This window comes from Cryptomeria japonica, chromosome 7 (genome assembly GCF_030272615.1).
Source record: "Cryptomeria japonica chromosome 7, Sugi_1.0, whole genome shotgun sequence".
NCBI classification, from domain to species: Eukaryota; Viridiplantae; Streptophyta; class Pinopsida; order Cupressales; family Cupressaceae; genus Cryptomeria; species Cryptomeria japonica.
This window is the reverse complement of record NC_081411.1, coordinates 514,088,018-514,160,106: the sequence shown is the minus strand read 5'-3', so window position 1 is coordinate 514,160,106 and position 72,089 is coordinate 514,088,018. Positions and strand designations below refer to the sequence as shown.

General features: G+C 36.4%; 1 protein-coding gene across 1 annotated transcript; it reads left to right on the top strand.

Annotated features, from left to right (window-relative positions):
* The first annotated feature begins 41,489 nt into the window (after positions 1-41,489).
* LOC131043801 (phospholipid-transporting ATPase 1) lies at positions 41,490-68,522 on the top strand. The gene is made up of 8 exons (XM_057977034.2): positions 41,490-43,866; positions 63,830-64,181; positions 64,405-65,099; positions 65,177-65,262; positions 65,481-65,604; positions 66,048-66,267; positions 67,222-67,680; positions 67,848-68,522. The coding sequence occupies exons 1-8, from the start codon at positions 42,039-42,041 to the stop codon at positions 68,017-68,019; spliced, it is 3,936 nt and encodes a 1,311-aa protein (XP_057833017.1). The 5' UTR covers positions 41,490-42,038; the 3' UTR covers positions 68,020-68,522.
* Positions 68,523-72,089: the final 3,567 nt, after the last annotated feature.

Below are 72,089 nucleotides of genomic sequence, written 5' to 3'. Positions count from 1 at the left end.
GATACCAATTGTTGAATATCCGGACAACTACAGGGGGTGAATCAGTTGTCAATTAAACTTTTAAATTCTTTTACAGATCCAAAGTAACCAACATATGAATTATTTAACATGAGCGTATGTAAACATGAAAGGACACAGATACACAAAGAAATCATACACAATGAATACTAGATATGACATGGAAAACCTAAGAAGGGAAAAACCATGGAGAATGTTAGTTCTCAATATATAACACTTGTTAGGGTGACACCAATTAAGGTGATTTTTATAAAGGTGGCTCACTGCTAGACACGAGGGCTTCACTTGCTAGGCAATATTATATCATGTGCATTCATATTGGGGGGTTTTAAAATTCAGGCTCTGAAAAAATGCAATATTTGGTGAAAATAGGGGGGATTTTAATTCAGCTTGTGTATTGGGAGGGGGTGACAAAAAAATAGTTTAGAGCAATATTTTTTTAAAATAGAGGGATTCTTTAGTATTCCATGAATGTGCGTGCTATAACCTAGGTTCTCTAAGTGAAGCCCTCATGTTTCTAGAATGCTCACTTCCTAGAAAACCTCTTTGTCAGAAGAGAAAGAAAGAAAATAAAATCCACCACTATGATACAATTACCACAAAAAATAATGTTGAAACAACCTCTAGTACCAAACAACACACTACACACCTATGCACAACTTCTCACATCAAACATCAATCGGATTTAGCTTTTCAATCTCACATATCTTCCATTCCTCATTCATCTTGATCATCCTTTACTTATACTGTCGTCCTGAATACATAACCTTTCAAGTCAGCCAAACATAATTTGAAATGGGTCTGCACTAAGCATTCATGTGGTGGAAAGGAATGAAAAGTGGACCACACCACAACACACTTCGTCGGTCAGATCAACACGTTACACATCCATCACAACACTACATAAATGTCATTACACAGTCTCTGATTTCAGATCGGACCAAACCCAAAATAGCACTTCAAGAAATCAATACCATATCCAAAAAATAGACAAATATAGATCACAACCAACACTATCAATTACTAGTCAACACTGAACATCATTCGGAGCACCAAATAGTTCGAGAAACATATTTTAGATCACCAACTCAGAAAACCATATGTTGACATAATTGACAACCATGACAATCATATCAACATCATCAACATCACATTTGCAACACATATCATTGTCATTTAAAAAAAATGGTTTTTGAAAATTAAAGGATACATATTTTAACGGAAATAACATATGTAGAAACAGTTTCTAATCTTAGAGTATTGTGTAAATTTATTATATTTACAATTAAAAAGAAAGGAAAGCATATAAAAAAAAAATATACCATAATATAATGTTTTATAGGGGGAAATACCTTTTAGAAAAAAACTCAACACTCTAAAAGTAGAACATTTGTATAATTAATCAATAACAAGGATGATTATAATACAAGTGATATGTTATACCTCTTATAGGGGTATCACCAACGTAAAATTCTAGAGTAATTACAAACAATGTAACGATACCTATATACAAACTAAACAACCCATGCCAAACTCCAAGTACAAGCACCAATATATAGTAGATGAACAAAATAGGAACTATTACATGGTTTGGAAAAACCAAGAGAAAGGTTGAGAGAGGTATGACACCTAAATTTCCAAGGTACAAATCCCATTATCCCCCTTGTTATTGGTCATCTAGACCATTTTTATCTTATTCCTTACAACATGTCATATATCATTAATGTCCTATTTGACCACACAAACTCGAGCACCCCAAATTATGTTTATTCAACCCATTCAAAGATGATTTATGACAAGTGTTCAAAGTCATCATGTTGGTCAAGATTCTAATGTAACCTACCCCTTACATACTATTAGACACCATGATAATTTGTCATAAGTAACTCTCAAAATGATATCTCAAGATGTTATTACATACTTTTTAAGATGCCAACATATAGCCAAGAAAGCCACCTCAATGTGGGACACCTACTTCCTCATGTGAGGATAAAACCACTTGAGAAAAACAATAGTGCCACATCAATATGCGATGTCAACTTCTCAAATGAGGATGAAAAACACTAAATAAAAATCAGTAAATGCAAAAAAAAATCCATGTGGATCATTTTTTCCATAAGAGTCTAAGATGTTCCTTAACCTTATTTTCTATTTCTCATGGGCTTGGGGAAAAAAAGTAGGGAAACAAATTTTTAATACATAAGTGTGTTCTATTTTATGAGCACCTAATTATAGGGACCTTCCCTATTATGTAACTAAGCTTATTACTTTAACTGATATTGGCCAAGGGTTTGTGATTAGAGTTCTTTTGGATGAAAAAATAAAGAGTTTTAAATTACATCTTTGAGGGAAACTAGTTGCCCAAATGCTTATTTAAGCTAAGTAAAAGATCAATGATGATATCCCACATTTCATAAAATTATTCATTCAAATAGGTTATTCATCCTATTTGTCTATTACTGAAGATTAAAAGATGGAAAACCCTTGATTTGCATAACCTGATTATGGATGAAAACCCCTATCCAACATTGAGCAATTTCACATAGGGATTACACTTAAGCTTCAATGGCCTAGACTATTTAATGGTTGCATAACACCTATTTGTCTCATCATTAGTAAACTCCTTTTTCTTCTAGGGTTTGTAAGCTCATGGTAACTCCTTAAGTGCCAATTACTATTAATCTATGACATTTATTTTGATAGTAATAACAATTGTGGTCATTTTGACCAATCTATGAAAGTTGAATTCGTTGTAATTTAAAATCACCATTGTATTAATAAAGAGTATTTAGTAGGTGGTTATTGTGTTAATTATCCACATTCAAAAGAGATTCTTATCAATTTCTATATATTCATTTGAGAATATTGTTGTTATTTTAAAAGTGATCTTGTAATAAATCTAAACATTGTGTTGATTGATATTAAATTGAGTAGAAATCTCTTTTCAAGGATATCACAAGAAATTATCTAATATGAATATTAGGAATGCAAGATTGAGATACCTTTTTCCCAACAATATTTTAATACATTTCATTCAAAGACTTTAGCTCTAATATTCTTCACATGCATATATGTATCTCTAAAAAAGGAAAGTTGCTCAAATGTACATTATTATTCATAACCATAAGGAATCCTTCAAGAAACATGATTTACAACTTGCCATCGTCGTATTGATGTCTTTATTTACAACATAAAGATTGAAATTATATGACATAATAATTGATAAGCTCACTTCTTTGTTAGGTATACTTAATAATATCATTCATTGATATATTCGAACCCATGTTCATGTGAACATTCTTAAAAAAATTAGGGGTTAATTCATAAAAACATCATAATGAATCATGAAGTAATGAATATAATCACTAAAAAACATAATCCTTTAAGGTTATTGAAAACAACCCGGAAAGAATCTTATCATCATATGCCAATAAAAGTCTATTAAATAGTTACAAAATATTGATTTTAACACTTGGGGACCTCCTTCTCCACAATATACCTAAACTCTGGGTGCTTCAAACCCAACAAGCAACAAATATGTAGGCACCTAAAATGCTAGTGGTGTTTTTGTAGTCACTTATAAGAAATATAATCATTCTTATTGTTGTTAGTTTCTTTCTTAGATTGACCTTATCTTATATATTGAATCTAAGATGGTGATAGATACAAGGTTTATGTTGGGTGTATGTGAAATAGAAGAGGACCTATGTAATAAGGTTGTTAGGTAGGGGTGAGGTCATGGCAATCGATGAATAAATTACATTATCTAAATTTTAGTCATGGTAGTGAGATGTAAAAACAATACAAGCCATAGTTTGGGAAGGATGAATACTACATGAGTCACAAGTTAGGAAGGATTAATGGTGTTGAACACATGAGTTGAGGGTGTTACTCTAGTAGTCATGTACGTAGAAGGATGGGATAGTAGAGGGAGTGGACATACTAGAAGATGGTATGGTAAGGGGAGAGATCTATTAGAGGTAGACTATTTTGTACACAAATGCAAAAATACATGTAGAGGGAGGAAGGTGTTGGTAAGAGCTACACTAGGTGTTATAATAGTGGTCATAGGTGAGGTAGAGTTGATTGTAGGATTGAGATGAAAATATATGGGATGGACGATAAACCACTAAAAAGAGCCAATAAAGATCCAATATTATGTAAAATATTTTTATGATAGGGAGGTACTTTCATATAAATGTAACATGCTAATTGACTAGGAGACTCTACTTGGGTAAATTCATCAATCAAGGCTTGCTTTGTAAGTGTGAGATCTTCCTTAGTCAAATGAGCCTCATGATCATAGTCATGTTGATCCTCCAAGTGATTCTCAAAATGAGCATATGAAAATATACCATTGTTAAATTAGGTGACCATATCATGGTTTAAACAAGAAACCTTATTAATGAAAGATTGGGATTGCAAGTAGCTTGTGACATAACCAAAATATAGTAAGTTAAAGCTCAACAATTCACTTTTACATTTAGAAAATTTAGAAGTATGCTAAATGTAGACACCTAAAATTGTCATGTCTAATTAAATAAATATTTTTTATTTATTTAATTATTTTATCTTAAGTCTTCTATTAATTAAATAAATTCTTATTTATTTAATTAATTAATCTATCCTCTTCTAAGCCTTTCTTCATTTAAATAAATACTTTTATTTATTTAAATTGTCCTTTTCATAAATTAAATAAATATTTTATTTATATAATTGATCCCACTTCCTCTATTAATTGATTTATTTAATTAATTCATTAGCCTTTTCTATCCATGACACATGTCATTCATCTCTTAACTCTTCTCTTACCTACCCCTTTTATCATTTTATTATTTCCTCTACCTACCCTTTAATCCTAGCCGACCATTTATCTTTACACCTCTTAATCTTATACCTCCATTTCCTATAGTCTCTTCTATATAAGAGGATTCTCTCCTTCATTATCAACCCTAATCGTCTAATCATCCAATCATCTGATCAAGGTGTCTAATCAATCTTATGCAATCAAGCCTTCTTGCAACCAAGCTATCAACCACATTTTCATTCTTTGTTGAGCTCTTGTGCACACATAAAATATGAGAGCGAGTATATCAAGCAAGATCAATGGAGATAGGAAGACAATGAAGATTGAAACCCTACTAGACATGTGAATGGTATATTTTGGTATATTTTTATTGATTTGCATGATCTTAGGTATCTCTATTGGTATTGGTGAATGTTTCATTGTAGGACTTAGATTGTTTGTGGTTGAATCTTTATGGTTTTACAATAGTTTATCATCACTTTTCACCATATACATTTTGGCACTCCCGATGGGACATGGATTTTTGTTAGATCTATATTTTTTTTGGAGGTTTTTCTAGCCCTATATTGTTGTTTTGTAAAATAATTTGGAGAATAACCTTGTGCAGCTAAGGTTTTGGACACAAGATTAAGATTTTGGAGAGATTTGATTAGATATCACAAATGGCTTGGAATTTTCACATAATTTTTTTTTGCAGGTTGGGGACAGTATCAAGAACTCTTAATCCAAAATTCAAATTTTTTGGAGCATATTTGAATTTTCTACAATTTTTTTATGATTTTTCATAAACAAATTAATTTTGGGAGCAAATTAGCAAAGTTTTTGAATTTTATTACATTTTTGAAAATTTCTCAGAATTCTACAAGGGGTCTATGTTTTGTGATCTTAATTTGGGTGCAAAATATTTCATGAAAAATCAAATCTTTCAAAATTAGGTTTTTTCAATGTTTTGATTATATCTCGCAAACTGCTTGACATTTTTGCATCAAATTTTATTTTCAGCTTGATAACCATATCAGAAGTGCTTAATCTAAAATTAAGATTTTTCGGAGCATATTTAAATTTTTAGTTTATTTTTTTATGATTTTTCATAAAAAATAATTTTGGGAGCAAATTAGAGAATTTTTCATATTTTATTACATTTTTTGAAATTTCTCAGAATTATATAGTGGATCTATTCTTTGTGATTTTAATTTTGATGCAAAATAATTTGTGAAAAATCAGATCATTAAAAATTAGGGTTTTGCAATGTTTTGATCATATCTCACAAATTGCTTGGAATTTTTGCAAGAAGTTTTTTGTGCAAGTTTGGAATGATATCAGAATTTTTCAGCACAAAAATTAGATTTCTTGGATCAAGTTTGAATTTGTTATGATTTTTCAAAAAAAAATTAATTTTGAGAGCAAATTAGCATTTTTTGGGGACTTTCTTACATTTCTAGAAATGCTTCAAATTTTGCAGGTGGCCTACTATTTATGAATTTAATTTTGATGCAAAATAACTCATGGAAATTTAGATCTTTGAATTTGTCAAAAAAACACATTGTCGAAGGCCCCTATTTCACAAAGTCATTTGGGATTTCTAAAAAGTTACCTAACTTGTGTGCTTACAAGAGGGGTATCATTTCAAAACTACTAATAAATTTGTTGTAGGACCTTTGGCAAAGATTTGATTTTAAAATTGTTTGCTTTGTCTTCTTTAGTCCAGAAAACACTTCCATTGGTGCTTTTAAATGAATAAGTGTCTTTTCTGTCTTTAGCACTAGGCTCTTTTTGTGTTTCCTTTTAGAGGGTTTGTCTCCCGAGTACCCCATAAGGCCAAGTGAGATGGAACAACCCAAGTGGTAACAAGCTAAATCCAAGCTCTTCCAAGCCACTATAAATAAATGTGTTTGTGACGAAAGTTGCAAGTAACAGGTATTGATTAGTTCATACCGACGACATGTTTCCCCATAAACCCTATAGAGCGCAACCTCTATAGGCTAGGAGCCTTCCTTAATGGAGAGTACGTTGCCGCATGTATGGCCACTTGAACGGATGCCCTTACTAGACACCTTTTGTGTTAGAAGCCAAAAACCTTCTAGTTGTTGGCGCAGGAGGTCAGGCCTCTGAAGCGGCTCACATTCTTACGGTTCTTAGTAGAGATAAAAAGTTTGCCAAAGGGATTTTTCATGGGGACTGGTGCTTGGCTACTCCAGAGAAGTGAGTGTCGTGGAGGGGAGCCAGTGGGGTTAAACACCTAAGTATCCGCTCTGAATTGCGTAGCTCAGACTAACCCCCCATGTGAGATTCAACAACTATTGTCCCGACCAGCCCTAGGATTTGTGCTTGCATGATCAAAACACTCATTTTCAAACAAAACAAAGAAACATTGTGTCTGTTATGTTTTCAAGTGTATGCAAAATCATTTCACTTAATATTTCATATTTGGAAACATTTTTTGATCCTTTGGACAAAAACACCTTCACACATTGGGTCTTCACTACTTTGTTGTGTTTTCTTGTCACTAAAAGTCAAAAATTTGAGATTTGGTCACATTCAACAACTTCACAATTGGACAGAATTGCAAAACATTTTCAAAATCACGTCTGGGTTTGTTAAAATTGCGTCTGCGTTCACAATTAAGAGATTACAAGAAAACTCTTGAGAATAATAAGGACTTAAGTTTTTAGATCTAAAGAGCTTCTAAGTCTACTTTCTACTTCCTATAGGGCTTCATTTTTCAATCAACCTATCTTGGTCACACATAGTCAATCATTTTCCTTCATTTGCATTTCCCTCATACATATCTTCCAAATTTGAGTCAAAAGGTTACTTTGCTTGTCCTCATGAAACTTTGCAAACCTACTATAACACAACACTAGGCGAGTCCTGTATCAAGATCCATCATCATAGGGTCTCATTGGTCTTCTTGAGTCAAGGACAACTTACCTCATCAAGAGATCCATCATCTCTTTGGAAGCCACACCTTACTCTCAAACATACATACGTGGAGTCAAGGTCAACTTACCTCATCAAGAGTTCCATCATCTCTTTGGAAGCCACACCTTACTCTCGAACATACATACTTTGGTCTTGTACTTTTGGACATTGCAAGTTTACCCTAGATTCATCTACACTTTATACACCTCTTGGTCTTCCATAGTCTTTACAGTATTATACTACCTTTCATTTTGGTCAAGACTTTAATCCATGGTTGAAACCTATTCACAAAGTTCTAGAAGGGAATCCAAAGAAGCTTTGAGGTCTTTGAACATGAGTACTTATGAGTTTGATGGAGACGAATTCTACAATCCATTTGAAAACCGCAGTAATATACCAGACAATGACAACAATGACAATAACAATGGAAATGATAATGACAATGAAAATGCATCTGTGGATTCTACAGAAGTTGAGGAAACTATCTTGGATCCCCATTTTAATAGATTGGTTCAAGAAATCATGAAAACGGGATAGACAATATTTCCTACAAGTCATGGCCCAAAGTGGGACAAGACTACCTCGTGATTTTGATATGTCATAGATTTTGGAGGATGATACAAACCAAAAAAATCAAGTTAATACAAGACAAAGGAGGCCCAATAGTGATGGTAAGAAAGGGCATCTCATGCTCGAGTCATCTTCATCCCTATTTCAAAAACATGAGATTCCAAACACATACACTCATTCTCATGCCAGTTATGATAGAACCTCTCATGAACAACCCCACAGTCATCCTTCCCATGGAGAAGAACTACCACCACGCATGACCATGACGATACCCAAGATAATACCAATGCATACAATTATTCTCAATAGAACATTCAAAATCATGACACAAGGAGACCTCATGTCAGATTTGGGGGCAATATCCAAGATCATTCTTATGACACCTCCTATCCCCATGGTCATGACATGTATCAACCTAGACATAGTGCTCCTTATTATAACACCATACCAAGTGGTCCATATACAAGCTATAACTATGTCCCTCCTCCATATGAACACATATATGATCAATACCATCCATATATGCATTATATCCCTCCTCCTCCGCCCAGTGACTCAGGCATGGGACTAGCTCAAAGAGAAAAGACACCACCCAATAATGACTTGCAACAACAAATAAAGGACTTACAAAAGCAAATGGTGGACATGAATACACCAAAGCAACAATATACAATGAAGGACATATATCCTTACCCATTTGATAGAAGCATTCCAATGCCTCCATTTCCTCCACATTTTGTAACACCAAAGTTTGATAAGTACAAAGGCAAAGGGGATCCTAAGGAACACATAAGACAGTTTTTTATAGCTTGCATTGAGGTAGCAGCAAAAGAAACATACTTGATGATATTGTTTCCACAAAGCTTAGGCGAGCAAGCAATGGAATGGTTCTCCCGAATTCCACCTAGAATTAAGTCATGGGGTAATATAGCAGAGGATTTTATACAACATTTTTCATACAACATTGAAACAGATGTGTCAGTAGCCACCTTATACAATACTAAGCAGAAACATGGGGAATCTTTTGCTTCATTTTTACAACGATGGAGAGGTCTTTCTAGTCGATGCTCTTGTGATATACCACAAAAGAAAATGGTAAAAATGTTCACACAAAACGTCAACAAGGATATCGGATATGAGCTAAGAAAAGCATGTTTGTCTACCTTCAAAGAGGTCATTGAGAAAGGAATGGCAATAGAAAATGTCCTTATTGAACAAGGTATCATCAAGATATTCAAAGAGAACAAAGAGGAATCAAATGGGAAAGACAAACCCTCTTTTTGGAACAAGAATAAGAACACGGTCAATGATGGGGTAGTAGATGCAGATGTTGTGAAACCTAAGATAACTTTCCCTGGTGCAAGTTCTTCTAACTCGAACAATCAAGTGAATAATCAAAGGCAATCAAAACCTCGAAGGAAATACAACCCATTGGGAGAGCCAATTGAAATATCATTCAAGAATTTAGTGGCAAACAAGCTCATAACACTACTAGATAATCCACCATATAATCCAAAAGTGAAACCAAATTGGTGGAATGATGATGAATATTGTGAATATCACAAGAGTAAAGGGCATTTAACTATCAATTGTCACAGATTGAAGAATATCATATAGGATCTCATTGATAGAGGTGACATAGAAGTGGATGGTCATACCTCCAATGAAGAACATGTGATTTTCAAGGAGCCATTTCCTAAACATGACAAGGGAAAAGCCAAAATAGATAATCAAGCTAATTATACCAAGACACCCTATGATTATGATTCAATTATTAATCACGTTTTAATGGACAATCATGTTTCGACCATTATCATAAAGGACAAAATTGCTGAAGGTCCTGCCCAAAGGAGTAAAGTTGTTTTAAAAGGCATTGGACCATCTTCTTCATCCTCCAAAAATGAAACCTCTGAATGTAATGTCACAACCCATCGAGGTAAAGTCACATTGCAAGGCGTTCCATCCAAGCCCACAAGCTCTTCATCCACAAAGAATGAGTATGACCTTTTAGATCAGCTAGGGAAGACACCCACCCTCATTTCCATCCTTGTGCTTTTACAAATATCTCCCACATGTAAGGCCATCCTTGACTAGACTTTGAGAGAAAATTTTGTATCCACTTATTTGAACATGGACCAATTTCAAGCCATGGTGGGATACCTATATGTTCTGCATACCCTAACATTTACAGAAGCCAATGATGCATCTGTAACCCAAACTCATAATGCACCTCTACATATTGAAGCATTTCTCCATAAAAACCAAATAAAATGAGCCTTGATAGATGGAGGAGTAGGTCTGAACATTTGTACATTGAGCACTATTAAACAATTGGGATATTTTGAAAATTCTATGAATCCTACACATGCAATCACTATTAAGGCATATGATGATGAAGAGCGCTCCTCCAAGGGTACAATCACCTTACCTCTCAGAGTTGGGCCAGTTACGAAGGATGTGGTATGTTAGGTCCTTGATTTAGAGATCACATACAATATACTCTTGGGATGCCCATAGATTCATGAAATGAGAGTTGTTCCTTCTACATATCATCAATGTATCAAGTTCCCACTCAATGGAGTTGAAGTGATTATTAATGGTGACTCAAATATGTTCATATATTGCAACAACTTGCAATCAAAATTGGAAATAATAGTCCCAATCAATAGAGAAGCAACTCCATCATCAACATATGTGGATCCAGCATCCTTGAAAGATTCTACATCAAAACAAGCAGAGCTAAAAGAAAAATTCAAGGTTAAAGACATGGGATGTGGTGAGTATATCTTTCATGTTGATCAAATCCCACTATCTCCTAAGACATTTAGTTGACAGGAACAACCTATAAACAAGTTGCAATGCCAAGGAATTGGGTATGAACCACCTAGTGTTGTGGCTACTAAGTCTGAATGCAAATCTCCTCTAGTGGTGCAAGCAACTCTTGATATCAATAGTCCTAAGAGTGGGTCCAACAAAGAATCTATTCAATATATCACCAACCCTCTTGAGAAATCATATAGCCTTACCATTTCATCCACTCCTTCCATTTCCACTCCACTCCTAGGCTTGGATCAACAAGAATTACAAAAGCCCTTATTTATTCGGGATCAAAAATCAAGCTTTAAAAAGAAAAATCTAGAAATAAAAAATAAAGAAAAGTCCTTTAGTCCAAATCAAAATCAAAATCTATTGGACTCAACAAAAATCAAAGTCAAGGATAAAAAATCCTATGAAGAAATGACCAAGAGTTGATCTCCCCTAATACCAAAATAACTGAGGAAAAAGTTATAAAATTTCAAGTCAAAAAGCATACTTGTTGATCCTAAGTCTCCATCATGTCATGATACTTTCACTCCATTTCGCAATCATAAGCATTCATCACTCATCCACTTGTTCTACATATCCTTTCCCTTCTGGCGATACATCATGGACCTTTAATGGAGTTTCCTCAAGTGACTTTGTTATCAGGGATGCCCAAACTTCTTTAGGTGACACGCATAGGGGACTGTATAGTCCACACGCTAGTAATTCTATCTCAATTCCCTTATCAAGGAAGATAGTCACTCGAGCTACACATCATTCAGTCAAGGAACAATGCAGTTACAATCATAAGGTAAAGCCTCATATATTTGAGGTGGGTGACTTAGTTCTCAGAGAAAATCCTAAGAATCAGCAAGACGCAGAGAAGAAGGGCAAGTTCGAACCAAGTTGGCTTAGTCCCTACGCCATCACAATAGTCTATGGATCAGGTGCATATCAACTCTCAACACCACATGGAGAACCTTTAGAAGATCCTAAAAACAACATACACCTTTGTAGTTTTTACACATAGCTCTTCTGATATCCTAATATCAAAAATTAAAAAAATCAAAAATATCAAAAATTAAAAAGATCAAAAATATCAAAAATACAAAAAAAATCATAAAAAATATAAAAAATCGTTACTTGGTGAAAACTTGGTAAACAGGTACCTTGTGACACAAAAAAAATAAAAAAATAGGAAAAAAGTAAAGAGAAATAAATCCATCTAAAGGTGAAAACCACTTCGGTGGCACCCTGGGCAAGTACCATGGTGAAAACGAGGTTGTTGGTGCCATGTGTAGAGACATTATGTTGGCATTGTGTTGTCATTGATGTCAACTAGTATGAGAGATGTATGTGCAACACTGTCAAGGAGGAAGTATAGGTTGAGATATCTTTGATATCACCTTGTGTTGCAGATCACCGGTAAGGAAAGGATGTCAACTGGTAGGTGATGTTTTGACTTAGGAAGTCAGATAAACCAAGAAAGTGGATGTCATCCTACTAAGATCATGACCAGAGTTCAAGGAGGATGAGCAAGGTGTTTGAGTTGTTTCTTATGATGAAGAGGCAGAATGTTATCTGAATCACATGTGCCTGTTTGAAGATATGTTGCACAAACAGGGAAGTCACATGAGCAAATGACAAGGTGTTACTCCACCAAGTAAGTGGAGCTTATCTCCTATATGCATTGAGTGCATTGTATTTTGGTGAGATAAGAGTAAAGAGGTAAAGGCAAGTACTTGAAGGATCACACTAGATCCACCGGTGAATTAAGGGAATGCCTTAAGTGCATGAGATTAGGGTTATGCACTGGACCGATAGAGAAGGCATGTTGAGATGCTGATATAGGAGAAGAGTGATGTGTTTTTCATTTAGACAAACCAACTGAGCAAATATAGTCAGAGGAGAATGGCTTGACCAATGAAGGAGTCTAGTGAAGGTTGATGACTGGTGTCATCAAGAGTGGTAACCGGTATGAATGTCTACCAGTAATATGGACAAGATGCAGAGGAAGATGTCTTCCAACATTATGGGAATAAGCATGCTTTGGATAGACATGTCTGGCGAGTGGTTTAGACATCCCAACGATAGTACAACAAAGTGCAGACATGATGAGTGAACCGGTAGAATGTGAGATACCGACAGAGTTGGTAAATCGACAGGAAAGAGGAACCGGTAGAGTAGTTGGTCGACGATCCTATCTAGACCGACATGAAGATGCCAAGCTGGAAGATTGCTAACTTGGATGCCACATGGAGTCAACATGACGAATTTGCATTTGGATAAAGATGGAATGTACACCGACAGGGTTGTTGTAGGGTTGGTCGTCTTTAATGAAAGGTCCCACAAATCACTGGACATGTTGCAGAGCTATTGCAGGGGTTTGTGGCTCAAGGTCGAAAGGACAACTATGAACCAGCTAAGAGTGATTAAGGAGATTGAGGCAAATGAAGGAAACAACAAAACCAAATCCTGGTGTTTGACCAAGAGACCAGCCGATAGGGTAAAAAGCAAATCGCTAAAGATGGAAGGTGTGATCTAGGAGGCGCATAAATGGCAGATTTGTGCAGGTTGGCAGTCTGAAAGATCAAAATGGACAAGATCTTATTAGATTTGTTTTTCCTTGAGGACGATGAAGAAACCCTAATTGCCTAGAATTTGAATGAGCTTTCGGCGGGAAAACCAATCTATAAATATGAAGGCAAAAAGACATTGAGGGCCGCTGCAAAATAGAATTATATTGTGCTACTGCGAAGTGTGATACTTCAGCAAGTAAGAGCAAATCAGCTAAGTGCTCAATGAGCATCTGACAAATGAGTGTGAGTGAGGGTGAACGTGGTTGAAATGTTCAACCGGTAGGAGAAGCAGAACCGGTAGTGATTATACCGTTAGAGTAAGAGGGAAGAGAGCTGCAGAGAAGGAAAATAGTGGACCGGTAGAGTTGAGCGGTGATAAAGTGTTGAGCAGTAAGGAGGAGATCCTGCAGAGAAGGAGAGTTGAAGAAGTGCACCGATAGGGATTACTAACAGAGAAGAAAGAAGTGTGAGCAGCAAGAGAAGTGAGTCAGTGTTGCAGAGAAGGCACCTCACTGGCAGGGCAAGGTATTTGGAATGGTTGCAAGATTCACTTGTAATAGTGTAACCACTTTTGTATTTAATGTTTTCATTGTGAACACTAAGTTGTAGCTCGATGCAGGGGTCATAGCTCCTTTGGGTTGTAGCCCATAAATCAGGCAGGGGTTGTAGCTCCTTTGGGTTGTATCCCATAAATCAAGTAGGGGTTGTAGCTCCTTTGGTTGGTGCCCTAAAGTTAGGGGTTGTAACTCCTTGGGTTAGTGCCCTAAAGTCATGGGTTCGTGATCCTTGGGTTGGGGCCCTAAACTTTGTAATAATTTTTTCATTGTGAGGCTGGATTGGAGCAGTAGACTCCAGCAGCATTGCTCACCGAGGTTTTTCCCATCTTGGGTTTTCCTCGTATATGCAAGTGTTATGTGATGTTCCCTTGTGAGTGTTTGCATGTGAGTTTGTCATCTTACTAACCGGTAAGTTTGCATAGAGTTAGATCTATTAACCAGTATGCTCACATAGGTTTGCGACAGGGAAAAGTTATTGAGAGCCACTGATTTAGCCCCTCCCCCTCTCAGTGGTACATTGTGTCTAACAATTGGTATTAGAGCCTAGGTTCCCAATTAGAAGAGTGTTCTCCAACTTGGGTAGTTTCTGGCTTAAGGACACAATGGTTTGTTTAGTGTTAATCTCTACTCTTGTATTTGATGGTTCAAACTTTTCTATTTGGAGTTGCAGAATGGAAGTTTTCCTATGCTCTTTAGGGTTTGATGTATGGATGTCAGTAGTTGATGGTCTCCCTAGAAAGATCAGTCTTCCCGCTAGATTTGTAGAAGAAAGAAGAAACCAATGCAATGAAGAAGCCATGAAGGCTATATTCAGTGGACTCACCGGTGATGTCTCTTCACAGGTGGATAGGTGTAAAACAACAAAGAGCTTATGTTAAAGATTGAAGAAGCTCTATGGAAATGAACCCTCAACTATAGAACCAGCAATTGAAGTAAATATGAGAAATGCCTCTCATATTTATCTTGATGATGAAGATAGATCTGCTAGCAACCGTAGCAGTGATAAAGAAGGAGCTCACCTCTTCATGGCTTAAGAATCTGAAAGTGGCTAGGAAAATAGTTCCCCTCAACAAGATGTGTTGGGCAATGATGATGATGAAGAGGAAGACATGGTAGATAGATCTAGCCATCAAGATCATTTTGATAATGAAGAAGAAGCAGAAGTTGACGTTGAAGGAGAGCTTGTAAATACTCTTGAAGAACTCAATAGAGTTAGAAGGGAATACAAGATATTCAAGAATGCTGCTATTGTGGAGCAGAACCGGTTAGTCAAATGCCTTGAAGGATTTGAGAAATACATCTCAGAGTTGAAGACTCAGGCAGAAGACACCAAGGCATGCCGGTGTGAAGATCTAGCATCTAGGCTAGAAGTTAAAAGTGAAGAATATCAACAGCTGCTTGGAGAAATGGAGACTCTTAGAAATAACCTTAAAAAGTGTCAAGAGGAGCTCAAGGTAAGAATCCACTTTAATGGCAACAATGATGCCTTGGACAAGATGTTGAAGAAGCAGAAGCATGCCAAGGACACTAAAGGGCTAAGTAGTGGTGTTAGTGAATGCTCCACCAGCAAGAATGTCCCTCACAATGACATTTTGTTTGTCTCCTCAAATGGAGAAAACAAAGGCCAAACCCTCTTAGTGAGAAATGCTCCCCGGAAGAAGGTTGATCTAGAAAAAACCGATGAGGACTTGCGGACAAGAAAGAAGACCAGTGCTGCAAGAAGAAGGAACACTGGAGATCCCAAAGGAAAGGAGAAGATGGGAGTAGAAATCTTCACTGGAAGCAAGAAGATGAGCCAGCAGCAAAGAAGACCCTCCACCGGTAGAGGACAAAGAAATGCTACCACCCATAGGGGAAAGCAAGTGTGGGAGAAGAAGAAGAGATCAGATGGAAGAGTTGCTTAGAATGGACAAACAAGGATCCATTCTCAAAAAGGAAAAGATGGGGATGCAAAACCGGCAAGATCTCCTCATGCATGGCAAAATAAATTTGTAAGTCATATGCCATCCTTTACCGGGTACTGTTTTGCATGTAATGCCTATGACCATAGGACAGAAGAATGTAGAAAGAGATCTAGAAGGAATAATCTAGGATCTCATAGACGACATGCATATGAGAAAAATGTATCCAGGAAGAGATACATGCATGTCCCCTCTTTAGGTTATGCAAATGTAATTTGTCATAACTGCAAAGGTTTTGGCTATAGAAAGTTTGAATGCAAGAAGAGGAACCTGCAGTCACATGGAGGCTGAAAAAATGGCTATGCTCTACAGAAATGTGAAAACAAATCATATGGAAAGCAGAGATCTACATGGAACCAAAGGAGAATTCTCCCTACAGGAGCAAGAGGTCCACCAATTTTGGCTGCCAGTCACGACAACATGACCAGAATGAGATGGTCAAATCAATATGCTAAGAGATTTCCCAATCATGATGTGGGGATGGATGTTGTGTGCTACGTTAGCACTACTTCTGGCTGTGATGGAAGATCAGAAAATGGAAAGACCCTTCAACAGAAGAAGGAAAGACCTGCTCCCCAAACTAAAAAGGGGAAGATGAATGAGACCAAGTAGGTATGGAGGAATGTAATAACCTACTTTACTTAACCCAACAAAATTTGACCACTTTTTTTTTGTTTAATTTAATCATTTGTGTTTGATTCAATCGCATACTCTGGGCATCCATCCATTTGGATTAGGCATTCATCCATCTGGGATGAGCATCTAACCATACGGGTTAGGCATTTGTCCATACATAACAAAAGGTTTCATCTATCCAATGCGGGATAGGCATCTACCCATACGAGGTACACATTTATCCAATTGGGATAGGAGGTGCTCTAGCCAGAGACTTAGACTCATCGGGACCATTCAAGTCCTGAGTCACTCACTAAGTACTACACTCCCCTAATAGGAGTGCATCGAGGTCGTCATCCTTAGGAGAAATCAAATAACATAGTGCAAGCTTGAATTCCACCTCGGGATTTGGCTTAAAGCCTCGGGAAGTCAAGCAAATCCATACGGGATTCCTTCCGAGTATGCATTGAATTACCTTTTCTTTTATTTCACTTATTTTTCAAGTTAGGATTCTTCTCAATCCTTCTTCTTACCAAAACCTAGACCCCATACACGAACGCCTGAGTATTAGGGACAACTCCATCCCTAGATTGCCTACATACCTATTTCGACACGGGATCAAGGCGTAGAGTATGTAGTTCTATTTTCTAATCTATGGTTTAATGTAAACTATTTGGTGGGTACACAACCCTTTCTAGGGTCAATGTCCCAGATAGTTTCTCTGCGGTTGCTACCCACAGTGGTAGAACTTAAACAAAGGCTCAAGGTGGCCTATTGCTTGTGGCCTAAAACAACTAGATCCCAATACCTATCATAAGTGTCACCCTTGACCCAATTGTCAATCGACAACAACTCTTCGAGATTAAATCAATTCCATAAAAGCATTTCACTCAATCAACCTTAAAGGGGGTTTACTATGGTTTAACTCAGTGGATGTAAAATCATTTAAGGATTATCTTATTAGATTATCGATCCAAGGGGGATTACCCGCCCCTTGGATTTTGACTTCCAAGTGTCCCTTATTAGTCCCCGACGATTTATAGGGACAATGCCACAGACATCGTTGATGCAGCTTTATTAGGCGTTAAGTGCAGTAGTTCAACATGATGACATTACCCGTAAGCGTGACCCAGAGGCACCGTAAATACCGAACGTTGCTAGGTTTTGGTTTTCTGACTTCCTTTATTTAGTTTTCTAACTAAGAAGCTATGAAAAAAACATCATGCTTGAAACAATTATGAAATGAATGCACATAATTAGACATTGCAAAGTTTAATTAATTGAAATAACTACTTCGATGGCATTCATGTACCACTTGATAAAAATACCATCCTTCTACAACTAAACTATTTAATATTGAAATATAACTTGCATGACAATGACAATTATGAACTCACATATTCATAATTAAAACGTGTAACTTGCATGAAGATAATGAAAATGTAACTCGCTCATCAATAAATGCAATTAATGTATAAGTAATTCACATGAAGCAAGGATAGTGTAAGTTACATGCAAGATTAGGCAATGTTTTATTTCTACCATGAGAATTATCACTTATAGAGTCACTAGTTCAAAAATAGCAATCAGTTTAGACATTAGACAAATTTTGGACTAATCATAATGATATGAATTTAATTGTTTTTAATGAATCTAAAATGCCAACTAAGTGACGCAATAAATCTTAAATAGATTGAAAGATTCTAATAAAAAGAATTGGATATAATTTAATTTACAATTAAAATTTTACTAAAGGTAAATTAATTATAAATTTACTAAAGATGATTTAATTATAAATTCACCTAAGTTCAATTTTTATTAAACTAAAATTTAGATAAAAAAATTAACAAAAATCCAAATTTGCCATGAATTTAAATTTTTTGTAGTGTCTTTTTAAAACCAAGTGGGAGTGGGGGCCACGGGTCCCATCACCACTACGGACCTGCGGGTACAGGCCCGCAGTGATGAGGGGACAGTCGTGGTCCCCTCCACTCCCTTTGCGGCCACTGTCATAACAGTGACCACAGGGGGTAGTGGAGGGTACCACTCCCCGGCAGTGTAATAACTCCCCCCCCCTGCGTTGACCGGTGTTTTACGCAAAAAAATATATTTTTTGAAAAAAAACCACTGTGTATTAATTTATATATATATATATATTTTTGCATAAGTTTAATTTTTTTCAGATGATCTCACAGGAGCCCAAAGGAAATACACTGTGCTTGAATTTGAGGCAGCAATACAACAGAGAGCTAAATTACCTCCGAGATAGATAGATGTATAATTTTTTATTTCACAGAGATCATATTCAACAAATTTGCCTTATGTTGAGACAATAAAATTTTTGATGAGATTTCTAGGAAATTGATATTCACAGAGAGAGATTTCTGAAAATAAATAAATAACAAGATAATATTTTTCTACAAGGATTTTATACAACAATATTGAGAAGAAATCATATTTGATATACTATTTCACATAGTGAGATTCCTAAATACAAATGATTATATGCATAGAGAAAGAAATTATTTACAGAGATAAAAGAATTTGAGTTTTTCAAAAAAAGAAATAGAGATGTTGAAAAGCATGATTTATTTTCTTCTTTTTTTTTAATTCAAGATCTTCTCTAGATTTCAAAAAAAAACAGAAAAAGTAGAATCTGATTTTTTTTTCTTTTAAATAGATTAACAAATAAAAAAAGAAATCTGCATTTGCATTTTAAAAAGAAAAGGAACTTTTATCAATGCATTTCTTTAATGAGAAATAGATTTTCCTTTCAAATTAATCTATCTAACAACTAAGAAATGATTTCCTTCATAATGTTATATTCAACTAAAAGAATCTAAGAGGAGATATTTCTTTTGAAAATATAAAAATTTACATAAGGAATTAGCAAATGCAAAAAGGGAGGGAACCTGGAGAAGCCTTTTGATGTTGAATCCTCTCCAAATCTTCAAGCCTAGCCTTCCTTGATCCTTCTTTGCAAGCTTGGAAAAATTTCTTCAAAACAAACTTAACTATACTCCAAATGAAAAATATGACTACTAAAAAAAAAAACTATTTGAGAAAACTTTCTTCAAAGAATAACCAACTCCCTCTTTTGAAAAATTGTATACAATATATAGAAAAAAACCCTTAACTCCACTATCTAGAGGAATTAAGTGAAAATGAGATTCTTTTTCCAATATTGGATCCATGCAAAATTGATTACTATCCTAGTTGGGGGGGGGGGTTACATGCAAGGGGATTAAAGAATGAAGATTCCTCTAAAAGCTTCTAAATTCTCCTACAACATGTGCCATAATTGGTAAAAAATAAAATAGAATTAAATAATACCTTTTGAATTATATTCTCCAAGTGTGTATGTGGGTCCATTATCTATCCTTTTATAATATTTATTCAACCATATTCAATAGCTCAACCAAAAAGATATAATAAAAATTGTATCAAACCAAAAGTGATAAAGGAGGGTTGTGACAAGGAAGAGAACTATGGCCCAACATTGTGCACCTTTTGTACAGGTGATATCTCCTAAAGCATAAAGGAGATGAAGGATCCTAGAGGGAGAAGTACATTGAATTTATTATTCACCCACCACCTTAGTGAAGAAGGCAACATGGAAGAACATGCTACTACCGATGAAAAGGAAGGAAGTAATAAGTGTGTGTAGAAGCTGCATTAACTACACACCTACTGATTCGTGTTGGATCACCACTACATGCTTCAATAAGTAAAGGTTAACAATTGGTATCAGGTGTTAACCGGTATATGGAGGATGTTACTAGCATGTATGCTAACAGGTACTTGCAGGTTATGTAAGACAATGAAGTTGGAAGTTCATTGCATTAGCCTTGGTAGCATGGAGTGAAGTTATGTCTCGGGTGGTGTTGATGAAGACCTGAATGACATATGTTGGCCCCAATTGTTGTTCATGCAGGGTTGCATGCTTTTTAGGCTAACTGGTTTGTCTCTTGGCATGATGATGTCAATGTATGGCATTGGGAAAATTCAAGATTATGGCATAGGTTGTGGTGATACAATGGAGCTGAAGGATCATCAGGTGACCACTTATGCACAACTCAACTGGTATATGGTGAAGAATGGAGTTCTGGTATTGGACCTGACCGGAAATAAGAACTTGAGATGTTTGACTCAGAGGGAGTTCAAGTGTTCATCCTAAAGTGTCTCATAATGAAGAATTGGCTTGCTTGAACTTGTAAGGATGCTAACCACCCAAACTGCAGGAGATAGAAATTGCAGAGGTATTGGAGGTTGACCGGTAAGTGAGCAATATTCACTGACACATCAATAATTGGTGTCAGTCTTTCTGCAAATTGAGTGCTCTATCAAATAGCATCTGACTTGCATGTCCAATGGGTGTCAGTTGATGGTTAAGTTCCCCATCTCAAGTGTCGTGACTTGAGAAGATGTAACAAAATGCAACAATTGGTGACAAAATAACAAGTGGTATCAAAGGAGGAGTTGCATCCAATCAAGATAAAGGGAGGAATGATATCCTGACAATGCCCTTTGTCATTGTTGTCAAATTGGGAGAAGAATGACTATAGTATACTGCATACTACATGTGTGAGAATTCATTGGAGAGATAAGGCTATGTAGTATGTCGAATACTACATGAGTTGACATCAATGCCAAAGGGGGAGATTGTTGGAATTGTGTTGTCATTGATGTCAACCGGTATGAGAGATGTATGTGCAACACTGTCAAGGAGGAAGTATAGGTTGAGATATCTTTGATATCACCTTGTGTTGCAGATCACCGGTAAGGAAAGGATGTCAACTGGTAGGTGATGTTTTGACTTAGGAAGTCAGATCAATCAAGAAAGTGAATGTCAGCCTGCTAATATCATGACCAAATTTCAAGGAGGATAAGCAAGGTGTTTGAGTTGTTTCTTATGATGAAGAGGTAGAATGTTATTTGAATCGCATGTGCATGTTTGAAGATATGTTGCACAAACAGGGAAGTCACATGAGCAGATGACAAGGTGTTACTCCACCAAGTAAGTGGAGCTTATCTCCTATATGCATTGAGTGCAGTATAGTTTGGTGAGATAAGAGTAAAGAGGTAAAGGCAAGTACTTGAAGGATCACACTAGATCCACTGGTGAATTGAGGGAATGCCTTAAGTGCATGAGATCAGGGTTATGCACTGGACCGACAGAGAAGGCATGCTAAGATGATGATACAACAGAAGAGTGATGTGTTTGTCATTCAGACAAACCAGTTGAGTAGATACAATAAGAGGAGAATGGCTTGACCAATGAAGGAGTCTAGTGAAGGTTGATGACTGGTAGGTTGATGACTGGTGTAATCAAGAGTGGTAACAGGTATGAATGTCCACCAATAATATGGACAAGATGCAGATGTAGATGTCTTCCCACATTGTGGGAATAAGCATGCTTTGGATAGACATGTCTGGAGACTGGTTTAGATGTCCCACTGACAGTACAACAAAGTGCAGACATGACGAGTGAACCGGTAGAATGTGAGATATCGACAGAGTTGGTAAACCAGCAGGAAAGAGGAACCGATAGAGTAGTTGGTTGGTGATCCTATTTGGACCGATATGAAGATGCCAAGCTAGCAGATTTTTGACTTGGATGCCACATGGAGTCAACGTGACGAACCTGCATTTGGATAAAGATGAAATGTACACCGACAGAGTTGTTGTAGGGTTGGTCATCTTTAATGAAAGGTCCTACAAATCATGGGACATGTTGCAGAGCTATTGTAGGGGTTTGTGGCTCGAGGTCGGAAGGACAAATACGAACCAGCTAAGAGTGATTGAAGAGATAGAGGCAGATGAAGGAAATAACAAAACCAAATCCTGGTGTTTGACCAAGAGACCAACTGATAGGGTAAAAAGAAGATCGCTAAAGATGGAAGGCATGATCTAGGAGGTGCATAAATGGCAGATTTGTGCAGGTTGGCAATCTGAAAGATCAGAATGGACAAGATCTTATTAGATTTGTTTTGCCTTGAGGACGATGAAGAAACCCTAACCGCTTAGAATTTGAGTGAGCTTTCGGCGGGAAAACCAATCTATAAATATGAAGGCAAAAAGTCATTGAGGGGCACTGCAGAATAGAAGTATATTGTGCTACTATGAAGTGTGATACTTCAGCAAGTAAGAGCAAATCAGTTAAGTGCTCAACGAGCATCTGACAAATCAGTGCAAGTGAGGGTGAACCTGGTTGAAACGTTCAACCGGTAGGAGAAGCAGAACCGGTAGTGATTATACTGTCAGAGTAAGAGGGAAGAGAGTTGTAGAGAAGGCAAAAAGTGGACCGATAGAGTTGAGCACTGATAAAGTGTTGAGCAGTAAGGAGGAGATCCTGCAGAGAAGGAGAGTTGAAGAAGTGTACTGGTAGGCCTTATCGACAAAGAAGCAGGAAGTGTGAGCAGCAAGAGAAGTGATTCGGTGTTGCAGAGAAGGCATCTCACCAGTAGGGCAAGGTATTTGGAATGGTTGCAAGATTCACTTGTAATAGTGTAACCACTTTTGTATTTAATGTTTTCATTGTGAACACTGAGTTGTAGCTCAGTGCAGGGGTCGTAGCTCCTTTGGGTTGTAGCCCATAAATCAGGCAGGGGTCATAGCTCCTTTGGGTTGTAGCCCATAAATTAGGTAGGGGTTGTAGCTCCTTGGGTTGGTGCCCTAAAGTCGGGGGTTGGTGCTCCTTGGGTTGGGGCCCTAAACTTTTTAACAATGTTTTCATTGTGAGGCTGGATTGGAGCAGTAGACTCCAACAGCATTTCTCATCGAGGTTTTTCCCATCTTGGGTTTTCCTCGTATATGCAAGTGTTATGTGATGTTCCATTGTGAGTGTTTGCATGTGAGTTTGTCTTCTTACTAATCAGTAAGTCTACATAGAGTTAGATCTATTAACCGGTATGATCACATAGGTTTGCAGCAAGGAAAAGTTATTGAGAGCCATTGATTCACCCCCTCCCCCTCTCAGTGGTGCATTATGTCGAACACATTGCTCCTCCCTCCTTCAGGATTCAATCTCATTGTTTCACCTTGCACACACTCACAACCTATCCATCCATAATAAATTTACCCATTCCCATTGTGGATTGTTATTGATTTACCTAAGATTGGTTAGTCATTCATAATAAATCCTCCCTTTTCACCCCTTTCCGTCCATAATAAATCAGGTCCAATCTATAACTGGGGCAAAATCCTAAATCTAGTGATGGAAGTGATAGATTGTGCATCACATGTTTTGAGGAGCATAATCTTTTCATTTCCTCCTTTTCACGCATAATCTATAATAAAAAGATCATTTTGCATCACCAATCCACAATAAAGTTTTGTTCTACTTCGCAATAAAGTATCAGTTTCATGAATTCAGTCAGTTTCATATGAGACACAAGCAACAATGGGCTTTCAATAACAAAATCTTTTAACAGACTTTGGCAACAACATGGTTTTCAACATTATCTATCCTTTATCAGGATGACAACATTGTGACCCAATCAAACATGTTAACATATGTGGCAAGAAACACAAATAACTTGAAGATTTCATTGTGTGTTGGTGTCAAGTCTTCATTTTATATTGATTTTATCTTTTGACGACATGACTTTTAGCTTTTCGAGGATGTCTCTAACTAGAGATTATATCTCCAGGATGTCTTTGACTAGAAAAGCAAGGATGGGATATGTTCACCTATTGTTTTGTTGTCTGTGGATTGTCTCTTAGTAATGCTATGACTTATCCAAGGATACGAGGATAGTGTGAGTCTAGTGTGAACTGGGGCATTCAGGTTGTTTGCAACTATTTGATCTCCATGTAAACAGGTAAAATGACTTTTTGGGTCGAACCTATACCTCGATTGTCATAACTTATTTTCCATAATGATGCTTAGTGATGATAAAGCACAAGAAGCTCTTTCACTTCAATATCTTTTATCTTTCATACCCCTTTCTTGATTTACCTCCATCGTCCTTCCTTGAGTTCGTGTAGCCCACTATCACATGACTGAGTATAATGACATGCCAAAAATATATGCATTTCATGTAGTTTGCACCTAGACCATTGCATGACAACATATCTCATTTCATACATACATATAGATATCACAATTACATCACATCTTGAATATATCATTGGTTAGTATTTGCATTCTCATATACAACATAAAATGCCAAAATAATAACACATCATGCATATTATCCTGTAAATAATCATAATGCATTCTCATTATAAAAACGTAGAAGAACAAAAATATTTTGCATTTCATCACGTACATATTTGCATCCATATCATAAGCATAATAAAATCATCATAAATCATATAGATCATCACATAGGAACACATGCATATAGTTGCTGCAAGGATGAGTCATCTCATATATATATATATATATATATATATATATATATATATATATATATATATATATATATATATATATATATAATGTCATGACACAATGATGTCAAAATCTCATATGGCTACAAAATCACCCAAAGGTGTCTACATCATCATACAAAAACTGATACAAAATCGAATCCAAGAGAGCTATGAAGAAGACCCTCTCTTGGAGCTAGCAGATCTCGAAGGAATCTAAGTTCCCGAAGGACCAACCCCTAGATCATCTCGTCTATCCCCTCTTGCAGACCCTACGGGACCATCTTTTCACCAAAGCAACCAACAGTCTTGTGTTTGCCTAAATCTCAGGCATATACATAATGTGTCTCAATCCCATCGCTTTGATTGTGGCATGGTCCTTAGTAGTCAAATTTGTTCATAACCGATGTGTTACAAGGAATCACTCTCTAGACTCACTATGGGGTAAGTACCCCTGCATCCAATCAAATCAATCATGTCAATCCTAGTGGTCCTCATGTTCATCACATAGTGCTACTTATCTTATCCTAGCCTAGCCTAGTGGTACCTATGTCCATCACATGGTGCTTCTCATCAGGCTCTATCCTAGTGCTTATGTCTGTCACATGGCATTGCATCTTAGTGTCTATGTTTGTCACGTTGCACTATATCCTATCTTGCTAGAGCACTCGCCAGATTTTATCAATTCTATGGCTTATCCTACTCTCAACTTAGCAAACCTACTTGTTTTAGAGCACCTATTGAGTGAATCCTCTCAACAACTTATCCTATTGGCAACGTATGTTTATCATAGAATTGCTAATTCTAGCCTTCTTTTTAGTTTGTCTTCCCTAGGGCACCTATTGAGTGAATCCTCTCAGTAGCTTATCAAATTGATAGTGTATGTTCATCACATAACTATCAATTTTGGCCTAGACACGATTTTGTTGATTCCTCTTGAGTGAGTCTTTTTCCTATGTGACCTTGTCACCCTATCTTGTCAGTCTTTTCTAGCCTTTCTTTCTTATTGAGAGATTGTTTGCGATCTTTTCAAACAAAATTCATCCAATCTCTCAAGGGGGCATATCATTCCCATCATGGGACAACTTTGTATCAGTTTATCTTATCTTCTTTGAGCCAATGCGACAAGCTGCATTGTCTCAAAGAGGGGCAAAATGTAGACACCTAAAATTGTCTTGTCTAATTAAATAAATGTTTTTATTTATTTAATTATTTTATCTTAAGTCTTCTATCAATTAAATAAATTCTTATTTATTTAAAAAATTCATTTATCCTCTTCTAAGCCTTTCCTCATTTAAATAAATACTTTTATTTATTTAAATTGTCATTTTCCTAAATTAAATAAATATTTAATTTATTTAATTGGTCACACTTCCTCTATTAATTAAATAAATCTTTATTTATTTAATTAATTCATTAGTCTTTTCTACCCATGACACATGCCATTCATCTCTTAATTCTTCCCTTAAACCTACCCCCTTTATCATTATATTATTTCCTCTACCTACCCTTTAATCTTAGCTGACCATTTATCTTTACACCTCTTAATCTTATCCCTCCATTTCCTACAGTGTCTTCTATACAAGAGGATACTCTCCTTCGTTATCAACCCTAATCATCTAACCATCTAATCAAGGTGTCTAATCAATCTTATGCAATCAAGCCTTCTTGCAACCAAGCTATCAACCACATTTACGTTCTTTGTTGAGCTCTTGTGCACACATAAAATCTGAGAGCAAGTATATCAAGCAAGATAAATGGAGATTGAAACCCTACTAGACATGTGAATGGTATATTTTTTTATATTTTTGTTGATTTGCATGATCTTAGGTATCTCTATTGATATTGTTGAATGTTTCATTGTAGGACTTAGATTGTTTGTGGTTGAATCTTTATGGTTTTACAATAGTTTATCATCACTTTTCACCATATACACTAGGTTAAAAGAAACTGTAATGATAGGCATGAGTGAGTGTCATGGAAAAAATAATAATACAATAAAAAACCATAAGTAGAAAGACATAACAATGAAATAACAATGGATATGAAAATAAAATCCTAATAAGATCTAAAAATAATGATGTATTGAAAAATTGCAAATCTAAAACCGTAAAATAATGAATGCACAAACACTAAAGAACAACTTTAGGGTGGTGTGAGATAGAAAATGTTCAAAGAAATTGTAATGGTGGGAAAATGGTGAATGATAAATCAAGAAGGAAAACTACCCTTCCCCTCAAAGAGAGATGAGAGTTTCGTTATTGATTACCCTTCAAGCACTTTTCACCATTACATTAGGAAGGGGTTTTCACCATTACATTAGGAAGGGGAGATGATAATTCACTAGATTCAATCTCTCCACACAAAGATGGTAGATTGAATTCTGAATGAATTGGAATGCTAAGTTTATCCCCTCTTCCTTGTTTGAAATGGAAAGTAAATTGGTTTAATTATGTAGTGCAAAAGTGACAAAGAACTGATTATAACTTGAGATCGAAATATGGGATGAAGTTGTGCACCTGGATCTAACAGTAAAATGTTGAGATGAAGTCGCCCTACGAATTTGAGGAAAAGTTGCCCGAACTGTGGTGTGAATGTGCATGGTCCTTCGAAAAATCTGCGAAACGAAAAGGGTTTTTTCGCCTCTACAAATGAAGCCTGAATCCAAAAGTACAGCTGCACACCTGCAACCTACACACATAAAAGAGAGGAAAATGGGTTGGGGTTAGGGGTTTGCCTTTAGGTCAAACCCCAATTTTGGAATTAACCAAGTAATGAAATAAAGTACTTGCAAGTAGATGTAAATGAAAAGACTGAATTTTAAATCACCTCAAGGGAGGTTGTAGTAGCAATGTTGATATAAGTGCTTGTGTGGAATTGTATGTTGGAATCAATCTCCTCTTCAATGGTTGAATCCTTGACTTGAATGCAACACCTAGCCTTGAATGGAGACTTGAGAATGCTCAATGCTGGAAAAGAATGCTTTAATGCTCTTGAATGATTGATCACTTGTGAATTTCCCACTTATCCAACTTATGCCAATGAGAGAGCGAATGCCCCCTTAAATGCATGTTGGTGGATTTGAATTTCGTCACGGGCTGAAATCGGGGGAGTTTCTCGCCTGAGGCACAACCCACAATGCATGCTCTAGGAAGGGTCCTGCCCCAAAATAGGGCAGGGACAGGGGCACCATGCCCCTGTCCTGGGGGGACAAGGGCACCATGCCCCTATCCAAGGGGGGAGAGTGGTGCCATGCCCTTGTACTACCCCTTTCTCTAGGGTAGAATATGGACGGGGTGATACACAAGCCAAGGAAGAAGCTATTTCTGCAAGCCGAGCAATCTCCGATCTCTAATCAGGCTAGAGGATTCGAGTTCGCATGCGTGAGGACTCTAATGCAGTCGGAAATTGCTAGGATCGCAATTTTATGACACTACACAAATGTGAACGGAAATAAAATTTTCCCTAAGCTTAATCTTGTAGACACCTAAATTTGGTTAATCTAGTTAATTAAATTTTGGTATCCTAAGCACTTTTATATTTAATAATTATGTATTATTAAATTAATTAGCATTCTTTTCCTCTCGCTGGCTAATTTAATTTAATTAAATACGCCATGATCCTAACCTATTAATTGATTACACCTTGTTAATTAATTAAATCCTCCTTCTTCTATTAAATAAAATAAATTCACTTTGTTTTATTTAATTCATTATCTATTCTCCTATCCCATTAATTAATTAATCCACCCTCCCTCATTTGAATAATTAATTAAATATTCAAATATGTCGCATTCCTCCTAACTTCTAACCACCTAACCTAACCCCTATCCTAACACTTGGGTTCTAACTACCCCATTCTTCCTAACCAACCTTATCATATCCCATCCCAACCTCCTCTCCAACATGTGTAGACATTCCCTATTTTCCAAATATTGGAAATATATTCTATTTTGGGGTGGTTATTCCCCAAATAGACATGTGTCCTGTCACTCCTCCCCAAGACATGTGTCTCTCCCCTTTAAGCTACTTGTCCTCTTTGAGGATAAGTGTGGATTCTCCCTCCACATGGCATCCTTTGGAGTGTCACTTGTCCTCCTTGAGGACAAGTCTTGCATTTTCACACTCCCTCTCATTCCTCTCATCTCTTATTTAAACCCTCAATTTCTTAGCCATTTCATCCACTTTTCGCACATCCATATCATTACTCATTACTCTGTCGAAATCATAGCCCATCTCATACATCATTTTCATCAATCATCATTACATCAAATATCATGTAGTAATATCGAGCATTCAAAGACGTCATTGACCACACATAAAATCAAGGAACTATCAAATTGAAGTGGGATTCTGGTTTGTATTGTTTTATCTTTTTTAATTATGCTTTCGACTTTATCGTTCTAATATCGAGGCATATGATATCTTGTGTTTGCTTGATTAATTAGCTTTCTTTTTAGTCTTTTATATTCACACACATTTTTCATCACATTTTCTGGCACACCTAGTGGGACCCACTTCACAGGTCACTTTCTCACATTTTTTGTTGTTTGAGTGCATTTTTCATAGATTTTGAGCACTTGAAAGCAAAAGCATAGGAGTACACACAGATTTTCACCTCATTGGAGTTCTAATTCATCAACTACTTGAATCCAAGAAACAATGTGCTCACTCCATGAAATAGCGGGTTCACTACCTGAAGTAGCAGGAATACATTCCTATAATTGCACAGATGGTAAATTTAACCTTTTTTTCTCTCAGGATTTTGTAAATGCTTTTTGGGGTCATAAAGACCATTAGCGGGTTCGCGATTAGAAATGGCGAGATTGACTTATGAAACGATAGGATTGCATTGATAGGTCTAACAATATTTCTTAGCTGCATTCTATCATTTTTAGATCGTTGTTTTTAATTGAAATGGTGAGTTTGAACTGTGAAATGGAGGGTTAGTGGTTATCACAGTTTGCATTTTTATACTGCACCTACATTTCTACACAATAGCGGGTCTGTCATTTGAAATAGTGGATTTGCTCCTTAAAGTGGTGGGTTTGAAGCCTGAAATAGCGGGTTTGCATTCAATTTTTATATTCTGGCGGGTTTGAGTTGTGTTTTGATGGATTTGAGTTCTGCATGTTTACTATCATTTTCTAGAATTTTTATTTTATCCAATGTGGACTAACTTGCTAGTGTTTGTGTCTTGATGCTATTTCACTAATGTTTGTGTAGCCAATCGAGCGCGTAGAAGACCCCAAATTGTCAAAAACATTAACATTTTTATTGTAGGATTGCCAAAGAGGGGTTTCGCTAAAAACAATTTTATTTCCTTTATTGCTTTTCAATTTTGCATTGTGTCTTTAGTTAATTAGGCACACTTCAATTTGATTAAAGGAAATTAACCCCATGTCTTCCATTATTGGCACGCTTCTGCGCATGTATGGTGGACCAACTGTTACACCAAGTATCCTCTCTCCTCGCCTTTGTGGACCTTGGGTGAAGAGAAAGGTGATTAACAATGCTCATTTTTCTTTTGAGTAGAGAATCACCTCTTGGGGGCCTCATCACCTCAAGGGAGTGGTTCAAAACAAAGGCACATTGGGGATATTGTCTCACCCAGTGTGAACTTGAGTGGTGTTTTTCGAGTCACTATACAAATACCTGGTCAAACAGTCGGAGTGTTGAGTGAATTCATCATATGTGGAGGCCTTCTCTACACCAATAAGCTCAATTAGAGTCTTAAGTAGCTTGCTTCGTGGGTTCATTATTGGACTGGACCCGTCGGAAAATTACTATGAACCATTGTTATAGTGGCCCCGATCCTTCTACTTGTTGACTCAGGTGGTGTGATACGTGCATACCAAAGATACCCCTCATGTACCCCCCAATTTGAGATTGATAATTTCTCGATATCTTAGGATCTCTAGAAATTCAAAGCTTGGCATGCTTGAGAAGTGTGTGTCGTGGAGTGGAGCCAGTGTTGCCAAGCTTCTATCTATCCGGTTGGATATGATATTCTGGGCTAGGGGATTTGACAAGTATTGTCCTTTGACTATCCTAGGAAGTGCATAACTGTTTATTGTGTTTTATCATTTGTATGTGCTTGTGTTTGTGTCACAATGATCTTTTGATAAAATCAATCTAGTCATCAAACACATCACATTTCACACAATCCTAGTTGTTGTTGTGTTGCAGTGGGTTCACTTTTTGGTATAGCTGGAATGTCTTTGTTTTGAGCTAGATTGACATACTTAGCATAGTCACTTTCATTTGAACTCTCGCGGCTTTTCTTTGAAAATTCAAGGGTTTTCCCTTGGGTTCGCTATTGGTTTTGTCGGTTCTCTTAGTCTTTGATACTATAGCGGGTTTGCACCCCGATTCAGTCGGTTCGCTGTCATTCTCACATGTCATTTCAATCTTTGATAGTATTGCAGGTTTGGACCTAGGTATAGCGATTTGATCCTTATTGTGGCGAGTTCGCATCTTCCTTCAGTGGGTTTGATCCTTATTGTCTTGTTATGCTGTCAAAATTTGTCCAACGAGTTTGCTTCATAGTTTGGCGGATTTGCCTTATTCCTAGGGTCTCGATTTGCATTGTCCCTTTTATCATCCTAGTTTTTGAGTTGTCACCTTGGTTGTCATCATCTCAATTATTGCATCATCATTATCGTTCATCATCATCTCTCATCTCCTAATTTGCATCATCATTGCCTTCTTCCTAGGCCATCAATTGAACGTCAAATGTCCAAAATTGAACATGAAACTTCATCCTCTTTCCAACTTCCTCAAAGTCATTCCCCATCCTAGTCCGAGCTTGTCATTCGTCCTATTTGAAGCTTTAGTTTGTCATCCTTTTCCATCTTTCATCTCTTTCCAACTTATCAACTAATCATCATGTTGCAATTTTATTACAATGAGTTCAGTAGTCCTTCATTTTCTTCCACAACATCCCATTCTAATGATGATGAGAGCATGGTTGATCAAGACGACTATGAGATTGAAAATCTTGATGCCCTCATCCTTAGTAAGCTTGTGTAGATGTATAAATCTAACCACTTTCTTAAATAACTATTTAATATTTATTTTAACCCCATCCCTCCTATTAATTAAATCCTATTTAATTAATTTCTTCATTTTCATCTATTTGATTAAGTGAATTACTCAATTTATTTAATTAAATTCACCTAAACCTTTTCTAGCCTTTAATTAAATAAATCACTTTATTTAATTAATTTCCCTTTCTTCCTTTTAGATTAAATTTACATTTAATTAAATTGACCCTTGCATATAAATAAATCTAATTTATTTATAAAAATCCCCCCACTTGTATTTATGCAAGTTGCATCTATTTTTTGTTGAAATAAAATATTTTATTTTAATTAAAATTATTTTTCTCCCACTTGCCCTCTCCTACATTTCCCACTTACCTCCTAAACATTCTTCTAGAACCCATCTAATCCTAATAAATTAGCTTTAATCCCTCTAATCATGTCATTTCCCTAAATTTGAGGAGGTCACTTCTCAAATTTGGAAGAAAATTTTCTAAATGCATTAAAGGCTTTATTTCTTCAACAAGCTAACTTGTTGAGTTCCCCCAAATTTGGAAGGACTCTTACAAATTTGTCCCCAAAGTCTTCCAAACCATTAATGGTTAATTCAACCTCCCCTCATGGTTAGAGACTTTCTCTCTAACTTAACCCTCATCTAACCCAAAGGTCTCATCAAGCACTCATGGCTTTGACCCTAGTTATCCTATTAACCCTTGCACAAGAGTTTACCCCTTGGGTAAAAGCTTTATCCAATGGATGACCCTAACCTAACCATAACCTTACCTCCTAAGGTAACCTTCATGTCTCCTCAGGCATTTAATGCCTCTTGTATCTCCTCTCAAGCCACCTCTTGTTGACAATCGTCACCATTTCATTGGTGAAAATTGTAAACATGGATTGAGTAACTTTCAATATTGGCCATTTTTAAGATTATTCAATCTTAATCCTCCATTGCCCTATTTTCCCTATAAATAGAGCTCTCATTCCTCATTCTCCATCTCCGAGTTTTATGCATCTACATTATAATCTAATTGTATTAAGCATTTTAGCCTCTCTTTGTTAGAATATCATCATAGCATTTAGAAGCATTTTCATATCAATAATATATCCATGCTAGTATATCATGTTAGTATAATTTAGCAATATATTTATCATATCACTATCTTGATCTTATCTTAATCATCATAGCTTTCAACATATCATATAGATCTTAGAATGCATTCATGCATACAGATCACAATATCACTTGTTCTTGGAGTTGTCATTCCTAAGTCATTTTCTCAATGATTTGAGAGCAAAACATTGACTTTAGGGATCTTGTGAGATAGAGAACAATGGGACACCCCTTAGGAAGTTAAACTAGTTTAAATTAGTTTATACTTGCACTAAGAGTCTCATTGGTATGTAGGTCATTTGATCTCAATTTATTTGTTTTGATCACCACATTTTCCTGTATACAGCTTGCACCAAGTTCTAGATACCAAAATATAATTGTTCATCCTAGCTACTCTACCATTCCTCCATGTGCATCCACTCATAACCCTTATCAAAACTTTAACAAGGGAAATCCATCATGTCTTTTGCCCACAACTCCCTCATATATCACCTCCATGTATCCCTCATATGCAACATCCATACCTCCATCTTCTTCCATGGTATTATCCCAACCTCCATCTTTTCCTCACAACACAACCACTGACATCCATAACCCAAACCCACCATCTCATTATCGCCAAATTTATTATACAATCCATAATCCTAATGCCCCATCCTATCTCACTCCATCCCATCCTAATCCTCCATCCTATCTCACTTCTCCATCCAATCATAATCCTCCATCCTACCTAAATCCTCCATCTAATCCTAATCCGCCATCATCTATCACACAAGCTATGATTGGGGGCATGAATTACACAATGCCATTATCATCTGTGCCTCCACCTGTCTAATCAGTATCACAAGTTGCTAGTGCCCTCTAGTACCAACCTCAAGTGATATCGCAACTTGTTATTTCACAACCGTGATTCATTTATCTCAAAGAACCATTTTCATCCATTGTTGTGATGAACATTCATCAATTGCTAAATAGCACTAGTTAGAATCCCTCATCTTATCTCAATCCTCTACCATCTTCCATTTCATCCTATCCCAAAGTACCTTCATCCACTTCATCCTATCTCAGTCCACCATCTTCTACCTCATCCTACCTCAATATACCACCATCCACTTCATCCTACCACAATCCTCCACCATCCATTCCCTCCTCCAATCCATCAACTTCACTTCCAACTCCCACGACTATCATTTATCTCCCACATCTTAACACCATAAAAAACCTCCCATCCATTGAGACCATCCAACCACAATCCTTGTCACCTACTCCTACCATCATCCAAACTCAATTCAATGAACTTCCCATCCTTCCACCATTCACTCTATTTACCCCAATTGAGGAAGCTCTCATCCTTCCACCAGTTGCTCCATTTACCCCAATCGAGGGGCCTCCCATACTTCCATCTATTCTGTCTACCCAAGTTGATGAACCTCCCATCCTTCCATCTAGTCCATCTATCCCAGCTGAATAATCTCTCATCCTCCCATCCACTCCTTCTACCCTAGTCGATGAATCTCCCATCCCTCCATCCAATTCACCCACCCCAGTCATGGAACCTTCCATCATTCCATCCATTCCATTTGAAGAGTCTACCCATTCAAATCTTGTCACACTATCCACACCGATCCCATCATTCCAAGATCTTGTTCCAGAGCATGTTGAAAAGTTTATTGATCCAAATCAAGATCCTACCATTTTGCCTCTACCATTTCAAGATCCCTTATCATCCCTCCATCTAAATCAATATCCTACCATCTCATCTACTCCATATCAAGAGACCTTATCATCCCCTCTTCCAATTCAAGATCCTCTTGTCCCATCTACTTCACTTCTTGATCCTTCATCTCCTCCAAACCAAACCATCCCACCACCATCACTCTATCCCATTGGTTCGCTTACATTCATCCATGGTAGTTCACTCACAACAAAAGAAGATATCATATACACCACCCATTCTCCTCCATCTAACAAAGGACTCGCATCTTGTTGCCTTGTGAACAAGAATTCTACTTTAGATAAAATGCTCAAAAAAATGAACTATCAAGGAAAAGGCTTGGGCCTACACGAGCAAGGTACTTTGGAGCCCATACATGATAAAGCACATCCAAGATCTCATGGTCTTGGTTACATATCTCAAGGCACTTCATCCAAAAAGGTTGGTACAACTAATGCAAAATCCAAGTATGCTTCCAAACACACCATTGCATTTCCCCACCGTTCCTCCAAATCATTTATCGCCATCCCCCCTCCTCCATCATATAAAGCTAAAACAACCACCCATCTTCCTCCTTCATCCTCTAAATCCATTTTGGGTCCCTATATTCCAAAATCTACCTTCATATATCGCCCACATGCTAAATTCATTTTGGGCCCTTATATCCCAAAATCCCATCCTCCATCTTTCCCTACTCATCCCCCCATGCATAGATCCTATATCACAATCATCCATCATAAACTTCCTACTCCTTTCATTCCTAATCAGGATCAACAAAGGCACATATCTCCACATTCCATCCTACATCCTACATACATCACTTCATCCATATTCCCTTAATCTCCTACAACTTTGCACACTCCTTCCAAGGTTACTAGCAGAAATTTGGATGCCAAATAAAAAATGCATAAAGCTACATATCCACGACAATATAAAAATGATCATGTCCACTAAAAAAGGCATGCTCCAAGAATGCAAAATTTGATGCAAAAATGCAATGAATCTCAAAAGCTACAAAGGCCCACTAAAGCAAAAACAAAAACAATGTGGATCCTAAAGCAAAAATAAGCAATACGTCAAAAATAAAAACTTGCAATGGCATCCCAAGTTGCTAGTCCACTTGCTAAACCTTCTCCCCCTCCATCTCCTAAATCTATTTTGGGTCCCTATGTCCCAAAGCTTCCTATCATAATTCCTTCACCATATCCACATGCTACTTCCATCTCCCCTCCACTCATCCCACATCCCCACCAACATGTGCCAATGTTGGTCCTAACAACATCCCCCCATCACACTCACTCTCCCTCATTCCATCTAAACACTTGCCACTACTATATCCCTTACACCATATACATTCCCCATCAAAGCCATCTAATTTAAGCCTTTGCATAATCCACTCATTCATAATAAAGTTGTACCAACACCCAGTGATCACTCCAAATGGGCTCCTATTAATTTGATATGGAACTTGATTCTTGAGTTCTCCATCCATCTCCCTTATCACCTATCCTACAAATTTATTTATCCTCATCCATCTCCACCCATAAATTTCCTCCCAAAAATAAGAAAAAAAAAAGTAAAGAGAAAAATTCGTCCAATGGTGAAAACTTGGCAAATAGATGCCTTGGACAAGTACCATGATGAAAACTGGAAAACATGAGTCATGCATAATTCCCCTCATCCTTTTTCTCTCTGCACTTGGGGGAAAGTTCTTCTATCCATCCATCCATCACCTCCTCTATCTCATCTTCCTACCATACCCATCATATTTAATCCATTTAACTTCCTCCATCCTCCTTTGGATCTTGATAGAACAAGAAGCCACTATGTATACATGCTTTGGACACCTCTTGGCCTTCATTTCCCTATCACACTTTTCCTCCATTCACCTGTCTATCCACCCATCCTTCCTCCATTCCATGTAATCCTTTCGAATACCTTCATAGTCTGTATCCATCCATCACCCTATCTTCCATCCACTTCCCTCAACTTCCCATCCCTTTGTTAGTTACCTTATCATATCCATCCATCCCCCAATCCTTATCTCCCAGTTCCTCCATCCCTTCATCCATAAATTGATCCATCCACCAATCCTTATCTCCCAGTTCCTCCATCTCTTCATTTGTAACTTGATCCATCCACCAATCCTTATCTCCCAATTCCTCCATCCCTTCATCTGTAACCTGATCCATCCACCTATCCCTATTTCCTAGTTCCTCCATCCCTTCGTCCCTCACCCTTTCATCTCCCAACCACATCCACATTACTTGCATATCAAAATCCTTTTCATCCTATTATCCATCATTTCATCCTCCTCTCATATCATTCCATCGCCTCTTGCATCCCTTGTTATTGGTATCTAGCTCAAGGCTACCCCCACACAATCCATCCACTCCTTGCAATCCTTCAGTTTGTGCGAATCTTATACATATTTCATAGCTATCCAAGGTCAAGAATCAATCCAATCATCATCGAGAGATGCATCCTTCCCAATCCTTATGTTGTTTCGGGATATATCGTTCCCACATCAACAACACCCCATCGATCATCAATCTCTCGTAGTTTTTCATCTTGATTGGTGCAACATCCTGCTTGTCCCTAGGTCTTCTTCCATCATCCATAGCTCTTGTACATATTGTACATAATGTCTTGTACATATCGTTAGTCATGTGCCTCCATTTAGGGTCACCTGTACATATGTGTCCTTAGGTTTCATCCTTTGCGTCAGTCATGTCCATCAAGATTATCCTATCAACTAGTTCTTCAATAATCATCTTTGAGCATCCTTGTCATCATGATCATATTGGGTACCTTTTGTCATCGCATCATCATCAATTTTTTATCCAATCATCAATTTACACAGGATGTATCCTTCCTCAAGTCAGACACCATCGATCCTCATCCAATCAGTCATCCTTTGGCAAAATATATCTGAGACACTTGTGTTGGCTTTGATTTTTTTTAATCTTTTTTTAATCTTTTTAAGCTCCTCAGGTCCTGTTTCCTCCTTGTCGCCACGATCTTTTATATCATGGTGCGTTGGGAATAACAAGGCTTGAGATGTGATCTTGTTGCTTTTTCTTTTTACTTGGCATGTCTTTTGGATGTATTCCTTATTGTACCCTCATGAGGTCTCACCTATCTCATGTTACATTAGGGCATATCTTCTACTTGTGGTTAGTCTAGCATCGTTTCTTGCAGGGTCTCTGTAACTCTATGTGGTGCTAGAATAACTTGCGTGTTTGTTTATATGTGTTAGTCAATGCATTGGCTGTGAAATCACACCCTGGTTCTTCATACCTTGGTGACACACATACAATGCTAAATCAAAATAAGTGTTTGCTACATGGCATCCAGTTTCGCGGGTGCTCACGCTCTATGATGCTCCCTCCATCTTCACCACATTTGCCTCTTCGCTCCTCTTTCCCCTCTGATTCTTGTCTTCTATCCTCGTCCGCTAAGGCATTGTTTCTTTTGAGACACCACCCAGACCCTTTTTCCCCATGCACCCTCTCCAGGGGGCATCCTTGGCCACTCCTTCGTCCGCCCGGGGCATTTTCTTGCTTATTTTTCTCTGAATTGCTAGTGTCTTCACACCGATGCTATTCCAGTGCCACCACGAAGATGGGAAAAATGTAGACACCTAAAATTTGATAAATCAAATAAATTAAATTTTGCTATCCTGATCGCTTTTAAATTAAATAATTACATATTATTTAATTAATTAGCATTCCCTTCCCTCGTTGGCTAATTTAATTAAATTAAATATGCCATGACCTTAGCCTATTAATTGATTAACCTTGTTAATTAATTAAATCCCCTTTTAGTCATTCTTCTATTAAATAAAATAAATTCACTTTATTTTATTTAATTCATTGTCTTTTCCTCTATCTTATTAATTAATTCCTCCCTCATTTGAATTTAATTAATTCAAATATGTCACATGTCTCCTACTTTTAACTACCCTTGTAACCCCTCCCCTAATCTAACCTCCAATCTAACTCTTTGAGTTCTAACGAACCCTATCCCCTCAACCAACCTTATCTTAACCATCTCCTCTCCCACATGTGTGCACATTCCCAAATATCTTTTATTTTAAATAAAAGATATTCCCCATTTTTGAATAATTACTCTCCAAAAAGATATGTGTCCTTGAGGACGCATGTCACATGTGTCCCTCCTTTGGGACACTTGTCTTCCCTCTTGAGTGTATCTTCTTCCACGTGGCCTCCTTTGAACTGCCACTTGTCTTCCTTGAGGACAAGTGTAACATTTCCACAATCCTCTCCTTTTCCTCCCTTTCCTATTCAATCCCCCCCTCTTTTTCAAAAATCATCCACTTTCCATACATCATATTGTCATAATGCCAAAATGATCCACTTTTCGCACATCCATATCGTTACTCTGTTGAAATCACCACCCATCTCATACATCATTTTCATCAATCATCCTTGCATCAGATATCATGGAGCAATATCAAGCATTCAAAGACATCATTGAGCACATATAAAATCGAGGAACTATCAAATCAAAGTTGGATTTTGGTTTGCATTGTTTTATCCTTTTAATTATGCTTTTGATTTTATTGTTCTAATCTTGAGGTGTATGATGTCTTGTGTTTGCTTGATTAATTAGCTTGCTTTTCAGTCTTTTATATTTGCACACATTTTTTATCACACAAATCTAAGCTAATCAAATAAATGAATACATAACATATTTAATCTAGATTAAAGAAGTCAAAACTATGGAATGATAATTGAAAAACTAATGCTACTTTAAGAAAGTAAATTTAAAGGGGGAATGCACTTAGCTCCATGATCAATTTGGATGTATAATTATGTAGTGCAAATTTTGATATTCTGATATGGAGTAATAGGTATACTCACTCGATATGCACCTTAAATTCTATACAAGGTTGTGACAATTTTCTACACCAATTATTGAGGGCACACATTTATTCTCTAGCCCACATATATGATCTAATAAATTGCATACTATTTTTCTTTAGATTGTCTCAAAGTCTTCTCTTAGTCAATTGTCAAGGGCTAACAATATTTATATATACCTTAGCAAAACTATCAAATTGTTAGGGTCAAGTTCTTATCTTTCAACCCCTTGTAGTAGTTGAATTTATGACTATGGAAAATGCTAGATCACAATAAGAAAATGTGCAAATGTCTTAGGATGCATATTTTGGTATAAACATATTCTTTTTAAGCTCTAATTAGAAAAACTCTTATAATGAATGCTCCTTGAAGTGCTAGGAAGTCGAACAATTTTAAGATATTGTGTGAATATGAATTAGTATCCAAATGAATATTTTTAAATACCACATAATAACAATAACCATATCCCGAATGGAATGCGACGATGAAAAATGTGCTGGGCATTATCCCGAATATCCTATCTGCTGTCACTAAAAACCTTGAGGATATTGCTAAGGTCCTCGATAATTCCAGCTCTCCTAAACCGGTGGTGGACCTTGACATGGATGAAGATACTATCGAGATTGGTAGTGGTGAAGCTACTCCAGGTGGAGCTGCAAAGAGAACCAGGGCAAGTGTCAAGAAAGTTGCGACTGCTTCTGCCAAGGATATCCCTAATCTTAGGGAAAATATCAAAGACCTGTATGGGATTAGCAATACCTTGGCTAATGCCCTGAAAAATATTAATTAGCTTCTTCTTTCGAGTCTGGCTGGTTTTTGCTGGTTTTTTGGGGCTTTAGCCTGTTTTCTCTGGTTTTTGCTGGCTTTTCGTTGGTTTGTTCCTTTTGGTTTCTTAATGCTTTTATCTTTTAAGATCCTATTGTAAAGGGTTTCAGGGCCCCTTCAAAACCTGTTTTTACCTTAATAAAAAACAATAACCATACAAAACATGTGAGAAATGAGTATGAATATAAAGGATATAATAAATGTCAAATGTATAAAAAGATATGTAAGAACATATGAAATGAACTCAATTTGTAAAAATATGTATGAATAAAAAAGATGGAAAATCAAAAAATAAATCCTTCAAACAAAATGCACCATTTATCCATATATTTGGTATCTTTCAAAATAAACTCAAAACCAAACCAAAAATAAATAAAAATTAAATACAAATTTCACCATCAAATACCGAAATAATGTATCATCCGAACATTGTATGAGTTGTTTTCTTAGAATTTATTCAGGATTTACAGATAATCCAAAGTATATATAAATAGGGCCAAAAGTCCAAAAAAAAAGGAGGTCCAGAGGAGTGTCCACTGAAAATAGGAGTACATCCTTACCGTGGAAAACGGGAAAACCCCAAAAATCCGAGAAAATTGAAGTCTTAGTTGTAACCAACGTGGCAAAAAGCGTCAATACAATTAAAGACCGTCCGTCAAAGCTTGTGGACACCCCTTTCATTCGTGTTTGTGAAAGTGGCAGTTCCGAATCAAAAATTAATTTAAAAATCGAACTGGCACAAATTAGAAATAAGAAAAAAACAAAAAATTGACGGAGATTAGAGCAAATGAAACCAAAAAATATTTTTTTGACGGAATCTCCAAAGTCATTTGCAGGTTCCATGTTCGATTCTGCTGTGCGCTCGATGGATGATGCTGAGAAAACCCTAGCGATCTGCTGAAATTGAAATCGCAGGAGCCAATACGTCACTCAAATTGATCGAGACAGGTGAAAGTGTGGCGAAGTCCTCGGGTAAGAGTTTTCAACTCAAATATTTCAATCTGCAGCAGCCAATGCTTAGCCTATCGCTTTCTACAGTGAGTTTGTAGTGGGAAATGCGGGCGGAGCATGCAAAATGGCAAGGTAGAGGAAATGGATTTGTGTGTATCACGCGGAATTGAAGTAATTGTGAAGTTTTTGGCTAGAACGGAGGGTGAAGAGGTGATTTCTGGGCCGCCAATCCTGATTTAGAGCTTTTCAGAACTTTTCTGTGCCGATCTTCGGATGTATGCGCGTTTAGGCTGCAAATTATGATTTCAGACAATCCTTTTCTGATCTCTTCTCCACCCCACACTAATTCTAGTAGCGGTAGCTATGATTGTGTTTTCCCCAATGTTAATGCTACCTCCCGCTTGTCCTCTCAGATCCGATCTTCAAGTTACATTGGGAGTGGGCCACACGAGATGCAATATTTGAAGGATAACGATAACAGCAGCATTGGATGGGATTCGTACTCCAATTCAAGCCCTAACAATAAATTTCAGCTCCCTGGCTCTGAATTCTTCCCTTTCCGCTCGAAGGGTGAAACTGAAGAGCAGGGCGTGGCTTTTTCAGCTGACAACATGTATCCGCCAAATACCTCTGTAGTTAATTCCTTAGAGACTCATAATTGTGTATCCACGTTTGAGATTTCTAACACGCTAGACAGTCCTTTGGCTCAGAAAGCGGAGAATATGAGGCGGCAAGCAGATTCTTCAAAAGGGCAAGGTTTGAGAGTTTTGGAGCTAGAGCATTCTGCAACAGATGGTGAAAATCAAAATGATAGGCTCATATATATCAATGACCCCAAACTGACAAATGACAAATATGAGTTTACTGGAAATGAGATTCGGACTAGCAAATACACTGTCATCACTTTCCTACCGAAGAATTTGTTTGTTCAGTTTCATCGACTTGCTTACATTTATTTCCTGGTGATAGCTGCCTTGAATCAGCTTCCTCAGCTTGCAGTCTTTGGGAGAACTGTATCACTTTTCCCCTTGCTGTTTGTTTTGTGTGTGACAGCAATCAAGGATGGGTATGAGGACTGGCGCCGACATCGTTCTGATAAGAAAGAGAATAATAGGGAGGTACAAGTGTTACAGGGTCTCCTTTATAGCTCAAAGAAATGGAAGAATGTAAGAGTAGGTGAAGTTCTGAAGATACATGCAAATGAAACAATCCCATGTGATATTGTTTTGTTAGAGACGAGTGATCCTAGTGGAATTGCATATGTTCAGACAATTAATCTTGATGGAGAATCAAATCTGAAAACAAGATATGCCAGACAGGAAACTGCAGTTAAGAGGCCTGAGAGGGAACCCCCTTCAGGACTTATTCGTTGTGAACAACCAAATAGAAACATATATGGTTTCATTGCAAACATGAAAATTGATGACCAAACGATTCCCCTTGGGCCATCAAACATTGTGCTTCGAGGTTGCCAGCTGAAAAATACGGCATGGATAGTTGGTGTGGTTGTTTATGCTGGTCAAGAGACCAAAGCAATGCTGAATAGCTCAGGAGCACCTTCAAAACGAAGCAGATTGGAAGGGCACATGAACAGAGAGACGATATGGCTATCCGTCTTTCTATTTATTATGTGTGCTGTGGTGGCATTTGGAATGCTTATGTGGCTTGTCAAGCACAAGGAGGAACTTGATACTTCTCCGTTCTATAGGAAGATAATTTTTACATATGAAAACAGGGGTGGAGAAAAATACAATTATTATGGTGTTGGAATGGAGGTTTTAATTTCATTTCTGAGTTCTGTCATAGTTTTCCAGATAATGATACCGATATCTCTGTATATATCAATGGAGTTAGTCCGTTTGGGGCAGTCATATTTCATGATTGGGGATCAGGAGATGTATGATAGCAATTCAAATTCAAGGTTCCAATGTCGTTCATTGAACATAAATGAAGATTTAGGTCAGATCAGGTATATATTCTCTGACAAGACAGGTACCCTGACAGAGAATAAGATGGAGTTTTATAATGCAAGTATATGTGGGGTGAATTACTGCAATGCAAAATCTACTGTTGAATGTTTGGTGCAAGAAACTTCTAGCAAGAATGAAGAGCGGGAAAATATTGCAGGTTTGGAAAATGCACCTCTATGATTTCTTGGATAAATGTTTATTTGTTTATGGTTCTTGTTTGGCATGTTTTTTAGTAAGTGAGAATATTTCCTAGATGTTGAACATTAGCTATTTGTTTCTTTGTCCCTTTTAATATTGTATTGGCTACTTTCTATTGGTTCAAGCATTGTACAGGCGCATAGGACTACTTAATTTATTTCTACTTATGCTCCATTTTGAGGGAATTCCATAAGCATGTTAGTTTCGTAAACTTCTAATTTCCAGATTCATTGGTGTGAATGATGATATGTTTTCTAATAATATTGTTGATTCATCGACTCAATTTAATTGCACATGATATCTAGTGCTTTTCAATAAGTGAAGGTGCTGGTTTATGTTTTTTATTTGCCTTGTTTTTGCTGCTTTAACCTCTAAATTGACAACTAAGAATCAGTCCTTTTCTTTATCTGATTTGTTTTCCTTCCCCATTTAGTGTACAGACAAAAGTATGGTAGTACCCCATGATATTTGTTGAACCTTACTAGAATAAGTGAAATATATGTTTAATTTATGCTCTTCGTATCATTTGCACATTCTTCTAAACTTGGTCATTCTGACTATAGTCTCAAATTCTCAATGATAAATCTTTATCAACTTTTTCTAGGACTAATCTCATTTTGATGTCCTTCAGAACTTTTCATGTTGGATGTGGAATTTCCTACCAAGTTTGCACAAAATAGTAACTTTTGGCACAACTTTAAATTGTTTCCAAAACTCTATTTTTGATCGGTCTACTTCTTTTGTGGGGTTACCCTGATGCCACAGTGGAGGGCTATCATTTCTGTCAAAGTCACATAGGATTTGTATATGACCTCATCAGTTTCTGTATTCCACACTTCATGTTGGATACTTCATTTTATGCAATTTCAACCCTTCACATGTCTTGAGGGGATTAGCAATCGGGGCTCTTCTAAGAAATAGCTACTGATTTTCTACTTATGTTTACCACTTGATAGTTGTTTCGCTTACCTTGGTTAATATGCTTATTGAGAGTTTGAACCATTTGGAGATGTTTTTGACGTATTGTCTCTTCATGTGGGTCGTACTTTTCATTCTAATGTATTCATTTGTTCACATCTAAGATATATGATCTCCTCTACTCTAGGTAGATATTATTGCTGTCTAAATCAATATTTCTCTGTGGTTTATATGCCAAATTTCAGGGATATGTGGATGTGTTTATGGGAGAGCTAGAGAGACACCCCAAATTTTAGGGGATGGCACATGAGACTAGCACAAATATATGGGTTTTTATACAATCTGAGTTGGCCGAATGATTAATGTCTTTATACTCTAGAGTGGTGGTCACATGCTGGAATTTGGAGGGAGGTAGGGTTGTACACCTCATTGAACAATATATATGGTAAATGGAAAACCAATGATTTTGTAGAATGCTTGTGTAAAGAAGGTTTTATGCACCAAATTGATGTCTCCCTTAGCAGTGACTTTAGAAACTACCTTTACCTTTTACCAGTTGCAAATATAATATCAAATCTTTTAACTGTCTGTATAGTTCTGGATGAAATTGGTAGCCATTTCCACATTCCTCAAAGACTAAGCATCATTAGGATCCAATTTTTATATGTGCAATTATATGGACTTAATTCCATTATTAAACATCCTTTAAAGAGGGATTCCTCAAAAATTTATAAATTTAGAGAGTTAAGTCACTAGTCAAATTATATGATTTAATAACTTAGTTGATAGCTATAAGTAAGTGATTAAGCTTTAAAGTTGCTGGATAGCTTAGAATTCCAATTTTATAACTTACTTTATATACCCTTGGATAAGCGTAAAGGGATTTCTGGGGCAATAATCACAGAATTAGTCAAATGAATATTGAGAAATCGAGTCGTTACAGGCTGAGTTAATTATTAGATGGAAATCAAAACTTATTTAAAATTATATCTGAAATGGCAATCAACATCATGCTTTTTGAAACCATATCCAGCCTATTTTAGCTAACTGGCTTAATTTGTCAAAGAAAACTTCACAAAAATGTGAACTAGATCTGGTCTATAACAAAACAATGATCAGCAAGGTTTTAATGACAGACAGAGCAATTCAAATGATTGTTTCTTTTTGATAAGATATATGGGGGTTTCTATAGGGGCCCTCGCCCAGGAAAGTGATAAACCAAAGACCATACAAACTGAAGAGCTGAAAAGCATAGAAAAAACCATGCAGGGGCAAGAGAGGAAAAGCTCATGCAGGGCCAGAGAGGAAAAGCCCATGTAGGGACAGCATAGAAACAGCCCACACAAGGCAACAAAGAAAAAAAAATAGAGGTCAAATGCTGAGGAGAAGACCCCTGACAACCAACATCGCCAGCCATGTGTCACATCCTAGCCGCCAACACTCACACTGCCATCATCTAGGTCACCTGAAGTCCAATCAACACCACCTGTGCCTAGCATAACTGAAGAAACATTAACCAAATCACTGTCTCCACAGATAGCTAAAGTAGAAAACTTAACACCATGAATGACTTCCATCCTCTGCTGTGACTGTACTAGATGAAGACTGTCCAGGGAGGATAGAGTATATGCACTAGTCATCTCTAGCACCCCCTTCTTATGACCCACAAGCAAATGCTTTATCACCTTCCTTAGGTCAAGATAGAAAGCTTATAGTATAGTACACTGGAAACTACACCTTTCCAATTGGCATTTCTGTAATTAATCGAATTTGCACAATTGAAAATCTTTTTTAAAGATAGCAGTCAGATTTGCTGATTAACAACAAATGTTATTAAGTCATAATTCTAATAATGTCTACTAAAAGATCAGTCAACTTAGCACAATGGTGATTTCCACGTGAAATTGCTCTTGAATGAGTTGTGGGTTTCCGTCCTTCAATTCCTGCCATGAGGAGTTTAGTCCTCAGGTTAAATGAATTGCAATTCCATGCTCTAAAGAAGTAATAATTAGATAATTAAAGATGTATTCTTTTTAGTGGTTACTTCTTGTTTGGTGTCTATTATATTTTTTTTTTTCCTTCAATGGCCATGATTCTTCACATGCCCTTTTACTTTTGATAAAGTTAAACTTTAATTTTTTATAACTATATTATATTTAACCATTCCCAAGATTGCTTGTCCTCAAGCAATCACAGACTAGTACTCTTAGAATTTCTTCTTCACTTGATCAAGTCTTTCAGAAGATACTGGGATCCCAAGTTGATCTTCAAAATTTGTAATTCCCAATCCTTGATCCAAAACTAAGACTTATACGGTTAATTTTAAGAACTTGAAGGTAATTTGGCATGATAACATGTTGATCATGCTGAACGTTCATCTTTTTTAACTTTTTATGCAATTTGGTAGTTGTGTCTTCATATTTACACAATTTGATGTTTTTGATTGATTAAGTAGGGAAGGGCCTTGAAACCATTACATAAAGCTCAACATAAGCATCACAAAGCCACAGAACCAGTTACAACAAAATCTGGCCACTAGGCCAGACAGCACTAAGAAACAGCAGCAGAACAACAAACTCGAGAAAGAATAGACACAGCAGACAAAAAGCTAGCAGAGGTACTTCCAGTCCTTAGACAAGGACCCCATGGTCTCTTCCCAACACGCCTTTTCCAGTAACCTCTTTTTTTTTCTTGCACTTTTTCATCTCCTGCCAATCTTCTTCTGAGTTAGACTCCTTTTCTTCTTCTTAAGCCTAGATTGACCAGTTACAACCCCTATCACGGGCTTCTTGATAATGCCATCAGTAATTTTGGCAAGCTCATTAAAGGATTTTTCCATTTTCACTAACTTGTTTTGATACAAACTCATATTGCTTTACAACTTTTCCCATTTTTCCTTGCATCTTTTATAGTCCGCATGGTCTTCCTGAGCCATCTCAATGATGCTCACTCTATTCTGGAGGTCTTCAATTTTGGCATAATATGCATCAAAGGGATGTTCTCTCACATCTCATCTTTTTGTTCGTCATTCTGATTTTTCTCCGTATCTTCAACAACATTAGTGTTCTTCTCAGAGGCAGTCCTCCCAAATCACCACAGTCATCAACCACATATTTTGGGGAAAGAGAAAGATAATTATCAGCATTAATCTAGGAGGGCACAACAACATTCTCCTCAGGAACACGATAGAGCTCAGTTACAGACAGAGGAAGAAGTTCCTCCTCTTCAACTTCATTGAGGTCCTCATTATCTTCATTAGTTTCCTCCACATCTTCTTCATTAGCATCCTACCTGTAATTAATTTCAATATTTTTCATCTTATTATATGACAATTTTTTTGCACCTCCAGAGGTTCTAGCTAATCTTGCAGACCTTCCCCTCGATTTCTCCTTATGCACATCTCCAAGACCTTCCTCATCTGAGATTGCAATAACCAAGTCCACCATGGAATTAATATTATCTTTCTTAACATTGTCTTTTTTATCCTTAAGGGTTTTAGAGTCCTCCTTTTTGCTCTCAACATCAATGGACGTGTTTTTTTTACTTTTCTTCCCAGACTTAGACTCAAATTGAGGGGAATTAACAGGAGTTGGGGGAGATTTTCTTTTAGATAGAGGAGTGAAATTTAACGGTAGAGTGCTTTTATCAACATTAAATTCCAGAGAACTAGGAGTCTGCAACTCCTCACTGAATAGAATTTTCTTTTTGCCCTTTGCAGAAAAACTAGGGGCACGAAGGGAAGGGTTGTCCTATTTCACAGTATGGTTAGGGATTTTAACCTTTAGGTTCTTAGCAGGGGAATTAGGATTACTGGAAGAAGGACCATCTCTTAGAGGCTTCATAGAATCATTAGGGTTTCTAATATGGGGGTTAGCAGCAGGAGAAAGGCTCAGACTACACTTGCAAAGGGCCAAAATTAAAATTTGATATAATGGAGGAGAAGCCCCCTTAAAAACACATTTTTTCCAATGAAGAGAGTAAATAAAAAGGAAGAGTAATAAGATTTCCTTGCCTAAGATTGTCTAACAGAGGAAAATAAAAAATGGTATTCATGCACTGTAGTAAATCTCTCTTCCAAAGTAAAACACTTAAAAATGTGGGAATTCACCAAATGCCAAGGCGTTGGGAGAGCTTCTCTATTGTGCCCATTCTGGTGCCGTTTAACCTTTTCACCATCCTCAAAAAATGCCTCTGTAAACTTGTGGTAGCTTGTCTTGCTAATCCTTTTGACTTTGTCTCCTTCGAAGCAATGATATCTTCAGTCACAGTGAAACTAATACTCCCAATGGAAACTGAATCCTTCTTCGCAGAGCTGACAAATTGAGAGGTAAGGGAGTCTTCGTAACCCTTTATTGCCAGGAAGAAATGGGTAAAGCTGCACTACTCAAACATTTCCCACAACTCAACGTTCTTCTTTAAGGCACAAGACATAGGTGCCATTTTTTTGAAAGTGCATAATTTTTAACAAGGAATTTGAATATGCAAAAATAAACTTTGGGTGCCACCAAAGTACTACATTGAACCTTCTGACACAAGTGTTCTTTGAGCCATGTTCCACTTCTCCAATGAAGTCAACTAATTATTTTATTGACCATATCTCAATACAGAAAGCTTTTGTATGATGACTGGAATCAAGAGGGATGCTCCTCTCAATGGATGACATGGTTGCCACCTCACTTTACACCATTCTAACCAATATCTAGAAAATTTTCTTCTCCAACTGCCTAAATGTGTTTAAATATCAAAAGCATTTGAACATGTTGAAGGAACCATATCAACATTCTTTTTCTCCTACATTAGATCAATGATTTAGGTGCTTCCACTTTTTATTCTCCTTGTTTGAAGATTCAAGACCATAGGATGCTCATTCTTGCCCTTGTAAGGATTCAACATGAAGCACTGTCCACCTTTGCATAAGCAGTACTTGTTGGCCCCTAGGCAGTACACAACTTTCATGTTTTTTTGAGCTGCCAAACACAACTCCACATACATCCATGGGCACAACATCCAACACCATGTCATCAATAAATTTATGGTTAACAACAAACCTTATTCTACATTTCCTACCAATTGACAAATCAGAACTTTGTTTGATAAGTATCAATACCAGTTTTTCCAAGCAAATCTGGAGAAATGAAGTTAGCTTGGGAATAAGAACTGAAAAGTGCATCAGATTTTATACCCTTAAGCTGAATTTTGATGCTAAACAACTTTGAATGCTCATTTTCTTCTCGTGTCAAAACATTGAAACTTACCTTTTTTGTAGTGCATGACAATTTTGAATAACACCTGAACTACAATCAATTTCTTTGCCCTCGTCAAATGTAATGTAGTGGTTTTCTTACACTTTTTACCTTTCAGAGAGGACAAATTTTTAGATATAGCTTCTGGTGGGTTATGTTCATTTGACCATTCACATCACAATAGTCACAATACTTTGTATATTTTGTCTGTGCTTGTAGCACTTGCCTTCATTGTCTTGGCCTTGGCTTCTTTTCTCTTTATAGAGGATGGAGGACCATCTACATCAAGGGACTGAGCACGTGCATATGCTTCATCTATGTCCACCAGCTTGGAAAGCAATATGGACCCTCGAAGATGGATATGAAGGCCTTTGATGCATTTCATCAACACTCTCATCTTGCATATCTTTCTCTATTTGGACTGCTCCTGAATCAAATTCACTACTGTACTCTGGCACACTTAGTCCATTTGGTTGTTTTAAAAGGCGCCACTCCATACACTTTTCCACTCCACGACATACTGGATAAAATTGATTTTAAATCAATTTCTTGAATTTATCCCATGAACTAACATGAGCTTGTTTTCTTAAAGCCATTAACTGAAAGAGACTCTCAAACCAACGTTGTAGTAAAGGAAATATATTTTTCCGAAGAAAGGGAATGCATACCAAAACATACTTCTAAATGAAAAAACCAATAGGCAAGCTTCTTTGCATCCACATCTTGTTTGAAGGGTGGAATCGCAATCTTTGTCTTAGCCTTGAATAGAGGTTTTTTTTGCAGACTAGATTGACCATGGCTTTGCTCTTTATCTTTATAGAAGACAGCTTTCCCCTTGCTCTTGTTGCCCTCTAAAGAGCACAACTTCTCCATGAGAGCTTGTATGATCCCTTTCATTCTCCCAATTGATTAGGATATACTTTCAACATTGCCTTCTAGATTACTTTGCTTGTTCATCAAAAGTTTCCACATCTTGTTTGAAGGGTGGAATCTCAATCATTGTCTTAGCCTTGTGTTGGTTGAAAATTTTGTACACCTGGGGGATGTGCAAAATTGTGGTTTCAGCCACAGTGTGTGAGTATGATACTCTCCTAATTTAGGGAAGGCTCCCCCTATCTATAAACTAAACTAATCTAATATGGGTGAGACAATAGTCTTTCTTCTTCTTTTAAGAAAAACTATACTCTTTTCTCTTCACAAAAAAGCAATAGCAATTGGAAATAAATAACAACAAATACAGAAATGAGACTTTTTTTAAGGATTTTTGGAACATAAAGGGAAGCAAAGTTTCCGTGAAGGCACAAAGACCTCCGTCACTTTCTCGGGACGGGAAAACAGAAATGAAAGCACAAAGTCTTCAGCACATCTATTGTCCTATCAACCTTTTCAAAATGATAACAATGTACATCACACAACAGCTCAAAGTCTGTCTGTATGATGCACATTCCCTTTTATGCACAAGTCTTAAAATAAAAGCAGCACAAAGTCTACAAGTTATCTTCTTACTTGAACTTTCCACACTAGCTTCAAATATGATAAGCAACTCAAAGTTTGCAAGACCAAATCTGAAAACCAAACCTATAGCTTTAAATGCAATTAGCAACTCAAAGTTTGCAAGATTGAATTTAAATCCCTCTTGAATAACACCTCAAAACTCACAACCAATCTCTAGAAAATGTCGTCATATAACACCTTGAATCAACACAAAGTTTGAAAGCAATTTGCCTCTTTTAATTGACTGCAATCTGATTTACAACTAAGCTCAAAGTCTTAAAGTGTACATACAAACTGACAAAGTTTTGTTGCATTGCCAAAAGATAAAAATTACAATAGACTCCCTCAAGTATTTATAGGAGAGGAGCCTTGAGAAAAAGGTGGGAGGATCCTAACTGACTTGAGAAATTCTCTCAACCACCATGACTTATTCCAACTACAGACTAAGACTTATTCAAAATTACAAGTCCTATTCTAAATTGACTTGTAATTACAAAAGTGCAAGTGATAAACTTGCAATTACAAAATTGTTTTTTACAAGTAAACTTGTCAAAACAAAATTACAAATATACAATTGAAACTATTCTATGTGTCCGAAGACAAGACTCTAACTACATCATCCTCTGTTTTGAAAATCTTCATGCTGCTTTAGGATGCTCTGTGATCGAGGTAAATGACATATTGAACTGGAACAAGAACTTGCACCCTTGATAGTCTTTGTGTCTTTAACCAGCGAACTCCAACCTTTCACATGCTTGGGGTAGTACCATTTCTTCAAGAGGGAAAGGGCTGCCTTCCTCTTTTCATGTTATGACCATCTCTGTCTTGAAAGCATTCTATAATTTGCATCCATGAATTGCTGTTGTATCTCTTCTTCTTTTCTTCACTGCTGAAGAACCCATAACACCTTATTCAAGATGATATTGTTATAAAACAATGCCCATGCCTTGATTTGTTGGTTTGATAGATCGTGTGTGCAAACAAGACTGACAAGGGAATGGATAAATTGATGCAAAAATGGGCTCACAAGTGAATTTCGGGTTTTGAGGACTTCATTACATGTGTGGAAAACATGTTATGGGAAAACAAACATGCAACTTCATATATGCAATGAGAAAACACAAGTTTGCACTTGTAATTGCATGCTAGAGACTCATTTTCAAGTGTTTTTGAGTGCATTTTGGACCAATTTCGGGGAAGGCTGACTGCAAGTGAAGACACAACTGCAATCGTGTTTTAAAATTCCGACTGCAAGTATACTTTAAATGGGAAAAATGGATGAACGTGTGAAATGAGTGGATGAAATGGTGTTTTGACATGAGGGGAAAATGGAAAGAACGATTTTGATCCATAATGGCAAACTTTATGTGACAAGGAAAGACACATTTTCAACTTGACAACTTTGGAAGAGGAAAAAAAACTTCAATTTGTAATCAGATTTATAAAACCCGAAATCTTGCTTGGTCAAAACAAATGAGCTTGGGGGAAACCGTAATGCTCTTATAAATAGGTGAAGAAGCCAACATGTTGGTATCCTATGCAACAAACAAATCAGTTTTGCATTTAACCCATTCCACAAAAAACGGCTTGGAAGGAGAGTTACATTTGGTGCCAAACACTCTTCAATGAATGAAAGATGCAAAACGTGTTGCAAATGTGGCAACAATGGCAGAATATAGGCACCCCAAATGTGGAACACACTCAGCAAAAACGGAGCTGAAAACTTCACATTAATGTGCAAAACATGTTTGCCAAAACTGTTGAATCTCAAGAACGTGGCACCAACCATCAATCTCCTGCAGATTGGCTTGAATGTGGGATGTATTCAAGGGAATAATGCCACAAAAATCAGATTTGTGAGAGCAAGAATGCAGATTGGGTTCTTCCTCTCCAACTACAAGCAAATGTGCCCTCCAAAGATGCAATCGGGTTTTTAAAACCCCTTTACAAGTTTTAAATTGCATTACTTTTCCTTTACTTGAGCAATTTCGGGTTTCTAGGGAATGTGAATTGAGGATGGACCGATGATCAGTCCAGTTCAAAAAGGAGCAAAAATTTTGCCTCGGGAAGCATGCCTTAGAGCAAAATCTTCAACCTGCAGTGGTTGCTCTGAAACCCGAAATTGCACAAAAAGCTAAGAAAAAGAAGACCAAAACTCACCAAAACTTGGACAATGATGGCAAAGACACCCCCCAATGATTTGACACTAACAAATGTGAGTTTTGTACTTCGTAAAATGTGCCTTGGAGACAAAAATAACACATTTAAACCAAAATTTTGTAAGGGTTGTCACATTTTTGAAAATTCAAAAATGAGGACAACACCTTGAATAGAGGTTTTTTTTGCAGACTAGATTGACCATGGCTTTGCTCTTTTTCTTCATGGAGAACAACTTTGCCCTTGCTCTTGTTGCCCTCTAAAGAGCACAACTTCTCCATGAGAGCTTGTATGATCCCAATTGATCAAGATATACTTTCAGCATTGCCTTCTAGATTACCTTGCTTGTTCATCAAAAGTTTCTGCATCTCTTTCCATGCTTCTTAAATCTCTCTTCCACCCATGAGATTCAATGTCTTTGTAAAGGCAACAAATCTTTCCCACTTACTCTTGTTGTGGGCATGAACCTGCAAAATGACTCGCAACGCTTCCACAAAAGAAATAACTTGTTTTGATACAAAGAGGGATCTACAAACTAGAGGAAGCTAAGCCTCACTGCTAGTCATCACATATAAATTATGAAGGATAAACTGCACATTTTAAGCAAAATAATAAATCAAGAATTCAAGGAGTTGGGAACAACACTTACGGTGAAAAATTGATTGCTCAAATAATTGGATTATCTATTCAACGATATACAACCGTATATATAAAGATTACAAGACGACGTTCTAAATTAAGAACAAGTCGTTTAAGTGAAAACTAAAAAGCTAAAAAACTTAAAAATACTAAAAGCTTAAAGCTAAATAATAAAAGGCTAACTATGCGTCTTTAACAAAGAAGCAATAGTTTCACTTAATGCACTAAAAAAGCTAAGTAAGTTGACTAAAAAGCTAAATAGCTAACTAAGTCGACAACTAAGATGACCACTAAGAATAGAAGATGACCATTATAGAATAGATATTAATATTATTTTAACACCCTCCCTAATGGTCATCATACTCAATACCTCACAGAAGACACTGCAAGTGTTTGATCACAATTGCAAACAACACTCTGCTGCTATGGAGACCATCCCAAGATCTGCAAAATGTAAATGACCAAGAGTACCAGAAGCTATCCAAGCTAATGTAGCCCTCACACACGAATTAGAGATCTGACACATGCGAATTACTGAAGACTGAAACCATGATTTTGAGGAAAAAATCAGCAAACCCTTTTGTAGAAGAGTACTGAGCACTGTTTGCTCTAGCAACTCCAAAATAGATTGCAAGATTCCACGGTTGTAGATGTTCTCCCTAGCAATGCGGCCCAAAACTGACTGCAACAAAGCATGATTTTTGTGGAAAAAAACCATCAAACCCTGAGAACTTTCGGAATCACAAAATCCCACGCGAACTTTGTGATGTCCCCACTCTAGTCAGTTTCAGTGACTGATGGGTTAGCCTATTATTTTGAACTCTTGTAAGCTAACATTCGGGATAGAGAGTCTTAGTGGCAGTTCCACTTCTTCAATTCAGTCTTGGGTTCAGTTCCGGGGCCTTAGCAGTTAGTGTGTGGGCTTAGTTGAGGGACTTACTATTTATAGTAAGTCAATTTGCCGGTTGTGCTATTTTTAGTCAGGGCACCTAGACACATGGGGGTTATTCAGTATTGATTCCAGCTTCAGACGACACGTCAAAAGATTGAATAATGAAGGAGATATTAATATTCTAGTGGTTAAGTTATTTAATTAACTTATATGGTTATTATAAAGTCACTTTTGTGACTTTATTAAATTAAAAACCACTTAATATTATAAAGTGATTTTTTATTAAATCACTTAAATGATTTTGGGCGCCTAAGTTGACTATTGAACTATGCAAAGTTAATTAAATACATTTTAATGTATTTAAAATGCATTTGGGCGTACTTATAGAAAATCGTGCCATTTGGGGGTTATAAAGAAATTGAAAGCAATACAAACTCTATTATTGATTATTTGACTTTGCTTGATTTTGCTCTGTGGATTGTCTGAGACAAGGGTTTCAGAGGGTTTGCTAGAGAAGAACGTGCATTCTTCATGGATCTGTGATTCTGAGGTTGTGAAAGATCAGCTGAATTATTGCAAACTGAGAGGGCTTCATCCTGGAGTCTTATTGTGCTTCATCTGGGTTTATTAATTTCAGTTATTTGCAGATTTTTACAGTAAGGAAAGGGCTCATAATTTAGTTGCAGTTGCTCTCAATTCCGTTTCTATTCAGTTTTATGTGCAATTCTTGCCTGACACACTTGTTATTTTTTGCTTAAAAATTGTTCAAAAATCTTGAAAATCCAAAAACACATCAGCAATAGTATTTCAGGAGAGTAAGAACCAATAGGGTTCTTACAAACTTCACGTATTACAGATGATTTTGGAGGAAAAAATAAAAAAAACTAGCAAACAATTTTTGAGGAAAAAATCGTGAAAACCTAGAAATCCCACGCAAACTTTGCAGATTACAGATGATAATTTTTAAGGAAAAAATTCTAAACCTTGCGAACAATTTTTTAGGTTAAAAATCGTGAAAATCTACCAAACAGGAAATTTGCTTATCATAAAGCATAGAAGGTTGCAACATGAGCCTGCTCGTGTTCCTGAGATCCTCCCAGCCTAGATTGCACAGATGCCAACAATTTCCTGCAATCTTTCTTCATATGGCCAAACTGGTGACAATAGTTACACTGTACACTTTTCTTCTTCGAAGATTGTTGATATTAACCTTGCCCCTTTTGCTGGAAGGATTGACCTTTACCCTTGTTCTTATCCAAAACTTCAGTTGTGAAGCCTATTTAGTGGACAAACTTGCGTTGCTTCCAAATTGCTGCTTCCATCGATCCTGCTGCAGAAGTTTGTTGCAAAGATCAGGAAACTTCAGATCAACACTAGTAGATGAGATATTGAGCGTATCAATGAAATGCTCGTAGGATCTGGGAAGGCTTTTCAGCGTGATCACTACCATATCCTCTTCCACCATGGTATGACCTATAGCTTCCAACTGGTCACGAATGTCCTTGATCTTTTGAAGATGTGCCTGGATAGATGACTTCTCATTCATCATGATAGAAAACAACATATTCTTCAGAAAGAAAGCTCGGCTTTTATCGGACGTTTCATGAAGATCCTTCAAGAGATCCCAAATCTCTTTAGCTGTTTTACCTGAAGGCACCTGAGGGAGTTGATCATTTTTGATTGAGAGTTTGATAAGCATGACAACTTCTCGATTTTTCGTATCATGTTTGTCTTGATTTTCACCCATTGCTTTAGCACGAGATTCCTTGCCCAAAACAATCTGATCAAGGCAACGATATTCAAATATTGATAACATGCATTGTTTCCAGGTGTTATAGTTGAGGCCATTGAACTTCTGATTGTGTTCCAATATGATGTTGGTCAAAGATGCCATCACGGAAATCGAGATTGAACGAGGTCAACCTAGTGAAGGCAAGAGATAGAAGAATCTGATTTAAAAAAACATAATACAAGCAGCTGCAACAATAATCTGAAACCCTAGAGTGGAATTCGAGGCACGAAACCCAATGCACAGTAGGCACGGAACCCAATGCACAAACTGCAAAAAACTGAAATTTTCTTGCAAACCCTCGGGCACAAAAAAATTTGGCACAACTATTGAGGCAAGATTCTGGGCACGGAACCCAAGGCAAAAAGCTGACACGGATCCCAATATTAAGAACTGTAGATAATAACTTGTGATTTTTTTTCTTCTGAAAAATCAGAAAAAAAAAATCAAACGATTTTTCAAAGAAAAAACTGTAAAAAAAGAAGTCGAAACCCTTTTTGCCGTCGCGTTTGAAAATCACGAAACGGTTGCAGGTTGCCCATATCCGTGAAATTTGAACAGGAAATCACGTCAAGTTTTAGGCGGGATACACAAAAAATGCGTCGCCAAAAACGTGATTTTTGCAGTTGCGAAAATCGACTGGCGAAAATCGTGTCAAATAGGTGCCAAAAAAAACCACGGCCCAAAAATAAGCGCCCAGAATCGCGACGATCAGGTTCTGAGCGGCAAAAAAAGGAACCAAAATCGCGCCGCCTATATCCTGCAAAGAAACATCTGACCACAATCTTGCCGAAAAACCCTTGAAAATTGCAGAAAACTGTGCCGCCCACAGGAAAAACATGAGTCGTAGAGATTTGCAAAAGAAACCCTAGCACAAAGCCCTGCGAAAAAAATGAAACAACCCTCCAAAAATCCGAAGTATTCAGATTGTGCCCTAAAAATGTTTTCGATCCAATTCGCCCAGAAAAAAACTTTAGAAAAATTTCACTAAAAAATTTCAATAAGAAATTATTGTAGAATTACAAATTTTCCACAAAATTTTAAATCCTGCTTTGATACCATGAAAAATTAATTGCTCAAATAATTGGATTATCTATTCAATGATATACAACCATATATATAGAGATTGCAAGATGACGTTCTAAATTAAGAACAAGTCGTTTAAGTGAAAACTAAAATGCTAAAAAGCTTAAAATACTAAATAAAGCTTAAAAAGCTAAATAATAAAAAGCTAACTATGTGTCTTTAATAAAGAAGCAATAGTTTCACTTAACACACTAAAAAGGCTAAATAAGCTGACTAAAAAGCTAAATAGCTAACTAAGTCAACAACTAAGATGATCACTAAGAATAGAAGATGACCATTATAGAATAGATATTAATATTATTTTAACATACGGCACATTAGAAGATAAATGGATTTACTTTGGAGATCCCAACATTTTTGGAAAAACTCTAGAAATTAGTGAGGAAACACACTCAATTTCCATTATCTTCAATTAGACTTACAATCTTAGGGCTCTTGGGCACACAAGCAGCCTGAAATCAACTTATGTCAGTCTCTAAGATCTCTAAAATAACTCTAATATTTACTTAGCTTTGTTCTTTTGCCTATGACAGTGTTTCTTGAATCTATGAAACATACTAGCATTCAACCATTTCACAACAAATCTTTCAACTGTTGCCACTACAGGCATTTACAGGACTAAAATAGACTATATCAGTCATGTTAGGAATCCTAGAAGCCTTCAGAAACCATTTGCCTGAGAGTAATCATTTTCAGAACTAAAATATATTTTCTTGAGAGTAATAGGATTCCAGTAGCTACTAGGATGATAGTGTCTTAGTGGATGAAGGCACAAGAACTCTTAAAAAAGCATAAATTATAAAAAATGAAAAATTGTTGAAGTGGGATTTAATAATTGTACTAAGAGTCTATGTATCTATAAAGTTTGGTGAAGATGCTTTTGTAGACAATGTAATGTAGGTCATGAAGGATCCAAGGCAATATGTAAACTGCTAGTCTATGAAGGTGGAACACATGAATATGGCTGCATAGTGTTTTATTCAGTGCCAACAATGCTCTGGCTATTCATGAATATTAGCCCTGTAATTAACCTTGTAGGGCATTGACTCAAATCCCAATAATTTTTTTTGCTTTCAACTGAATTCTACTCTTTCTGATCACCTAGATCCTAGAATGGGCAAGGTGAGCATACATAAACGAACAAAGACAAAGGAAAATCAATTGAAAAGTGTTGGTGGCAAGTTGATCGACTTACAATTTAAAACAATCATAGAGCCAGTCTAGACAAATTGGTTGATAATGAGTGCAAATGAAGTTGCATCAATGCCAAAATGGTGGATTCTCACCTGATTCTGGATCACACCATGCAAGGTGGAGAATGATAGAAAATGAATGTGATCTGGCAGTATTATTGTCCAAGGATCTATTACAATGAATAAACAATTACTGGCGTTACAAACGGCCAGTATTACAATGAGAACAGATAAGAAAGGATTACTTTCCTTAAACAATTACATTCGAACATTTTGTCAAACATTTATCTATCATTCTGAAATTGAGAGCATTTCATGAAACAGTTAGCTAGCAAATTTAAACACAAAATATGTACCTGGATTGAGCTAAGAGCCTAAGTGATGATCAAGTGCTGTAGTCAGGTCAAATAGTTTGATATATTGCTTCCTTGCTGCTGTTGGACTATGATATTTTGATTAAAATCTGATATAAACTCAAATCTGCATGATGCCCCTCTTTGTCTTTATACTGAAAGTTTGATCTACACACTTGTAATATTAAAATCTACACTTAAAAAGTTGGTGCTGCTCAAGTGATATCTGAAACAGCCCTTTTTATTACCTTCAGTGATCAGTTTCAAATTGAAATAACCTGAAACGATGGTTTCTGCACTTCTCAATGCTGTATGGTCCTTGAAACACCATTACACATAAAATCAGATTCACACACCACACTTTATTTTTTTGCTTTTCGGAATATGTAAATCACATTGAACATTGAATCCGCACAAAACCCAAAAATCATTCTAAGCCCAAAATATTGAAAATCACAAACTAAAACAAAATACCCACTGAATCTGAAACTTTCAACACAATGGTGATTCTGGCATGAAACCACTTGAAATGGAATGAGGATTTTTGTCTTCAAACCAATCTTTGTTGCACATTGGTAATTCTAGGATGGAATTACTCTAAACGAAATCTAGGAGGGTTTTCATCCTTGAGGCTTTCAAATTTCCAAAGGGTTTCCATCCTTGGAAAATGGAGAAGATGGATGTGTGTTCATTCTTGAGAAATGAAATAAATCCAGAAAGAATGTAATGTCTTTTATGAAAACTATCCTTTTATAATTTTTCTAGAGCTATTTCTGGGAAAAAAACCTTTTTTTCCTTTCAATTGCGTTTTCGAAAAGTTGTTTTTGGCTCTTTTGTTGCTTTATTGGGAAATCATTTTTTTGTTTTTCTATTGCTTTTTTAGAAAAGCAAATTTTTCCTTAATAAAATAACATAAAGTGTCCTTAAGACCACTTTTCAGCTCCTCAATCCTAATGACATTTTATCTGCACACTTTAAACGCCTTTTTAAAAATAATTAAATATAAGTCGTCATTTAATTTTACTTTTTTGATGACTTTAATATTTAATTATTTTTCCCTTTTTAAATCATCTCAAGGTCTTACAAAAAATATTAAAATAAGCCAATTAAACTATTTTTGTAATTCCACCAACTCCTTAAGTGTAGGGCTTTAGCCATGGATAATTGGCACCATCCAAGGATGATGTACTTCACCAAGAAGTTTGGAGTGATCCTAGAAAGTCGGAGTTTCCAAGAATGTTGGAATTGATAAGAAAAGGTGAGATTACGGGCCCAACTGGAGTTTGGTGATATGGCTGCTCTTGACAAAATATGGAAAATGTTTGTTCAGGGAAGGAAAATTCATGCTATTTGTGAGAAGACTAATGTTGATTTTAAGATCCTTGAGCAAGTGAATGATAGGGAAGCTGATTTTGTTGTGAAGCTTGCTGAATTAAAATTGGATGAAGAAGATCCTTGTCTTGATGAAAACAAATATTGTCACAATCCTCGACTCTAGTGAACATGTAGGGGGGCATGTCTATATAATCTGCTGAATGACTGAACAGGTGTTGCAATTTTGATGGACCTTGCTCTTTGGATAACATTTATCTTTTATCGAATGCAGCAGTTTTTGGTATGATATGGATTTACATGTTTTTCAAGGGATAAAGGTAGGAAGGTTTGCGGCTTCATTTTGGCACTTTCCTTCATTAATATACGTGACAATGTCGGGTAGATTGAGATGACAATGATTCTTGAAGGAAGCTTTCCTCTTTGGCAGTGTGGAGAGGCAGATTTGGAAGAAAATGAAGATTTAAGAGAGTTCTACTATTTAACAGTCTGTCTTTGGCATGCTAACAGCTATTTTTTGCTAGTAATGTTGAGAAAAGACTTAGTATGTTTGTGTTTTTGTATTTTTGTTTTTCACTCAGTAATGTCAGTAAAGCTTTTGCCAAGTCAGAGCTTTTCTGCCTTGTACAAGGAAATAAAACAAAATATGAGAACATAAGTTTGTTATCTTTCTTGATTTTCTGTTAGAGACATATTGTGGTTTCTTCTTCTTGGATCCTTAAGATCCTATGAAGATGGATCTACTTCTTGATTATTAGTGGGGTTTTTATATCCCTTGTTTTGATTTACCCTAAATACAAAACATTATAATTAAATTTCAATTTTTTTTGTGGGATTTGATCCATGTGTTTTATATCTGAACAAATATGCCAATGAAATTCTTTAAATGTAACACTAACTATAATAAACAAATGGTCTTCAAGAAATATGAAAATATATAATAAAATTCCTTATAGTTGTTGAAAACTTCTGTCAAAAGTATGCTTTCTATGAGGAGAACAATGTGTATGCACAGGTTAAATAAAGGAGCAGACTCATTGATAAGGAAGCTACACATGCTTTCTATCAGGACCAGTGATATACATATTCAAAGAGACAAATTATTTAGGCTCTAGGGGACTATCAACAACCAAGTTGCATCCTTAGATGATGCATTTGGCTAGTGATATAATATTTTCTCTTGTTATTCCTACAAACTTATTATTTTATTTATTTGGCATCTTAACAGAACTCCTATGATTTGGATTATGCATACCAAGCTTACGCTAAGGCAGTCCCTGCTCCTAATAATAAGCAGGATTTGAACTACCTAAAAGTGAAAACATATATTGATGATTTTCTAATGTCTTAGGCTATTCTTGTTCATTTATTTGTGCGTAAAGAAAATATATTCTAATGTTACTGATGTTAGTTTTCGTGATCAGATTATCCACAATAAACAGAAAACTAAAGTTGCACAGTAAAGCATACAAATAGAGGATCACACAACACAAGACTACCCTGGGAAAACCTCCCTCTTGGAGGAAAAACCCAGCAACAAATCAGATGTAGATCCTTTTATTAATTGTAGAATACAATGGCAATAAAGATCAGATTACTTATTTGATATAACTGTCAACCTAGGGCAGAATTAGAGTTACAGTTGTAACCCAGCTAGGGCACAATGTAACAGCAGAAGATAACAGACTTATCAGCATACAATTTCCAGCTCTTCGTAGTTCTTCACTGAAGATTGCAGACCTAATGATGTTTGTGGACCTTCAAGAGGAACTCGCTATCCTCTTCAATGTATTCACTGTCCAAGATCGCATGTATGGCAAATGCTGATGGCAGAAGTAATTCGCTGATTTTCAGAGGTGGTTCACTTGCCTTCAATGAATATTCGCTAACCTCCAGATCTTCCAGAGCTAACTTCACTTTTTTTGATGATAAAACTGAATAATGAATACATACAAATGAATCTCTATTTGTATGTGGCGTGGAGACCAATTCAAGTCGGCTTTACCTTAAGTTTTGTGCCAAGATTTTAATTGCAATTATAAGGCTTACACGTTGCCTTAAGTCTTGCCCTATTTTGGCATCTTAATAATGATTAAGTTATATTGCAAGGGGAGCACACCTATTTAGGGACACACGTTACATGAAGTGATATAGGGTCGGCCCTATAATATGATGAACGCCTTTCATGTTGCTTGGCGTGTAGGAGATAAAGGGCCCAGCCCTATTCGAGTTTGTGCACATAGAGATAGGGCCCAGCCCTATTTACACGCCTCCTTAATGAAGCAGGGCCCAGCCCCCTTTTGGGATTCGGACAACATTGGAATAGGGCCCAGCCCTATTTGTTTTACACATTACATATAAATACAATAGATAGGGCCCTGCCCTATAAGGATTCGGATGATGCCTTAAGGCAATCCGAATCCTATTTATTTTCCTAACCTAGTTACAAAATCAACAACTAAGGGCAAGGAAACATCTTTTATTCCTGTCAAATGAAAAATGTGAGCAGTACCATAGAACAACCAATACCTTGGTACCTTAGGTTTAAAATTTGAACAATTCAGTATTCGTTCTACTTAGTTTTTTTTACTGCAATCCCTGTCATTGATTTGCAAACATGAAAGCCGTGGCTACAAAAAAGGAAATTAATTATCCAAAAATACTTATACTGTGGAAGCATCTTCTTGTTTTCAACTCTTTTAATTCCTTTTCCTTAGAAATTTGTAACGTGAAATCCTAGGTTTCAATTGTCTTTATAAAAGTGTATTTTGTTCTGTTTCTGATGTTTTCTCTCTCTTGTTCGGTGCTTCCTTAGAGGCTCTACAGAAATACTGGATGGGCAGGTTTTGAAACCAAAGATGAAGGTCAAGGTGGATGTGGAGCTTGTTCAGTTACTCAGTAAAAGCTTATCATTGCATGAGAGAAAAGTTGCACACGAATACTTCCTTACTCTGGCAGCTTGTAATACAGTAGTCCCTACTATAATAGAAATGCCATCTCCTGGAAACCATGAACGTAATGCTGCAAATTTATCATATGAAGATTCAAGATCAATTGATTATCAGGGAGAGTCTCCAGATGAACAGGCTCTGGTTGCAGCAGCTGCTGCTTATGGATATACTCTCATTGAGAGAACATCAGGGTATATTGTGATCAATGTATTGGGTGAAAGGCAAAGGTAAGTTTTATTTGCTTGCATTCTTTCTGGTGTAGCCTACCATGAAAATATTTTGTTGAGAGTTAATTTTATATGGATTTTGTTAAGGTGCCAAATGGAAAATTTGCAATGCAATGATTATTTGTTTTGGTTTACTCTCTTTAAGTTGTATCTGAAATATTTATTCAAACCTTATTTTAATCAGTTTTGTTTCTTGTTTCTGCCCTTGATTTCGGAAAAGCAGGCTGGATGTATTGGGGTTACATGAGTTTGACAGTGTACGCAAAAGGATGTCAGTAATAGTGCGATGTCCAGACAATACTGTAAAAGTTCTTGTAAAAGGGGCAGATAGTTCAATACTTAATATTATAGCCAAAACATCTAGTGGCAGTGAAGCAGCACCCTTGAATGATTTAATTCGTAATACAGAAAGCCATTTGACTGAATATTCATCACAAGGTTTGCGAACTCTTGTTGTGGCAGCAAAAAATCTCAATGAGGAAGAACTTAAAAGATGGCAGTGTTGTTATGAAGAAGCCAGTACATCATTAACTGAAAGGGCAGGCATGCTTCGGGGAGCTGCAAGTCTCATTGAATGCAATCTTAACCTTCTTGGGGCCACAGGGATAGAAGATAAATTACAAGATGGTGTTCCAGATGCAATAGAATCTCTAAGGCAAGCTGGGATTAAGGTTTGGGTTCTGACTGGAGATAAGCAAGAAACTGCTATTTCCATCGCTCTTTCATGTAAGCTTCTCAATGGGAGTATGCAACAAATTATAATCAAAGGTACCTCCACAGAAGCTTGTCGACATCTCTTAGCAGAGGCAAAGACAACATATGGAATAACTAGAAATGAGAAGCAAAAAAACTTATCAAAGAGGCAAAAAAGTGTTGATATTGATGAGGGTGAGGGCATACATGGAAGGCGAGTGCCTGGTATGGTAACTTCTTAATCCTAATTTAATGTCATTAGATGTATCTGGATAATAATTTTGACTACCATGGTATGACAGGTATGGAAGAGGGGCATTCACCGTTGGCACTAGTAATTGATGGCACGAGTCTGGTCTATATATTGGAAAGTGATTTGGAACAAGAGGCATGTTCTTTTTCAATTATCTTAAGCTCTTTTTGATATCATGATAATTGATAAGGAGAATGGTTAAATGAATTGAAATGGTCAATCTTGTGTTTGGATAAGGAAAGTGTGCATGAGATTTTGAGATTAATCTTGAGTATGTATTTGAAGCTTTCATTCAGATTATTTGATCATCTGTGATTTTAATACTCTGGATTTTGTGTATAATGCTTTTTCAGCTTTTTGATTTGGCCACATCATGTAAAGTAGTCCTTTGCTGTCGAGTTGCTCCTTTGCAAAAAGCTGGTATTGTTGACCTTATAAAGAGCAGAACAAATGACATGACACTAGCCATTGGCGATGGTGAGTGTTATTTCTTTAGTTGCGATTATTCTTTTAGTTGTAAATTATAGAGATAAATAAAATGCTATTTTTCGGTTTCTTCTTACACTCGTTTACGAAGAGTTTGTAATGGGTGTGTCCCCCCACATATGACATGCAGGTTCTCGAGGTTTATGGTATTTTTAAAAAATCAACTCTTACCATTATTTATATAATCCATTTAAAACTTGAAACACTGATTACTTTCTGTCAAATTGAATAGCATAATTAAAGCACATAGTTTTAGACTTTTATGGTGATCTTAAGATCTCTTTACATATTTGCATGGTTACTCTGTCTTTGAACTTACCAATCCAACACACCTTTTCTTATCTTTGGAGGAACATCTTCTTGCAATATGTTTATGCTTTTTTATTTGAGTCATTCTTTTTTTCTCCTCCAAATGAGTTTGTTTTTTGGTGCAGGAGCAAACGATGTTTCTATGATCCAGATGGCAGATGTTGGAGTAGGCATTAGTGGTCAAGAAGGACGACAAGCTGTGATGGCGTCTGACTTTGCAATGGGACAATTCAAATTTTTGAAGCGATTATTGCTTGTTCATGGTCACTGGAATTATCAACGTGTTGGCTATTTGGTTCTGTACAACTTCTACAGGAATGCTGTATTTGTATTGATGCTCTTCTGGTGAGTATTCATATGTATTATATTACTGTAAAAGCATGATGCTTTCCTCAGTAAAGTTGATTCTGGTAAGGTTGAAGGCTTATGTTGGAACCATTGGAATATCACATCTCCCTTTGGTATTCTGTCTTTTCTACTGTTTTCTTTTATGTGTTTTCCATGCTAGCTTTTGTCTAATTGCCATCTTTTATGATTGACATACAGTCACTTGAATATTGCTGGTTGTCTTATTATATAGATCATTAGTTATATAGGTACAAGAAGTCTATAATTTTTTTGTCTACCATCTACTGTTATAATCTTCTCATTGTCATTATGCATGAAATTATTATAGATATACACTATACCTTTCATTGCTTTTACTTCCTTTACCTGTATATTTAGAAAACTCTGAATTTTGGGAATGCTTTTTAGAATATTGTACCTGAACTTGCTGTCAAATTTGATTCCTTGCCCATATCCTTGCACCCTGGCTGCTTACAGTGTGTTACAGCCATCTAGTTTCTAACTATTCTGAATTTGTTTCCTGTTCTTTTCCATCTCCTCTACTTCTCACTTTCTTTTTCTACCATCACTGATTGCATGTTCAATGCTTTGCTGGAGTTTGAGAGTAAGCCTTTGCAAGAGTGAGATAAGGGAACATTTTACTTCTTTTTTAATTTGACTCATGCTAGCATAAGGGAACATTTTACTTCTTTTTTAATTTTTGGCAAAGAATACAATATCATACAAATTAGAATCTTAATGACTGGTATGATAAAAGTTTTTTTAGAGAAATTGGAAACCTAATCTCTAATTGTAATAGACTCAAGCATCATAAATGTTTCCAGCACTACACATTTTGATAACTAATATATAATATAAATCAGTAGTATACTTACCCTTGGGATTTCTAGCAATTTATTCAGTTGATAGTGATATTCTACTAAATGATGTACTCTATATTGAATTATGCAGGTATATATTGTACACAGCCTATTCTACAACATCTTCCTTAACTGACTGGAGCAGTGTATTCTATTCTGTTATCTATACTTCCTTGCCAACAATCGTGGCAGGTGTATTAGACAAAGATTTGGATCAAAAAACTCTACTTCGCTATCCAAAACTTTATGGGGCTGGGCACAGACAGGAAAGTTATAACCCAAAGCTCTTCTGGCTCACAATGACTGATACATTGTGGCAAAGTCTTGTTCTTTTCTATGTACCACTTCTTTCATATAAACAAAGTACAATTGACATCTGGAGCATAGGTAGTCTGTGGACAATTAGCGTGGTTGTGCTAGTCAATGTTCATTTGGCGATGGACATTCAATGTTGGGCATTTTTTACTCATGCTGCAACATGGGGCTCAATTGTTGTTACATATGCTTGCCTTGTCATTTTGGATTCAATTCCTGTATTTCCTAACTACTGGTAAGAAAATTTTCAAGTAATGTTCTTAATCCTTGTCGTTCTGTTAAGTTTCTATTATTATTTTGGAGAATGGCGAGAAGCTGTATGCCATTGGAATAGTGTTATTCTAGTTTTTTTTTGCAGTCCTATGATACATGGCACTGCTAATTGAAATATGCATTTTACAGGACAATCTTCCGACTAGCCATGTCGGTGCCGTATTGGTTAAATATTCTTCTTATAACATGTTTAGCATTACTACCTCGCTTTGTAGTGAAAGCTATGACACAGAGGTTCTGGCCTTCAGATATTCAAATTGCCCGAGAAGCAGAAATACTGAAAAGGGATTCTGACAACTAGGCTGTGATGTTGACTGAAACTGCAAACTTGCTTGGTCATTGTTGTTACAAAGGATTAAGTTCTTTCCTGCTTCATGTAGCTACAGGAACTGGTAACTTCGCCATGGAGCTTATTTTTGTGTGACAAATACAGTGCCAATTTGCAGAGGTACAATATTTGTCTTCAATCACCTTGTGTCTCATCTGGTACAACAGAATGAAATTTCATGTTGGAGTAGCTCCACTTGCCCATTGCTCACATTTAGGTCTGAAACGGCCAAATCTGGTGACCTGTGTGTTGCTTATCTTAATCTTGCAGGCTTTGTAAAATTTGAAAATCTCAATGTATTCTACTTTCCAAAGCTGGCCATAACAGCCAAGGTTTTGGATTGCTGCATCTCTCTGCAAGTTGATATGTAATTATGTGTTTTAACTTTTCATAAATATGTTATGGAAGGCAAACCAATATGAATCAGTGGATCTTGATTCTTTAAATTTTTACAACTAACCTCAATTTCCACATCATCTCTATTCTCATTTGGACAAAAACAAGAAGTTTGAATGCTTGACTTCTTTCTTTCACTAATGTGGAAGGCAGGATGAGGATTAAAATAATTTTAACTTTTCCGTTACTTCATTTTAGACACGAAAATTACAATCGAAGGTTAAAATGGGCTCTTTTACAAGAGCATCCAAACTTCCTCTTGATGTAGTATGCATGGTAAGATGTAGCCAGATCTGTTGCTTCAAGGAATATGATCTAACTTGAAGGAAGTACTGGCTGGAATTCTGGGGAGATGCACATTTCCAGTGCTTAGAAAGAATTTGTGGTATCAGAAATTGTTTTTTGCTGTAAGTTTGTGACAAAATTATACATTTGTTTATTGAATGTGACCAATCACCTCCACAAGAAGGTAAAGTTATTTCCAAAATTTATTGTATACCCCAAAACCCATTGCCCTTTTGCACTATTCTAAATTAATTTGTATTGCTTTTTTATTTTTTCTTATGTACCATGCAATGCGATGAAGGAATTAGCTGCATGATATGTGTGGACTAACCCTTAATACTTGTATAGTGCAAATTGTGTACATGAAATCACACTCCTGCTGTTATCGAGGGTATTTTGAGGAGCTGGTCAATTTGTTACCAAAATATTGTTTACAGCTTTAATTTGAAGTTACCCTATTGAGCAAACGGTGGCAGTACCAAGTAACTATTTTGCTGTGGAAAAATCAACTCACAAATTACAACTCTGATGATATAGCCAGACTCATAAGACATGCATTTCTAGAGTGGAGATGGAGATTGTTCTTTTAGGGAGGGGAGTCAAGGGATCTGGGGAATAGAGAAAAGGAATGGGGAGCAGGGCTGGCAGTCTTGAATTGGAAATGGATTATAAAATAGAATATAAGTACAATAATGTGTCATCAGTTGAAAATTCTGCATAGTGTAACAATTTGACCCAGCAGCAAAACGTAAGCATGACTGGATTCTCTATGTAGCACAAACACAAGTTCTTCAACCGAGGACAATAACTGCATCAGAATAAGTTAAGATACAGAATATGAAATGATTAATACGATCATGCACAAGCAACAATTGTGGTGGAATTAGATAGAGAATAGTGAAGATCATTTCTGATCACCCAGCTTATTTAAGTTTATAAGGACAACATCATAAGCATCAGCTTTAGCATTTTCTGAGGACTTGCCAAGGTGAAGTAAATTTAAAACAGGGAAATTGCTTTATTCTGATGAGATAGACGCCAACTTTTGTAAGGTGCAAAATGTAGAATGGCTGTCTTTAAGTTGGAGATAATCAGTTGATCTCAACCTGCACGTGGAGTGGTTTCACCAATGTTTGGATAATTCCTCAGAGAAATAGAATGTTTTGTGGGTTGTGTTGTAAGGTAGCACTCTAACGACATTTCATTATGTCATGATCTCTTGCAAGTGATTAATTTCAACAGAGGAACTTTCTCCACTTGATGTCAAGTAAATATATTTTTCTCTGAGTATGTGTAAAGATTTCATGATTTCTCCAGATGTTGATGCATAACGTGCATTCTACCAATATACAATAATGAACAATGCATTTTGTGGCCTGAAAATGGACATGAACTAAATCTTATGTATCTTGTATTGTGGCGAATCCAAATGATGTGTTTGAATGACTCAAAGCCTATAACAACCACGCCACATGGGCAAGTATGGTCTAGTTGCAGTACGGGTTCACGAGATGAGCCTTGGTAAACAAGTGAATATTGGAAATGGGCATTATTGAGCCCTAAACTGGCCAAATTCTTAAGACACTCCACATCTTTGGAAAAGATTGCAAGTTTCAGAACGAATCTTCTCCTCAATGAGAGGCATAGGAGAGAATGATTTAAAAGCCTTTCTAGACATAATTCTTGGAGGAAGTCATGTTCTTTTTCCAATCTCTCCAATTATTTGGAGATTAACCCTACATTTTGGGTATCAAACACAAGCTCTTAGATATTATTGCAAGTACAAAACCCTATAGATTTAAGGTTAAACTTAGCACAGGGTGTAAGCAATGAAACCAGTTTTACGAGGTTTTGGGAAAACACTTAAAAAGCTTTAATATCATTAATGCCCTTGCTATAAAATCTCAGGGCCTTAAGCGATAAGACTTCATCTAATAGAAACAAATAGCGAGCGGTAAATTATGCTAGTGATCATTGAAAGAAATGCCAAATTAGAAGTTATCTGTATCCCATTATATTGAAAGCTTAATTGCTTCCCTCACTTTGCAAATAGTTTTACTTTTGCACTAAAAACCTGTCTTGTCAAAATTTGGTGTTATAGATTAAACACAATGCACAGAGAAAATTTTCCACCTCTAATTCCCTTTAAGTGGTAGAAATATTTCATTTTACATAAAAGCGCAAGCCCATGCCATTCGGGTGTCAATGATGCTCATTCGTTGTGTTTTTGGGAAGAAAGTGAAGCATCCACTGCACTACAATAAAATTGGTTTTGCATGGCCATTGGCATCATTCAACTCTTTTTTTTTTCAACCAATATGAACTGTTTCCTAGCATAAAACATTTTTGCTATGATATAGATAATACCATGCGCGTATCTTAATAGTTTAATTCGCTCTTAGCCTTGCGCTTGCTTGGACACATACCTTAATGGTCAACATTGCTCATATCATCAACCTTTTCATAACTTTCACAATTGCTGCTTTCAATGTTTTATTTTTAAATTGTTTTTAATGGCCATCTTAATAGGATCACATTTAGATATACGGTAACGTTGACATTAAATATATCAAAATTATTCTACGTTATTTTTTATTTTTTAAATTATGTATCCATTTATGAAGCATTATTTATTGTTTGATTATTAAAACTACATAGTTAAGTCTTATTAGTTTAATTCATCAATATTTAGTTTCCATGTGTTAAAGATAAAACGAATTTAAGTTATAAAATGTATTATTTTGAGCTTTTTTATAATCACCTTATATGGTGTGATATTTTTTTCAGGCTTATCTCATAATTAAAGAGTTGGTCCTCTACAAATTAAACTAGTTCAAAATGTTTCGAAGGAGGGAAAACACACAACATTACAACAATATCTAGGTTAATTAATCTAGATAATGAATTGGAAATGATATCAAATAATTGAAATAAATGTGGTAATTAATGTAGAAACATATTTAGTTACATTTAAGGTATTTAATCTTAAATTTAATGAATATTGTAATATATAGATGTAAATTTATTGGCCAAGATATTTAAAACTAAAGGCTTGCAAGAACATTATTGTTAACTTTGAAATCTAATTGTGAAACTCTATGGTTTAGTTCCAAGGTGATCTCCACAAATGGGTGCTTGAACCTCATTCATAGTATTGGAATTGTAACTTGTAAATATGATTTAGCTGAATTTTGCTATATAAAACTTATTTGCCAATGTATATGTTCTATGCATCATGTAAGGAAGAAATAATTTTTAGAAATAGCTTTGGAAATTTTGTTGAATTGTGAGGGTCGTGTTCTCCTCAATAAGTCCTTTTGATGAATCGATTCAATGATGATAAATCAAGATTGAGAACAACA

Excerpts from the sequence above, each read along its gene's own strand:
- LOC131043801 (XM_057977034.2), top strand. The coding sequence starts at position 42,039 with ATGATTTCAGACAATCCTTTTCTGATCTCTTCTCCACCCCACACTAAT. Across the intron at positions 66,268-67,221 it reads TTTGTATTGATGCTCTTCTG|GTATATATTGTACACAGCCT; the intron begins GTGAGTATTCAT and ends TGAATTATGCAG. Across the intron at positions 67,681-67,847 it reads CCTGTATTTCCTAACTACTG|GACAATCTTCCGACTAGCCA; the intron begins GTAAGAAAATTT and ends TGCATTTTACAG.